We start from the raw sequence: 67172 nt of genomic DNA, 5'->3' as shown, positions 1-67172 counted from the left end.
ATACACCCACATACATATATAAATATATATATATATATATAATAAATATACTGTATACACCCACACACATATATACACCCCCCCCCCCACACACACACATATATATATATATATATATATATATATATATATATATATATATATATATATATATATACCATTATACATATTTAGACACACACACACACCCTTTCCAGTTAGATATACTATATACCTTTTAACCCTTATAAAATTAATATTTATGTGAATTTTTTCAGAAACTGTATATATGAGTGTAACGCTTTATTAATATGTATTTATGTTGTGTTTGGTGCACATTTTTCTTTACACCTTACACTTTACACTAGGGGGCCGATTTATCAAGGGCTGAACGTTTCCCCCTGTTTCTGCACGGAAAACAGCAGTTATGAAGCAGCGGTCTTAAGATCGCTGCTCCTTAACCGGTCCGCCTGCTCTGAGTGGCAGACAGCAATCAACCCAATCCTATACGATCGGGTTGATTGACACCCCCTGCTATCGGCCGATTGGCCACGAATCTACAGGGGGCAGCATTGCACAAGCAGTTCCCCAGAACTGCTGGTGCAATGTTAAATGCCGACAGCGTATGCTGTCAGCATTCAGCGATGTCTGTCTGACATGATACGCTACATCGTATCATGTCGGACAGACATTGATAATTCGGCCCCTAGGTCTTCAGTCGATGAGCGCAAATTCTGTTTGTGCTCGAGTGCACCCATTTACTTTCAATTTGTAAAACATGAGCAAGTTAGCACAGTCACAATATTGTTGATCACGAGCCAGACTAACGCTAGCACGCCACTTGATATCTAGCCCATTATTTTAAAATCTCAAAGTGTTTACTGTCCCCTTTAATGCCAATGGTTGACATTATTTCTACTGGATAAATTGTTAAAATACTGAACTGAAATACTGAACACCTGGCAACCCTATTACTCCATCTGCTACCTATTATCCCTTTAATTCCTCCTTTTACTTCATATAACTGCTCCCTTTAAATGCCCATTCTGTCACAATCCTATTGTCTCAGATAACCCATCCGTATTTCCCTTTAATAAGCCTACACTACCATGTTTTTTTGCTTGTTTTTTTACCATTCTGTGTGCCAAACACATTCAAAAGCAATGTATACGTTATATGATTTTATTCATTTTATTTTTTTTTATGCATTAATAATATTAAGAAAATGTATTCATTATGTATATACATTTTTAGACATGAACAAGCATACAAAGTAAGACATACTGTATGATCCAATGTTGGATTCGCTGGCAGTTATGTACGGCAATGTTTATGTAAACTGTGTATCTTTCTGGCAGTCAATAAGTTAATGGAGTGTGGAATTACCATGCTTTGTCATTATATGAATAAATATTATGAATGTCAGCATTATACAACATAAGTACAATGTCGGGGTGGGGGGGGGAAGGGGAGTAGACAGGGTTCTTAGTCTCTCTTTCTGGCAGTGAAAGAGTTAATATATTTAATGTTTAATGTATATCCTCTTCTTACAGGTACTTTAATCACTAAATACATTTCATGCACCCCCCTCTAATTATGGATGCCGCCATTTTGGAATCTAAGTTTCACTGCAGGTATACAAAGGAGAGTTGCTGAATATATGCCAACACCTCAGAGAAAGATAAATTTCAACATGGCTGCACCCATGACTAGAGAGAGGCCGTAAATAACCTCAATACTAATAAAATATATTTAGTATTTAGTGTCTCTTTAAGTACAGCCAATCAGCATGAGCCTGAGTAATCATATATGTACTGTATCATTCATTTTGAAACCACCACCTACTTGTGAAGAGTTATACAGGAGTTAGTCAAATTAACAAGTAATTAGTTACTGCGGCAGTCTTACATTAAATTATAAACACATAAACCAACATCATAAGAAACTGTGTAAGTGCATTTGTATGGTACTTAGTTAATATAATCACATTTAAAAGCATTGACGTTCAAGGGACGCAGTGGTATAGCCGGGGTGGGGCACTAGAGGGAGTAATTATCAAGGTTAATGGCAGTAAAAAAAAATCACTAATACTTGTGCGCAAAAAAACAGTAGTCATGGCATTGGATTTAAACTAGACGTGAGATAGTTGCATTCTAGATAGGATCCTTTGTCTAGCCTCTCCTATTAACCCCTTAATGACAGCTGTTGTTTTCAATCTAAAGGGTTAAATAGCACTGCTCTCGCTGACAGAGCCGAGACCGCACTATTTCCAAATGCCTCAGAGAGTGAAATATGTAGTAATAGCGCGTCTTGCCACTTTCGGCAAGACCTGTGCCTTTACAGGTGTGAAAACAACAAGAGAAGTCTGTGCTGTTAAGGGGTTAACCTTTCTAATACCATACATGACTCATTTTCCTATTACATACTTTACTACTTATATACTGTATATTTTTCTCTTTTTTGTTGTTGTTGTAGCTTGCTTGTCTTTTACGTTGTTGTGCAAAAATAACATGATCTAATCTGAGAAATGTATTTGATTGGCTCAGCGTGTCTGCTTAGTACCAGCAGTTCTCCTGAGCAGTACTTTAACTATGTGCTTAACCCCTTTGGGGGGGTTTAAACACCAAGATTTGCAAAGTGAGTAGTGCTAAAATGACAAATTAAGAACATGCAATTTTTGCACTAAAACATCACTTTAACAAAAATGTTTTCTGATAAAAGAGGATGTTTAAAAATGATTTACAGTGCTTTAGTTTGTTTTGCTTTTTTTTTTTTTTTTTTTTTTTAAATGATTGTTTCTGTGCTTATAGGGACATTAAACACTAAATAAATGCTAGATAGAATGATGCATTCAGAGAAAAGATTAGTCTGAGAATAACCTGTAGATGTATTTCTTAACGTTTCATTATTGTTTAAATATTGACAAAATAAGTGTAAATTTGTAGTGTCTATAAAACAATGGGAGCTGCCATGTTGTAACTTAGGTTACCTTCTCTGATGTGGCCAATTAGGGACAGTTATAAATAGGTTACTAGAGTGCTCAGCCAATGGCTGTGTGGAATATAACAGTGTTCTGCACTTCCATTTCTAACAGGAACTGAAAAGCTCACAATTTCAGAATGGAATTACAGGAAAAGGGGACAAAATAAATAATGAAAGTGTATTGCAGAGTTATTTTTATATAAACGATTTATCATTTTATATTAGCATCTCAAAGTGTTTAATGTCCCTTTAATAAAACAACTTTTTTTTCTGTGGGAGTTGCCCCTATCAGCCACTGAGTAATTGATAACCAGGTATCAGTTAAACGTAAACATTTACTTGGTTCAATTTAAACAGTTTTGCTCATTAAATATTGTTGTTTTTTTTATAATTGATGGAAAGATTTGAAGTACTAATGTATCTTTAACTTTCCCACTGGACTCTGCCTCTCTCACTCCCCAGCGTGGGAAGGCTGCTGTAGGAGGGAGGTGGCTGTATACAATAGGCCTGAATTAGACTGCAAACAGTCACTGTGTGATCAGATGGAGAGTAAGAGACAGCGTGGGAACCAACTCTGCTCTGAGCAATTACACTTGCAAATACAGTAACCTCACCCTCTGCATTCCAATAACTATAAACACAACCCATGTGACCCCAAAGAGAGATATGGGGATTTTACACAATACTTAAACACCTTTTTCAATGAAAGCACGGGGAGCTTGTCAAATATCATCTAACTGTATGAAATAAGATAAGCAGGTACTGGGGTCAGTCAAACAGAGAGATGTGAGGAGTTAAAGGGACATTAAACCCATAATTTTTTCTTTCATGGTTTAGAAAGGGCATGCAATTTTAAACAACTTTCTAATTTACTTCTATTATCTCATTTTCTTCATTCTCTTGATATTCTTTGCTGAAAAGGCTTAGAAGCTGCTGATTGGTGGCTGCACATAGATGCCTTGTGTGATTGGCTCACCAATATGCATTACTATTTCTTAAACAAAGGATATCTAAAGACTGAAGGAAATTAGATAATAGAAGTAAATTGGAATGTTGTTTAACCCCTTAACGACCGAGGACGTGCAGGGTACGTCCTCAAAAAAAAGGCAGTTAATGCCTGAGGACGTACCCTGCACGTCCTCGGTGTGGAAAGCAGCTGGAAGCGATCCTGTTTGCTTCCAGCTGCTTTCCGGTTATTGCAGTGATGCCTCGATATGGAGGCATCCTGCAATAACCTTTTGAAGCCATCCGGTGCAGAGAGAGCCACTCTGTGGCCCTCTCTGCACCGGAGATCGGTGGCTTCCTTCGTTGGTGGGTGGGAGCATTACCGGGAGGCGGGTGGCGGCCATCGATGGCCCTGGAGATGTGGAGGGGGGCGGGATCGTGGGCGGGGATGCCCGGGGGCGCGCACGGACGCGCGCGCGTGCACGGGAGGGCGGGGGGCGGGCGCGTGCACGGGGAGGGAGCGGGTGGGAACCGCTACACTACAGAAAAAGGTGCAATCAGTTTAAAATAACTGAAAAAAAAAACAATCAATGAGGTGGTTGGGGTTTGTGGTGGTGGGGGGGGGGGGTTTGGGGAAGCTACACTACAGAAAAAAAAAACTTAAGAAAAAAAAGCACTTTTTTGTATAAGCTGGGTACTGGCAGACAGCTGCCAGTACCCAAGATGGCCCCAATAAGGCAGATAGGGAAGGTTACAAAGCTGTTTTGGGGGGGATCAGGGAGGTTGGAGGCTAAGGGGGGTCCTATACAGCAGAATAATTATTATTTTTTTAAAAAAAAAAAACCTATACCCCCCAAAAAGCTTTTATTTTAGTACTGGCAGACTTTCTGCCAGTACTTAAGATGGCGGGGACAATTGTGGGGTGGGGGAGGGAAGGGAGCTGTTTGGGAGGGATCAGGGGGTCTGATGTGTCAGGTGGGAGGCTGATCTCTACACTAAAGCTAAAATTAACCCTGCAAGCTCCCTACAAACTTCCTAATTAACCCCTTCACTGCTAGCCATAATACACGTGTGATGCGCAGCAGCATTTTGCGGCCTTCTAATTACCAGAAAGCAACACCAAAGTCATATATATCTGCTATTTCTGAACAAAGGGGATCCCAGAGAAGCATTTACAACCATTTGTGCCATAATTGCACAAGCTGTTTGTAAATGATTTCAGTGAGAAACCTAAAATTGTGAAAAATTTAACGTTTTTTTTTTATTTGATCGCATTTGGCGGTGAAATGGTGGCATGAAATATACCAAAATGGGCCTAGATCATTACTTTGGGTTGTCTACTACACTACACTAAAGCTAAAATTAACCATACAAGCTCCCTACAAGCTCCCTAATTAACCCCTGCACTGCTGGGCATAATACACGTGTGGTGCGCAGCGGCATTTAGCGGCCTTCTAATTACCAAAAAGCAATGCCAAAGCCATATATGTCTGCTATTTCTGAACAAAGGGGATCCCAGAGAAGCATTTACAACCATTTGTGCCATAATTGCACAAGCTGTTTGTAAATAATTTCAGTGAGAAACCGAAAGTTTGTGAAAAAATTTGTGAAAAAGTGAACGATATTTTGTATTTGATCGCATTTGGCGGTGAAATGGTGGCATGAAATATACCAAAATTGGCCTAGATTAATACTTTGGGATGTCTTCTAAAAAAAAATATGTACATGTCAATTGATATTCAGGGATTCCTGAAAGATATTAGTGTTCCAATGTAACTAGCGCTAATTTTGAAAAAAAGTAGTTTGGAAATAGCAAAATGCTACTTGTATTTATGGCCCTATAGCTTTCAAAAAAAGCAAAGAACATGTAAATATTAGGTATTTCTAAACTCAGGACAAAATTTAGAAACTATTTAGCATGTTTTTTTTTTGGTGGTTGTAGATGTGTAACAGATTTTGGGGGTCAAAGTTAAAAAAAGTGTGTTTTTTTCCATTTTTTCCTCATATTTTATATTTTTTTTTATAGTAAATTATAAGATATGATGAAAATAATGGTATTTTTAGAAAGTTAATTTAATGGCGAGAAAAACGGTATATAATATGTGTGGGTACAGTAAATGAGTAAGAGGGAAATTACAGCTAAACACAAACACCGCAAAAATGTAAAAATAGCCTTGGTCCCAAACGGACAGAAAATGGAAAAGTGCTGTGGTCATTAAGGGGTTAAAATGTTATTCTCTATCTGAATAATGAAAGAAAAAATGTTGGTTTAATGTCCCTTTAAGGTATATGTCATAAAATAAAAAATGCATTCTGGTTCAATAAAAGGTATCACTACAGGAAAAAAAGGATCTGTTTCCAGTGTGTTATACATAAGCACAATGATTTGCTGTTATCAGGTAAGGTTCTGATGCTCTATGGTGCTCTAATTCGCTCAATGCTTTCAGATGTACTCGTAACGCTCTGTGGTCAATCTGTCCCGCCTTCTCCCAACTTCCATTGTCCTCTCAGGTCATCGAGTCCAGGAGGTCTCAGATCATTGAGTCCCTCTAGGACACACATAAAAAGGAGGCGGAGGGGCGGGGGGGGGGTTAGTGATGAAACGACAGCTTGAAAGGTGTGCAGTCGGGATGCTCTGCAAGGTTTCAGTCTGTTTCTTTAAAGGACACTTTGTATTTTGTAGTTTGCAACAAGTTCAGTTTTGTTTGCGTGTACGGCAGATACAGCTTGGTGCTTTCAACATGTACAAAAAAAAAAAGCCATAGTCTGCAGTGCATTTAGCTTCTTCAAGCTATTTTGCTTTGGTCTCCTTACAGTGGGTGCACAAACTGGTAGACAAGACGCTGAGACACGTCAGGCTTACGGATGATCCCCTTCTTGTAGTACTGGCGAATAGAGCGGCTAAGCTTGTCATAGTTCATGGCTGGTCGGTTCTTTCGAATACCCCAAAGGCGAGCAACTTGTGCCGAGTCCTCTATCTTGAAGATACCTAAGAGAAAAAAAAAGTTTCACATTTTTTTTTATTTATATGATTCTTAAATGCTAGAAAACTCATTTGACCTGCCTCAAACCGTATTGCTCTTTTTTTTTTTTTAATTCTTAAAGAGACATTCATACGCAGAAAAATAAATAAATGACATGCTCAGATTGGTTAGAGCATGTCATTTTAGCATTATTGATTTGAGTTTACTAACTGCTAGATTTGGAGTTTTGTCGGTAACGACCCGAAAAACTAACGCCGGCTTTTTTCTGGCCGCACCATAAAAATAACTCTGGTATTGAGAGTCCACATAAAGGCTGCGTTAGGCTCCAAAAAAGGAGCGTAGAGCATTTTTAACGCAGCTTCAACTCTCAATACCAGAGTTGCTTACGGACGCGGCCAGCCTCAAAAACGTGCTCGTGCACGATTCCCCCATAGGAAACAATGGGGCTGTTTGAGCTGAAAAAAAACCTAACACCTGCAAAAAAGCCGCGTTCAGCTCCTAACGCAGCCCCATTGTTTGCTATGCGTAAACACTTCCTACGTCTGCACCTAACACCCTAACATGTACCCCGAGTCTAAACACCCCTAACCTTACACTTATTAACCCCTAATCTGCCGCCCCCGCTATCGCTGACACCTGCATTTTATTTTTAACCCCTAATCTGCCGCTCCGTAAACCGCCGCTACTTACATTATCCCTATGTACTCCTAATCTGCTGCCCCTAACACCGCCGACCCCTATATTATATTTATTAACCCCTAATCTGCCCCCCCCAACGTCGCAGCCAGCTACCTACAATAATTAACCCCTAATCTGCCGACCGCAAAGCGCCGCCACCTACGTTATCCTTATGTACCCCTAATCTGCTGCCCCTAACACCGCCGACCCCTGTATTATATTTATTAACCCCTAATCTGCCCCCCACAACGTCGCCTCCACCTGCCTACACTTATTAACCCCTAATCTACCGACCGGAGCTCACTGCTATTCTAATAAATGTATTAACCCCTAAAGCTAAGTCTAACCCTAACACTAACACCCCCCTAAGTTAAATATAATTTACATCTAACTAAATTAATTAACTCTTATTAAATAAATTATTCCGATTTAAAGATAAATACTTACCTGTAAAATAAATCCTAATATAGCTACAATATAAATTATAATTATATTGTAGCTATTTTAGGATTAATATTTATTTTACAGGCAACTTTGTAATTATTTTAACCAGGTACAATAGCTATTAAATAGTTAAGAACTATTTAATAGCTAAAATAGTTAAAATAATTACAAAATTACCTGTAAAATAAATACTAACCTAAGTTACAATTAAACCTAACACTACACTATCAATAAATTAATTAAATAAACTACCTACAATTACCTACAATTAACCTAACACTACACTATCAATAAATTAATTAAATACAATTCCTACAAATAAATACAATTAAATAAACTAGCTAAAGTACAAAAAATAAAAAAGAACTAAGTTACAAAAAATAAAAAAATATTTACAAACATAAGAAAAATATTACAACAATTTTAAACTAATTACACCTACTCTAAGCCCCCTAATAAAACAACAAAGCCCCCCAAAATAAAAAATGCCCTACCCTATTCTAAATTACTAAAGTTAAAAGCTCTTTTACCTTACCAGCCCTGAACAGGGCCCTTTGCTGGGCATGCCCCAAGAAGTTCAGCTCTTTTGCCTGTAAAAAAAAACATACAATACCCCCCCCCCCAACATTACAACCCACCACCCACATACCCCTAATCTAACCCAAACCCCCCTTAAATAAACCTAACACTAAGCCCCTGAAGATCTTCCTACCTTGTCTTCACCTCACCGGGTATCACCGATCGGTCCTGGCTCCGATATCTTCATCCAACCCAAGCGGGGGCTAGACATCCACTGAAGAAGTCCAGAAAAGGGTCCAAAGTCTTCATCCTATCCGGGAAGAAGAGGCGATCCGGACCGGCAACCATCTTGATCCAAGCGGCATCTTCTATCTTCATCCGATGACGACCGGCTCCATCCTGAAGACCTCCACCGCGGATCGGAACAGCCAATAGAATGCGAGCTCAATCTGATTGGCTGATTGGATCAGCCAATCGGATTGAACTTGATTCTGATTGGCTGATTCCATCAGCCAATCAGAATATTCCTACCTTAATTCCGATTGGCTGATAGAATCCTATCAGCCAATCGGAATTCGAGGGACGCCATCTTGGATGACGTCCCTTAAAGGAACCGTCATTCTTCAGTTGGACGTCGCCGGAAGAAGATGGGTCCGCGGTGGAGGTCTTCAGGATGGAGCCGGTCGTCATCGGATGAAGATAGAAGATGCCGCTTGGATCAAGATGGTTGCCGGTCCGGATCGCCTCTTCTTCCCGGATAGGATGAAGACTTTGGACCCTCTTCTGGACTTCTTCAGTGGATGTCTAGCCCCCGCTTGGGTTGGATGAAGATATCGGAGCCAGGACCGATCGGTGATACCCGGTGAGGTGAAGACAAGGTAGGAAGATCTTCAGGGGCTTAGTGTTAGGTTTATTTAAGGGGGGTTTGGGTTAGATTAGGGGTATGTGGGTGGTGGGTTGTAATGTTGGGGGGGGGTATTGTATGTTTTTTTTTACAGGCAAAAGAGCTGAACTTCTTGGGGCATGCCCCGCAAAGGGCCCTGTTCAGGGCTGGTAAGGTAAAAGAGCTTTTAACTTTAGTAATTTAGAATAGGGTAGGGCATTTTTTATTTTGGGGGGCTTTGTTGTTTTATTAGGGTGCTTAGAGTAGGTGTAATTAGTTTAAAATTGTTGTAATATTTTTCTTATGTTTGTAAATATTTTTTTATTTTTGTAACTTAGTTCTTTTTTATTTTTTGTACTTTAGCTAGTTTATTTAATTGTATTTATTTGTAGGAATTGTATTTAATTAATTTATTGATAGTGTAGTGTTAGGTTAATTGTAGGTAATTGTAGGTAGTTTATTTAATTAATTTATTGATAGTGTAGTGTTAGGTTTAATTGTAACTTAGGTTAGTATTTTTTTTACAGGTAATTTTGTAACTATTTTAACTATTTTAGCTATTAAATAGTTCTTAACTATTTAATAGCTATTGTACCTGGTTAAAATAATTACAAAGTTGCCTGTAAAATAAATATTAATCCTAAAATAGCTACAATATAATTATAATTTATATTGTAGCTATATTAGGATTTATTTTACAGGTAAGTATTTATCTTTAAATAGGAATAATTTATTTAATAAGAGTTAATTAATTTCGTTAGATGTAAATTATATTTAATTTAGGGGGGTGTTAGTGTTAGGGTTAGACTTAGCTTTAGGGGTTAATACATTTATTAGAGTAGCGGTGAGCTCCAGTCGGCAGATTAGGGGTTAATAATTGAAGTTAGGTGTCGGCGATGTTAGGGAGGGCAGATTAGGGGTTAATACTATTTATTATAGGGTTAGTGAGGCGGATTAGGGGTTAATAACTTTATTATAGTAGCGCTCAGGTCCGCTCGGCAGATTAGGGGTTAATAAGTGTAGGCAGGTGGAGGCGACGTTGAGGGGGGCAGATTAGGGGTTAATAAATATAATATAGGGGTCGGCGGTGTTAGGGGCAGCAGATTAGGGGTACATAAGTATAACGTAGGTGGCGGCGCTTTGCGGTCGGCAGATTAGGGGTTAATTATTGTAGGCAGGTGGCGGCGACGTTGTGGGGGGCAGATTAGGGGTTAATAAATATAATATAGGGGTCGGCGGTGTTAGGGGCAGCAGATTAGGAGTACATAAGGATAACGTAGGTGGCGGTCGGCAGATTAGGGGTTAAAAAAATTTATTCAAGTGTCGGCGATGTGGGGGGACCTCGGTTTAGGGGTACATAGGTAGTTTATGGGTGTTAGTGTACTTTAGAGTACAGTAGTTAAGAGCTTTAGAAACCGGCGTTAGCCCAGAAAGCTCTTAACTACTGACTTTTTTCCTGCGGCTGGAGTTTTGTCGTTAGATGTCTAACGCTCACTTCAGAAACGACTCTAAATACCGGAGTTAGAAAGATCCCATTGAAAAGATAGGATACGCAATTGACGTAAGGGGATCTGCGGTACGGAAAAGTCGCGGCTGAAAAGTGAGCGTTAGACCCTATTTTGAGTGACTCCAAATACCGGCGGTAGTCTAAAACCAGCGTTAGGAGCCTCTAACGCTGGTTTTCACGGCTACCGCCAAACTCCAAATCTAGGTCTAAGGCTTAAAACACTGTGCACATGGCTAAAGTCCTGCGCGGGTGTCACAAGCATTGCAGCTTCCAAGAAGGAAATTGAAGGTGATTGGCTGCTCCTGATTCTTATATGTTCACTGGGTGTGTTCTGGTTGGCTCCTGCAATCCTTGCTGTTTTCAAGCAGGAGTTTTCCTATGTGTTTAAAGCCTAGTAAACTAGGGTCGGTAATGCAAATTGACATACTCTAACCAAATAGAGCATGTTATTTTGCATCAGTTCATATATTAATAAAACTCCTGGTTTAAATGAAAGTAAAAAAGCAAAAAACTGAAATAACCCTTTCAATTTATAATTATAATTCAGTGTTAATTACAAAACTATATAAAGTGATATGAAATGATTTATGAACTGATATTTTTAGTTAAGTCAACATGAAAGTCAATATTAAAAATGTACTGTTCAAAGTATGTAACTTTTCCATTTACCTCCATTATGAAAATTACATCATTCTCTTTGTCTATATTAAGATATAATACCAAAATCACACAAATGCTTTGCAAATGACTGCCAATTTGTTGTTTGTTTGTTTTTTACTTCAGTTTTCTTGTTTATTGTCTCCCTCTTTCTATGCATTCTCTTTTACTCTGTAGCTCTGTTCTTAGAATCCAGTGACATCATACAATGACATCATCAAGACATGTTTAGCTTTCACCTATAAAATGTATGATGTCATTTGCACATTCCCAGTAGATACAATGGAGAAAATACACTATCATGGTTAGGAAAGACTGACAAGTATGGTTAGGTATTCTATAGAAACCAAATCCATATAATTATGGGTGGATACAGCAAAAAAACAGGTGCAATATAGTATTTGACTTAGTATCTGTCAGGTAGGGATGGGCGAATGTTTCGCAACATTCGAAAAATGAAACGAATTTTAATACATTCGTTCGAATCGAATTTCGAATGTTTACATAACATTCTAACATTTGATTTTCGAATGTTCGGTTTCGAATTTTACGATTACATTCGAAAATATTAGTTTAGAAAAATTTGAATTTATATTTGTAATAGTATTTCTAATGCTTTCTTTAAATCTAATATTCGAATTATGCAATATTCGAATTTGAAAAATTTGAATTTATATGTTTGTAATAGTATTTCTAATGCTTTCTTTAAATGTAATATTCAAATTATGCAATATTCTATATAGAAACAATCGAAATTATATATTTGTATATATTATGTATCAATTTACTAGATTCCCGCCCTACCACATGAACTATTGAACTTCTGAGTCTGACTATTTGTTAAATAGAATGTTAAATTCGAAATTTCGAATGTGGATATTCAATATAATTATAAACATTTGAATTCGAAAGTGACATTCGAAAACTGTAAATAGCATTCGATTATAGAATTTTTAAGAATATTCGATCTTATCAATATTCGGATTTTTAATTCGAATTTCGGTAATAACATTCGTTCTAACATTCGAATTCGGAAATTTACACATTCACCCATCCCTACTGTCAGGACCATTTTAGGATGATATGGTTTATTATAAAATTCCAGTAACAAACTTAACAATAGATTATAGGCAAACAAAATTAAAGGTCATTTTATATAGACTTGAAAAAAATGGAAAATAAGTATAAATAGAGAAATAGGTAACAAAAAAAAGCACCTCACCTTTTTCTTTGTTCAACCAGCGAATAGAGCGTCCATAATTATGCGGTTTTAGCAAAAGCTCTTTCAGGAACTGCCAAAGATGGATAGGTTGCCCAGAACTGGAGGAGTCCACCTCAGTGTCGGCCCAGCATTCACCAACTGCTCCGTTGCCTGCTGAAGAGAAAGAGTAGCTTATAAATAATGCCTTGTTGCTTTTACTCCATGTCTCGTACATACAGTGTAAACTTCTCAGAAAGAAACATTTCTAGACACTTGGCACCTCCAACATGTACTGTACCTGCTCACTCAGTAGCACCTAAATATGCCATTATTTTTAAAGAGATCATTTATCGGTAAGTATATACCTTGCTATAGTGCAAGACTCTTCTAATACAAATAATATTAGGATCCTCCTATATACTTATTGCCAGGCTCCTCCTAAATAACCAGTACCACTGTTCTCCTAATCATAGCGCTAGACCTCTCCTACAAACATAGTGCCTATTACACTAGTAATAATATACTAATATAGTAAAGTAATATTTTCATACTAAGGCGATTAGGGACGCCGCGTATCTACAGGGTTTTTGAGGCCTCAAGACCAGGCCAACACATCCAGGGTCACCTTCTGCCCCCCCCACCACAAAACAGGGATTAGTGTATAGAAAATGTATGGATTTGCCTTTACAAATATGGCGGTAGAGTTTCCATTATGGCTGCCGCAATGTTGTTGGACAGGAAAGATGAACAAGTGCATAATCTTTGGCATGTACTAACTAAAGGTAAAAGATGACACAGTGTCACAGATAAGCAGCTCTTCTTGCTCTTATGCTGCTGTTGATTGCAAACAACCAGTAAGGGCACCATTGAAACTGGGGCCCTGTCACAACCTTTGCCCTTGGGCCCAGTAAGGTCTACTTACACCCCTTATGGTAATCTTTTATAAAGTGTCCTTTACACATGACTCCAGGTTCTTCATATAACAAACAGTACACAGGTTCTCTCACATTGCAATATCAAATGGTATCTTTCAATATCACAATGGCAAAAATAAATAAAAAAGTCACTCAGTATTACTATTCTTTAAAGGGACATATCAGTCAGCAGTTTGCAAATAAAGAGAATATTTTATAGACTTGCGTTAACTTACCAATCTCTGCTCTAATAATGGCGCTGATTACTCTGTATACTGTGTATTTTAGTATACACTGGGTGTGGGCAGGTTGTGCCAATGCAATGTTTGAAGAAAAAATAGTGATGTAGCTTAATTTAAACACTTTACATTTTCACCACTTTCTGGGTAAACGGTATAATAAACAAAATCTCTAACTAATTTTACTGTCCTTATAAGTCATTTGTCATATTAAGACTCACATAAACCCCATGTGTTTTTCATGTCCTCAAGTTCACTTTTGCCACATAAAAAAATATTTTAGAAGGCTGAATATCCCATGATTAAAGGGATGCTAAACACTATTAGGTTGTTACTTTAGTAGCTCATTTATATATCCCTAAATGGCCTCAGCAGGGGAGATAAGATAAGACATCATGTTTTTAAACCTAAGGAATTCTACTATACAACATGGTGGTGCCTATTACTTTATCGGCACTACAACGTTACACTTTTTCAATATATAACTAATATATTTTAAACACAATCTGATTATCATTCTCAGTCTAATCTTTGCTTTGAATAGAGCATTATATCTAGCAAACATTCATTTAGTGCTAAACGTCCCTTTAAAAAAAGATATTATGGAATTGTTAAGTAAGAGAGTATCTTGATCCAAATGTACATTGGTGGCAACTGCCACCTTTCTCAGCGTCATACTCTGAAGACCTTGTATAATATTTCCAATGAATTGCTGTATCCTTTTTTTATTGCCTTTACAGCTATGTACACACCTGTTAAAACCCAATAAAATTGACGTGGTATACAAATTCCTATGGTAGACGCAATACTTTAGGACACCTGCGCTATCTGATTCATGGAAGTTTAATATTGACTTTTGCTGTCCCTTTAAATTATATTGGTTGAGGAAGTTTAATTGTGTAATTTCTAAGTGGTCACTTGACTCTCTTATAGAGTTTGTATCAGACTTTTGTGGTTATTGTGGTATTAGTTTGATAGGATCATTAGACCCTTTAGTGTTCAGTGAATGAAACAATAACTAATTAACCATCAAGTCTCTTGATATACAAAATCCCTAAACTACACAGGTTTACTGTTAAACATCATGTAAGTCTTATTCATCTAATCTGTTTACAGAACAATTAAGATAACAGATCAGGGTGGAGTAAATGATATACCCAGTCTCAATTTAGAAAAGCCAATTGATTAGCATGTTGTAATGATAGGGAAAGGAAGTTGAAAAGATATGCAGAATTAGTGAAAGGAGCCAGGAAGTATGGTATACTGAGCTCATTTACATCAGAAGCAGGTTTCCCAAGAAGCACACAGGTCTGTAGAAGGAAATGTGATATTTGATATATATTTCTATTCAGTTAAATATATATTAAGAGATTTAGAAAAGTTCAGGAAGGAAGGAAGGAATCTAATAACGCTTCAAAACTAATCTGTGTAATATTAAATAAAGAACGATAGACATCTTTGTAATAGAAGTGGTAGGGACATTTAAATAAAATAATTTATAAATATATTTATATCTAGTTAAAGGACCATTTTAGCTTTTGTTTTTAATTTAAAAAATAAGGTTATAGTTATGAATTTATTTATCATTGATGTAATTGTACTGAAAACAAATGTTTATGTGTGGAAATGGCACTTTCCACCAACAGAGTTTTGAACCTAGCATCCACACAGAAAAAAAAAATTAACAAAAAAAAATAGAGTAAACTGTCCCTTTAAGGCACATCTGCTCTTTGCCTTATCTTAAAAATAAAAATAAACAGTTTTTTTTAAGTCTCAGTTATTCAATTCTACTGTATTTCATGCCCCTTTAACCTAATGGGAAATTGTATTGTAAACTTGTCTCCCCTTGAAGCCCTTGAAAGTGATACAGCATAGCTGTAAAAAGCTGACTATAAAATATCACCTGAACATCTCAGTGTAGAAAAGGAAGATATTTTACTTAAAAATGTCCTCAGTAGCCACATTCCATTGTAAAGAGACTTTAAACAGCCAATCAGGATGCTAGTCCTGGGAAAAGTGCAAAAGTATATGTATGAAACCTTAATCCAGATGTTGTTCATTATTTTTATGGCTGCCCTAAAATTAACCAATTTTAGAAAAAAAGCTCAGTATTGAGTTTTCAGAGTTTTAGCTCACTCTATAAAACTCAACATCAGTGCCTGACCTCACAAATACTTTCTGAATAGGCACATATTCCCAGTTCCCACAGACACACTCCAAAATCTTGTAGAAAGCCTCTCCATAAGAGTGATGTCTGTTATAGCTGCAAAGGTGGAAGGGGTTCCATATAAATGCCAATGGTTTTGGAATGGGATTGTGTCCAATAAGCTCATGTAGGTGTGATGGTCAGGTGTCCACAAGCATACTATATACAAATAGGGGTACAGCTGGGGGTTCCCAAATTCTGCTGCGTTATACATATGATATAGTATATGTCACTTTCTGCTACCACCGTTGCTCTACACTGGAAAAGGAACTTGCATATTCAGGGCTTGTGTCTTTGGCGTTTAGGCTTGGTACAGTAATAAATATGGGTGCATCGTACCTGTCAGCATTCCCCTAGAACTGTCACTAAAGTACTATGACTTGTGTGAAGGCTATTAGACTAACATAAGTTCTGGTAAATTAGAAATGAGGTTTATTTATTGAAGAGGTTATTCAAGCTGACTTGTCAAAAATGAGTAAATTAATATAATAATACTTGCTCCCGCTTCTTACCACAAAATCGCATGTCCCCAGTTCCTGTCTTCTCTTTCATCCAGGCAGCTACAAAAGTGATAAATAAGCAAGAAAATACAATGTTAAATAATAGCACACATAAATGATCACTTAAAGAGACATTCAAGTCATGATTCAGATAGAGTAGCAATTTAAAACAACTTTCCAATTTACTTCCATTAACAAAATGTGCACAGGCTTTTTATATTTACACTTTTTGAGTCGCAAACTCCTATTGAGCATGTGCAAGAAGTCACAACTTATACGTATATGCATTTGCGATTGGCTGATGGCTGTCACATGACACAGGCGGAGTGGAAATTGACATAACTGAAATTTGTCAGAAATAAATCTACTACTCATTTGAAGCTCAGACTAAGTGCTATTGCATTGTCTTTTTATCATGCATTTGTTCATTATGCAAATCTACTGTATTTGCTGGTCCTTTAAAGGGAAATTAAAGTATTTACGGTACTTTTCTGCTGTCTTGCCATGAATTAAAACACACAGAGATAGGCACACTCTTATGAACAAACAACCAGTTCAATAACTTGTTAACTTGTCCTATGGCGATTTACCACCTGGGTGCAGCTTCTTTTTAGATCAGTAATGCTTTTCGCAGAGTAGAACTTTCCTGTAGTATATCAGTCTGATCCGGCCTATTAAGGTCAGTCCAGCGCCAAAATACCAGGCAATTCCTCTCTGAACAAGGAACACGCGAACGCAGACGATCGTTTCGGACTTAATTAGGCCTCGTCAGTGAGGTGTAGCCATGTTCCTCTAAGCACACTGAGATAAATTAACACACTAGGTGAGTGTGAAACAAATTGAATGCATTAACATTTTGTTTGCAAACTTCCCTCACTGTTTGCCTTATTTGGAGTAGCCAATTCACACTTGCTACTAGAGTAGTCAAAACTGCTAACATTTGCTAGGATGTTTTCCATTGTTTTGCAGTTTTTTTTATCTGATAATCTCATTCTCTGCTAAAGCCATTTAGGGCCAGCTATGTGACAGGGTTAGCCATGTGAAGTCTGCAGTATGTGCTTCCAGCCCTCAGAATAGAAAAACTCATGAAATGAACTAATAAAAGGATGTTTCATGTCCCTTTCAAGGACAATTACATACAGTTGAATGGTAAAATACTCAAATGCACAATAAAATATAATGCAATAGCACTTAATTTACCAGAAATTTTTAAGATTGCTTAATTTTCTTGCACACTATAGCATGTGACAGCCATCAGCCAATTACAGACTCACTGTGAACCCGTGCACATGCCTCAGAACGTGTGTATATAAAAAAGATTGAGAACAAATTGATAGTAAAAGTAAACTGGAAAGTTGTTTAATATTGCATACTCTGTCTGAATCATTACAGTTTAAATGAACTTAGTGTTGAGGATCAACAAACAGTACACACTACAGAGACAGCATACGTAAAGGTTACTAATGACCTACTTACAGCTAAATCAAAAGGCCACTTCTCTATGCTAAACCTTCTTGACCTGTCTGCACCCTTTGACACTGTGGACCACCCTCTTTTGCTCCAAACCCCCCAATCCTTCGACATTTGCGACACAGCCCTCTTGTGGTGCTCCTCCAAACTGTTTAACCGTACCTTTAGTGTAGCCTTCTCTGGCACTTTCTCTGCCCCTCTATCATTTTCTGTTGGGGTACCACAAGGTTCTGTCCTTGGCCCCCTTCTCTTCTCAATCTATACGTCATCTTTGTGTTCCTTAATAAAGTCCCACAGGTTTCAATATCATTTGTATGCTGATGACACCCAAATCTACCTTTCTGCGCCAGACCTATCCCTTCCTTGCTAACTCGTGTAACTAACTGTCTTTCTCATATTTCATCTTAAAGGCCTTTGAATCTTTCCAAAACCGAGCTCCTTATTTCCCTCCCCTTCTTCCAAAATCCACACCCCCCAGCTATCTATAACTGTTGATAATAGAATCATTGCCCCAACCCTGCATGCCCAATGTCTTGGAGTCACACTTGACTCAGATCTCTCTTTTACTTCTCACATCCAGTCTTTGTCAAACTCCTGCCGTTTCCACCGTAAAAACATCTCCAAAATTCACTGCTTACTTACACAGGACACAGTTAAATGGACAGTCAACACCAGAATTTTTGTTGTTTAATAAGATAGATAATCCCTTTATTACCCATTCCCCAGTTTTGCATAACCAACACTGTTATAGTAATATACTTTTTACTGTGACTATCTTGTATCTAAGCATCTTCTGACTGCCCTTAATCACATGACTTTTTAGTTATTATCTACTGACTTGCATTTTAGCCAATTAGTGCAGTGTCTGCCACTAGCCACGGGCGTTATCACAATGTTATCTATATGGTTTGCCTGAACTAGCTCTCCCCTGTTGTAAAAAGCAAATACAAAAGCATGTGATTAGAGGCGGCCTTTAAGGGCTTAGAAATCATCATATGAGCATTCCTAGGTTTGCTTTCAACTAGAATACCAAGAGAACAAAGCAAAATTGTTGATAAAAGTAAATTGGAAAGTTGTTTAAAATTACATGTTGTATTTGAAAAATGAAAGTTTTTTTGGACTTGACTGTCCCTTTAAGTAATTTATCCACTCTCTATAATTTCCCGGCTTGGCTATTGCAACTCCATCCCATTTGGTTTCCCTAGGTGCCGTCTATCTTCTTTTTAATCCATAATGAATGCCTCTGCCATGCTGATCTTTCATACATGTCGCTCTTCTTCTGATGTACCTCTCTGCCAATCCCTTCACTGGCTTACTCTTGACTCCAGAATTAAACACAAAATTCTGACTCTGACATTCAAGGCCCTCAATATCACTGCTCCCCCCTATATCTCTGACCTTGTCTTCAGATACTCTCCCTCCCAGCCCCATTTGCTCTGCTCATGATCTCCTCCTCTCCTACTTAGTTGTTACCTTCTCAAATTCTCATCTACGGGACTTAATCAGGCCTCTATTTTGTAGAACTCTCTGCCTTGTTCCACAAGATTCTCTCCTAGTTTTGAACGTTTCAAGCGCTCTTTAAAGACTCTACTGTTCAGGGATGCATACAATATACGCTAACCTTTTCTAACCTCAGTTCCTCCCCTCCTTTCTTATTCCTGTGAACCCCCTTAGCATGTAAGCCTACAAGCCCAGCTGTTTGTAGATCACCTTCATGGGAGCTGATTTACAACCGTGAAACTCTTGGCAGGGCCCTCTACCCACTTCTTCCCTATACATATTACCTTGCAAGTCATACCTTTGTTTATATAGCTGTTGGCGCTCTACAAATAACTGATAATAATAATAATAACAATAATGTGATAGACAGATATCTAAAGATAGATAGATAGAAATTAAATATAAATGGGTACTGTGATCATCCCATTCTATCATAAAATACCACTTTTCTCTCTCATTTCATTATCCCTCAGTTTCTATTGTGTATTACCTGACTTCCAGATGTCCAGGTGAGCATACAAGACATCTCCGCACAACGGCGACCGGTCTCTAAAGCTGTCCTCGCTCAAAGCGCATAGATCTCTCCCTGACAAGTCTTGGAAGCTTCGCCCAACCTGCGGGAGTCGATACTGGTGCTCTGTCCAAAGAATCCATTTTTGCACATTGCTTGGGGACCACTCCATGGGATCTAGGAAAAAATGCAGAAATGTATGAGAATCTGATCATATCTGATCTAACCATTAAAGGGACACTGAACCCAATTTTTTTTTTGTGATTCAGATAGAGCATGCACTTTTAAGCAACTTTCTAATTTACTCCTATTATCTTTTTTCTTCATTCTCTTGCTATCTTTATTTGAAAAGCAAGAATGTAAGTTTAGAAGCCGGACCATTTTTGGTTCACAACCTGGATTGTTCTTGCTGATTGGTTGCTAAATATCAGCCACCATTAAACAAGTGCTGTCCAAAAACTGGCTGGCTCCTTATCTTAGATGCCTTCTTTTTCAAATAAAGATAGCAAGAGAACGAAGAAAATTTTATAATAGGAGTAAATTAGAAAGTTGCTTAAAATGTCATGCTCTATCTGAATCATGACAGAAAAAAAGTGGATTTAGTATCCCTTTTCCATTAACTACTATCACAACCAGCATTACAGCTTATTTTTATGTTTTAATTAAGATTTCATAATATGACAGACCTATATTAAATGTGCATCTTATCATTGACATATTTTTATAAGCATATTATAAAAATAATCATACCCATCTCCATAACACAATCCAATTATAGCCATGCTTATAACAGAATAAAATAGTTATACATGTATTCCTATATGATCCAATAAATGTTACAACAAACTTACAAATATAATACACACAAACTGATATGTAATTATTAACAGACTCATACACAGTGGATTTGAAATCTCTCCAACATAGGGGTTAAATGCATAGTTAAAGGGACAGTGTACCCAACATTTTTCTCCCCTCTAATTTTTGTGTATGAAATTGTTTACAGATAGCTTTTTCACCATTATTTTGGCATCTGAAATAGCTAATTTTGTCTGTGGCATCCTTACCTATACTGAAAAGATTATATACATTAGTATTGGCTATAGAAAAGTTTTGTAAACATAGCCAGCAGAATAAATGACACTGTCCGTGGGGGTTAGGAGAGATAGATAGTAAAATGTTATTTTCAATTGTTCTTTGTAAGTAGTGGGCTTTGGTATACAGACTTATAATATAAGGAAGCATATGTGTGTACAGAAAGTGGTAAAATAAGGAGATTTGATTTCCCTGCAAGCACAACCCATTTCAAAACCAGCTATTTCATATACAAAAATAAACAAAAAGAAGCAACGTCTCATACATCTGTTATTCTGCAGCTCATAAACAAGTCATTGGAAACACATTAAGGTAAAAACGATTTTATAGTGCACTGTCCCTTTAAAAGTCTCTCTGGTGCAAAAATGCTCTTTTGCTCCTGAGCTAGACACGGCAGCTGATTGGTAGCTATGGACATATGTCACTCCCGATTGGTTCAGCGGGCATGTCCACTTCAGAAGATTATCATCTTTTTTTAAAGGGGTATGTATACTCGACTGCATAATATTGCAATTTTTGCAAACAAAATAAAAAGTTTTCAATTATTTTTTTTTTAAAAGTATTGTATAGTAGATCATTTGCAAAGCAAAGGGTAATTGCTGATATATATTATGCATATATAAAAAATGCCATTGCTATATCTTTAAGTTGCATTGCAATTTAAAGGGACATCCCTTTTGGAGTAGTAAATGTTTTGAATGACATGAATGGTATAGGCAATTAAATAATTTCACAAATATCTCTGATGTCCATAAAACCACCAAAGAAATAATTAAGCCTACAATTTCAAATAAGATAAGCAGACAAGATGGTATTATTAGTTAATATCTGCCAACAAAAATAAAATATCATTGTTTTTATTATCATTTTTATTATTATCATTAATATATAGTATTAAAGTGATAGTAAATTTTACTGTATGCTAGCAAAGGGTATTACAGTAACATTGGAGATACAGTATACACAGTAAAACATAATTTATTTGTTGAAAACACTATATTAACAGTTATATAGTTTATAATCACCTTCTCACTAGCAACCCCCACTTTGCAGAGATTTTAATTTTGATCTCTTTGAAAAGTGAATGGTGCAGCCAATCAGAATTGCACCACTTGCTCAATGTATAGCAGAGCACTCTTGCACTGTTAATTTGCAAATAAATGTATGTTCCAGTGCTCGGTTGGAGAGGAAGGCCGATACACCTGATTAAAAGACCACTCAAAGCAGTAGAATTGCATAATTAACATGTGCAGAATAAGAAGAAAATGCAATAACACCTACTCTGAATTTCAAATAAGCAGTAGATTTTTTTTCTGATAAATTTATTTTTTCTTACATTGTCCGGACCCCTGTATCATGTGACAGACATCAGCCATTCACAGACAAGTATACGTATACCCTGTGAGCTTGTGCACATGCTCAGTAGTATCTTGTCCCCCTGAAAATGTGTATAAAACAAGATTGTACAGAATTTGACATTGGAAGTAATTTGGAAGGTGTCTTAAAACTACTGCGCTATCTGAATCATAAAAAAATATTTTAACTTTAAATTTGTAATTCATATTAAAATTACATGTTTGAGATGCATAAAAAAAAAACAAAAAACATTTAAAAAGATATTATATAATTACCAAAGTATGATAAAGAGGTTTACATTGACAATGTGTAAAGGAGGCATTTGTGAACAAAATTCTAGTTTGCAAAGGCATGTTAGGGCTTCTAGTTGTTTTCAAACCAACCATCCCTTCGAGATACAGTATATGAGGCCTACTTATCAAGCTGTCAACTGTGCTGCATTCGACCGCACCAATATGCTCGCCTGACATCGCCTAACATCGTGGCCGCGGACCTGAATACGCTCTCCATATTTATATAAAAAGCTGTGAAAAAGCCACGCACCAAGTACGGGGCGATGAGCAGCGGACTTTTGTTAACTAAACAGTCATCGATCTTGCTGCTATTCGGCTTTTTCCCAGCTTTATTTATATACTGTCACTAAACACCACCAGTATACTAAACTGTTTAACCCCTATCCCACCGCTCCCGCACCCCACCGCAACTAAATAAAGTTATTAACCCCTTTCCCGCTGCTCCCGGAGCCCACCGCAACTCTAATAAACTTATTAACCCCTATTCCGCCGCTCCCCGACATCGCCGCAACTAACTAAATGTATTAACCCCTATCCCTCTGCTCCCGGAGCCCACCGCAACTAAATAAATGTATTAACCCCTAAACCCCTGGCCTCCCACATCACTACCACTTACTTAACCTATTAACCCCTAAACCACCAGCCCCCCACATCGCCATGAACTAAATTAACCTATTAACCCCTAAACCTAACAACCCGCTAACTTTATATTAAATATTAACTCATCCCTATCTTATAATAAATCAGCCAATAGAATGAGAGCTCAATCCTATTGGCTGATTGGATCAGCCAATAGGATGAAAGCTCAATCCTATTGGCTGATTGCAACAGCCAATAGGATTTTTTCAACTTTAATTCCGATTGGCTGATAGTATTATATCAGCCAATCGGAATCTAAGGGACGCCATCTTGGATGACGTCATTTAAAGGAAGCTTCATTGTTGAAGAAGACGTTGAAAGAAGAGGATGCTCCATGCCGAATGTCTTGAAGATGGAGCCGCTCCACGCCGGATGGATGAAGATAGAAGATGCCGTCTGGATGAAGACTTCTGCCGGCTTGGATGAAGACTTTGGGCCCTCGTTGAGGATGGATGTCGGGTCTTCAGAAACTGTAAGTGGATCTTCGGGGGTTAGTGTTTTTTTAAGGGTTTATTGGGTGGATTTTATTTTTAGATTAGGGGTTGGACAAGGAAAAAGAGCTAAATACCCTTTTAAGGGCAATGCCCATCCAAATGCCCTTTTCAGGGCAATGGGGAGCTTACGTTTTTTAGATTAGGTTTTTATTTGGGGGGTTGGTTGTGTGGGTGGTGGGTTTTACTGTTAGGGGGGGTTGTATTTTTTTTTATAGGTAAAAGAGCTGATTTCTTTGGGGCAATGCCCCGCAAAAGGCCCTTTTAAGGGCTATTGGTAGTTTATTGTAGGCTAGGGTTTTTTTTATTTTCGGGGGGCTTTTTATTTTGATAGGGCTCTTAGATTAGGTGTAATTAGTTTAAATATTTGATAATTTATTTTTTATTTTGTATAACTTAGTGTTTATTTTATTGTAACTTAGTGTTTGTTATTTTTCGTAACTTAGTTGTTAGTTTTTTGTAACTTTGTAATTTTTAATAGTAGATTAAAATTATTTGAGTAGGGTTAGGTTTTTAAATATGTAATATAGTTAATTTAATTTGTAGTTTAATGTAATTATAGTATAACAGTTAGGGTAGGTTAATTATAAGTTTAATATAGTTTAATGTAATTTTAGTATAATAGGGTAGATTAATTAATAGTTTAATATAGTTTAATGTAATCTTAGTATAACAGTTAGATTAATTAATAGTTTAATTTAAATATACAGGTAAGTTTAAATTTATTATACAATAGGGATGAGTTAATATTTAAAGGGACAGTCTAGGCCAAAATAAACTTTCATGATTCAGATAGAGCATGTAATTTTAAACAATTTTCCAATTTATTTTTATCACCAATTTTGCTTTGTTCTCTTGGTATTCTTAGTTGAAAGCTTAACCTAGGAGGTTCATATGCTAATTTCTTAGACCTTGAAGGCCACCTCTTTTCAGAATGCATTTGAACAGTTTTTCACCACTAGAGGGTGTTAGTTCATGTGTTTCATATAAATAACACTGTGCTCGTGCATGTGAAGTTATCTGGGAGCAGGCACTGATTGGCTAAACTGCAAGTCCGTCAAAAGAACTGAAATAAAGGGGCAGTTTGCAGAGGCTTAGATACAAGATAATCACAGAGGTTAAAAGTAAATTAATATAACTGTGTTGGTTATGCAAAACTGGGGAATGGGTAATAAAGGGATTATCTATCTTTTAAAACAATACAAATTCTGGTGTAGACTGTCCCTTTAATGTAAAATGAAGTGGTTGTTAGGTTTAGGGGTTAATAGGTTGATTTAGTTTATGGCGATGTGGGGGCTGGCAGTTTAGGGGTTAATAGGTTTAGTAAGTGGTAATGATGTGGGAGGCCAGGGGTTTAGGGGTTAATAACTTTATTTTGTTGCGGTGGGCTCAGGGAGCGGTGGGATAGGGGGTTAATACTTTTATGTAGGTGGCGGCGGTTAATAAGTATAATGTAGGGGTTAATAAGTATAATGTAGGTGGCGGCGGTGGCGGGGCAGAAGATTAGGGGTTAATAAGTCTAATGTAGGTGGCGGCGGTGGCGGGCGGCAGATTAGGGGTTAATAAGTATAATGTAGGTGGCGGCAGATTAGGGGTGTTTAGACTCGGGGCTTATGTTAGGATGTTAGGTGTAAACGTAACTTTTATTCTCCCATAGGAATCAATGGGATATCGGGCAGCAGCAAACATAAGCTTTCACTGCTTTCAGACTCCCATTGATTCTTATGGCATCCGCCGCCTCCAGGGCGGCGTATTGAAAAGCAGGTACGCTGGGCCGGAATAGTGGCGAGCGTACCTGGTAGATATCTGTTAACTAGTAAAAGTAGTCAGATAGTGACGAATTTGCATTCGGAACACCTGTAGTGATGTAAGCATCGATCTGTGTCGGACTGAGACCGACGGATCGTATGTTATGTCACAAATTTCTACTTTTTCCAGTCTGTAGGCTTTGATAAATGATGTGAATCAAGCTTGCGACAATTACGCTGCGGAATTCCAGCGTATTTGCGGTTGACAGCTTGATAAATAGGCCTCTATACATGCACTTAAACTAGTCACAGGCCTAAACAGAGGTATGCTCTAACAGAACAAGATTTAAGAGGGAGGTAACTAAGGTCACCGGCCATGTTTTCCTCGGCACTTATGAGTTACACATGCTGCAGGGTGTGCAGAGGGCAACATGCACTGCACACCTAAGCAGCACACAAATAGTAACCCCGGACTGCACTATTCATGTTCCTCCCTGCATACCCTGAAGCATGTGTAACTCATATGTGTCCAGGAAAACATGGCCGAGGAGGCAACTCTAGCCTGAAATGACATACAATCAGTTACAGAAGGGACAGAGGACTGCATGCTGCCCAACTGTCCCTATTTTCCCTGGACAGTCTTACTTCTTGGCCTCATGTTGCATAGTGCTATTATACAAAATGTGTAAAATCTGCCCTGAGCCCTGGGCTTGGCACACATGCCTGAGTATTACTGAATCAGATACAAGGCCTTATGTATACATTTGTTTGCATAATGTGACAACTATGTCTCCTGCACTTTATACAGAATAATAAAATCATATATATTATTGTTTAAGTGATACCTGTTAATGTCACAGTTCACAGATTATATTAAATAATACAGTATTAATACAATATATAAACACCGCCCCTGCTCAGAGAGCTGGCAGTTATGTGTCTTGCATCAGAGAAGACTTCATTTGTGTCACTGCTGACTCTCTGGGCAGGTGGGTGTTTAATGCTAGTGTATGAGGTGTATGCTGCTTAAAAACAGTAATAACGTTTACTAGGAACACTTATTTGTGTTAATGGGAGTATATTCAAAACTTTTATTTCAAATTTGGAATGCACCCTTCAATGTTTACATTTTGACTTTTCTATCCCTTTAAATAAGGTTTTGCCATGAAGATGGCAGAGAATAAAAAGAGAAGATGTTACATAAATATAAAGTGAGTATATCTCTGTGTGTATAACTGTGTGTGTGTGTGCAACTGTATACATGTGGATATCTATGTGTGTGTGTAATTGTATACATACACACACATAGATATGCATATGTATACAGTTACACACACACAGATACACATAGATATGCACATGTATACAGTTACACACACACAGATATGCATATGTATACAGTTACACACACACAGATACACATAGATATGCACATGTATACAGTTACACACACATAGATATGCATATGTATACAGTTACACACACATAGATATGCATATGTATACAGTTACACACACACAGATACACATAGATATGCACATGTATACAGTTACATAGATATGAACATGTATACAGTTACATACATACACACACATAGATATGAACATGTATACAGTTACGCACACACATAGATATGCACATGTATACAGTTACACACACACATAGATATGAACATGTATACAGTTACACACACACACATAGATATGCACATGTATACAGTTACACACATACACACACATAGATATGCACATGTATACAGTTACATACATACACACACATAGATATGAACATGTATACAGTTACATACATACACACACATAGATATGAACATGTATACAGTTACATACATACACACACATAGATATGCACATGTATACAGTTACACACACATAGATATGCATATGTATACAGTTACACACACACAGATACACATAGATATGCACATGTATACAGTTACACACACACAAATATGCATATGTATACAGTTACACACACACAGATACACATAGATATGCACATGTATACAGTTACACACACATAGATATGCATATGTATACAGTTACACACACATAGATATGCATATGTATACAGTTACACACACACAGATACACATAGATATGCACATGTATACAGTTACATACATACACACACATAGATATGAACATGTATACAGTTACATACATACACACACATAGATATGAACATGTATACAGTTACACACACACATAGATATGCACATGTATACAGTTACACACACACATAGATATGAACATGTATACAGTTACACACACACACATAGATATGCACATGTATACAGTTACACACATACACACACATAGATATGCACATGTATACAGTTACATACATACACACACATAGATATGAACATGTATACAGTTACATACATACACACACATAGATATGAACATGTATACAGTTACATACATACACACACATAGATATGAACATGTATACAGTTACACACACACATAGATATGCACATGTATACAGTTACACACACACATAGATATGAACATGTATACAGTTACACACACACACATAGGTATGCACATGTATACAGTTACACACATACACACACATAGATATGCACATGTATACAGTTACATACATACACACACATAGATATGAACATGTATACAGTTACACACACACATAGATATGCACATGTATACAGTTACACACACACATAGATATGAACATGTATACAGTTACACACACACATAGATATGCATATGTATACAGTTACATACATACACACACATAGATATGAACATGTATACAGTTACACACACACATAGATATGCACATGTATACAGTTACACACACACATAGATATGCACATGTATACAGTTACACACATACACACACATAGATATGCACATGTATACAGTTACATACATACACACACATAGATATGAACATGTATACAGTTACACACACACATAGATATGCACATGTATACAGTTACACACACATAGATATGAACATGTATACAGTTACACACACACATAGATATGCATATGTATACAGTTACACACACACAGATACACATAGATATGCATATGTATACAGTTACACACACACAGATACACATGTATACAGTTACATACATACACACACATAGATATGCACATGTATACAGTTACACACTTACATAGATATACACATGTATACAGTTACACACACACATAGATATGCACATGTATACAGTTACACACATACACACACATAGATATGCACATCGTAACAGTATACATGTGCACATCTGTGTGCGTTTGTGTGTGTGTGTAACTGTATACATGTGCATATCTATGTGTGTGTGCTGTATACCTGTGCATATCTATGTGTGTGTGTGACTGGATACCTGTGCATATCTATGTGCGTGTGCTGTATATCTGTGCATATCTATGTGTGTGTGATTGTATAGTCCTCTACATATCTATGTGCGTGACTATATAGTCCTGAGCATATCTATGTGTGTGTGTGTGTGTCACTGTATAACTGTTCATATATATGTGTGTGTGTGACTGTATACCTGTGCATATCTATGTGCGTGACTATATAGTCCTGAGCATATCTATGTGTGTGTGTGTCACTGTATAACTGTTCATATATATGTGTGTGTGTGACTGTATACCTGTGCATATCTATGTATGTGTGTGTGTGACTGTATACCTGTGCATATCTATGTATGTGTGTGTGACTGTATACCTGTGCATATCTATGTATGTGTGTGTGTGACTGTATACCTGTGCATATCTATGTATGTGTGTGTGTGACTGTATACCTGTGCATATCTATGTATGTGTGTGTGTGACTGTATACCTGTGCATATGTGCGTGACTATATAGTTCTGAGCATATCTACAGTATGTGTGTGTGTGTGTGTCAATGTATAACTGTTCATATATATGTGTGTGTGTGACTGTATACCTGTGCATATCTATGTATGTGTGTGTGTGACTGTATACCTGTGCATATCTATGTATGTGTGTGCTTGACTGTATACCTGTGCATATCTATGTATGTGTGTGTGTGTGACTGTATACCTGTGCATATATATGTATGTGTGTGTGTGACTGTATACCTGTGCATATCTATGTATGTGTGTGTGTGACTGTACCTGTGCATGTCTATGTATGTGTGTGTGTGACTGTATACCTGTGCATATCTATGTATGTGTGTGTGTGACTGTATACCTGTGCATGTCTATGTATGTGTGTGTGTGACTGTATACCTGTGCATATCTATGTATGTGTGTGTGTGTGACTGTATACCTGTGCATATCTATGTATGTGTGTGTGTGACTGTATACCTGTGCATATCTATGTATGTGTGTGTGTGACTGTATACATGTGCATATCTATGTATGTGTGTGTTTGACTGTATACCTGTGCATATCTATGTATGTGTGTGTGTGACTGTATACCTGTGCATATCTATGTATGTGTGTGTGTGACTGTATACCTGTGCATATCTATGTATGTGTGTGTGACTGTATACCTGTGCATATCTATGTATGTGTGTGTGTGACTGTATACCTTTGCATGTCTATGTATGTGTGTGTGTGACTGTATACCTATGCATATCTATGTATGTGTGTGTGTGACTGCATACCTGTGCATGTCTATGTATGTGTGTGTGTGACTGTATACCTGTGCATATCTATGTATGTGTGTGTGTGACTGTATACCTGTGCATATCTATGTATGTGTGTGTGTGACTGTATACCTGTGCATATCTATGTATGTGTGTGTGTGACTGTATACCTGTGCATATCTATGTATGTGTGTGTGTGACTGTATACCTGTGCATATCTATGTATGTGTGTGTGTGACTGTATACCTGTGCATATCTATGTATGTGTGTGTGTGACTGTATACCTGTGCATATCTATGAGTGTGTGTGTCTATAAACCTGTGCTTAAAGGGACAGCCAGCTCCAAAAATGTTATTGTTTAAAAAGATAGATAATCTGTTTATTACCCATTCCCCGTTTTTGCATAACCAACACAGTTATATTAATACACTTTTTACCTCTGTGATTACCTTGTATCTAAGCCTCTGCAGACAGCCCCCTGATCACATGACTTTTATTTATTATCTATTGACTTGCATTTTAGACAATTAGTGAGCACAATGTTATTTATATGGCTCACATGAACTAGTAGTCTCCTGTTGTGAAAAGCTAATCAAAAAGCATGTTATAAGAGGCTGTCAGTAGTGGCTTAGAAACAGGCAGAAATTTAGAGGTTTAATTGTTATAAAGTATATTAATCTAACAATGTTGGTCGTGTCAAGCTGGGGAATGGGTAGTAAAGGCGTTATCTATCTTTTTAAACAATAACAATTTTGGTGTTGATTGTCCCTTTAATTTTATGCAAACAGGTATGCAATCACCCACCTTTATAAATATGCATAGTTATACAGTCACACACTATATGTATACATAATGACATTGACATTTACATTTAATGGATTGCCTAATCCCACCAAACTCGCTTTCCCACTTCTCTGCTTTGCATATTATGTGTTTAATGAGGGATGTAAGGGTTAAGACTGTTTATAGCTCAGGGAGATAACGAGCCTGTTACTCCAAACTGTATTACCCTGTTAGACACCAAGTTTCAGTGTCTTAACTCACTGCACCACAATCAGCAACTTGTACTGCATAATAGTGTTCAGTTTCTATATAACAATAATAAAACAACTGCATTGTATAGACTGTATCATGTACAATGATAATGGACAAATTGCACTGTATAATAATATAGTTTATACACTGATAATGAACAAACTATTGTATAATGATACTGTTTTTTACACTGATATTGAACACAATGCGTTGCCATTATATAATGATGGTTTTTACACTGAAAATGAACAATCTGCATTGTATAATGATATGTTTTTGTATACTGGTAATGAACAAACTGTATTATATAATTATACAGTTCATAGACTGATAATAAACAAACTGCTCTATATAATAATACAGGTTATAAAGTGATAATGAACACACTGAACTGTATATTGATGTTGTTTTTAATTAATAATGAAGACAAATAACAAATGCAATATAAATGTGATACTTTATATAGCAGACTAAGGGGACGATTTATCAAGGCCCGAATGGAGCTGAATGCAGCTGTTTCCGCGCTAGCGTTCAGGCTCACCGGAAACAGGAGTTAGAAACAGCAGTCTTAAGACTGCTGCTCCTTAAAGGGATAGTAAACCACAACATTTTCTTTTATGATTCAGATAGAACATACAATTTTAAACAAATTTTCAATTTACTTCTGTTATCAAATTTGCTTCATTCTCTTGTTATCCATTGCTGAAGAGACAGCATTCCACTACTGGCAGCTAGCTGAACACATCTAGTTAGCCAATCACAAGAGACAAATGTGTGCAGGCACCAATTAGCAGCAGCTCCCACTAGTATAGGATATGTGCGTATTCATTTTTTAACAAGGGATACTAAGAGAACGAAGCACATTTGAAAATAGAAGGGAATTTAAAAGTGTCTTAAAATTACATGCTGTATGTGAATCATGCAAGTTTCATTTTGAATTTTCTATCCCTTTAACTCGTCCGCCACCTCTGAGGCGGCAGACAGCAATCAGCCCGGATTGACACTCCCTGCTAGCGGCCGACTGGCCGCGAATCTGCAGGGGGTGGTATTGCACAAGCATTTTCCGAGAAATGCTTGTGCAATGATAAATGCCGGCACTTATCGATGTGCGGCGGTCATGCTCCGCTACAGCGGATCATGTACGTCTGCACAATGATGATACGGCACCTAAGGCTACTATTCCAGTTCATCAGAATTCCCTTTGTCTTACATATTTAAAAAAAATAAATCCTAATAATTGTTATTATCATATATTTGTAAAGGGGCACACAATTCCATAGGGCTTATATATATCACAAACTTTAAAAGAGCATTTGTGACATAACATCCCCATAAATTGCCGATGGGCAAGTCAACTGGGAAATTTCAATCTACCAACAATATTCAAGCATGAATGATTTTGCATCATTTATAAAATTCTGTTTTAATGATCTCTTGCTTTTTCCAACAGAAATATCTTAGTTGTTCAGATTGGTTCACTGTTAAATTTTTTGCACACGTGTTACATAAAAAAGTTAGAAATATTGCTCAAATTGCACAAAAAAAAGATTGTCCAAACACATTAGGCAGTCATCATCATCAATATTTAAAGGGCCATAATAGTTGGTTAGAGTGTGTAATTTTACGATTATTGACCCTGCTTTACCGTCTGTTTAACCCAACTGGGTTAAACACACAGTAGAACTGCCGCTCGGGACCCAAAATGCACTGCTGGTGAGTGGAAACCAATGAGTCAGGCAACTAACGCTAGTGATTGGATCAGCAGCGGTTTGCTTGGGACCAGCAGTGCACCACGGTCCCTAGCGGCACTTCTTCTGTGTGTTTAACCCCTTTACAGGTTAAAGGGTCATCATACCCAAATGTTGAAACACTTGAAAGTGATGCAGTATAACTGTAAAAAGCTGACAGGAAAATATCACCTGAACATCTCTATGTAAAAAAGAAAGATATTTTACCTCAAAATGTCCTAAGTATTCACACACCATTGTAAAGGATTTTAAGCAGCAAATCAGTATGCCTGCCCTGGGACACTCATATTATTTACCTATTCAGTTTAAGGAAGTTTACTATGAAATCTTATGAGAGTTAAGTAAAATCTCATGAGATCACAGTAAAAGAGTTCATGACCTCAGCACTGCTGATGCTGATTGGCTGCATTTCCTCATTTTTTATTTTTTTACCTGCAGCTAAGCAGCAGCTGAAGTATAACTTTTTACACAGAACTTACTCTGCTGAGCTGAGGAGATGGTGAGGTAAAATATCTTCCTTTTTTAGATAGAGATGCTCAGGTGATATATTCCTGTCAGCTTTTTACAGTTATACTGCATCAGTTTCAAGTGATTTAGCATATGAGTATTATGTCCCTTTAAATTAATAAATGGTGTATAAAATTATGTATTTAAAAGCAAAGATTTGTCTGATAATAATATGCAGACGTATTATTTTAACCTCTTAAGGACATATGACAGAGTTTTTCCGTCATAAAACAATTGAGCAAACTGAAAGCTGTGTCCTTAAAGGGTTAAATACTGAAAAATATGTGTAAAGGGTTCATAAAGCAGTATGTGCACCATCTTTTAACCTAGGTTTCTTTCTCTGCTGAGGCCAATTATGGTCAGTTATAAACTGATTGCTTAAATGTGCGACCAATGACTGGGGGATACAGCTGCGTTACATTTGGATTCTGCATTTCCAGTTCTAACAAAATTACAGGAGAATCAGAGAAAAATTATTTTGAAAGTATATTGTAATGGTTTAGTGCATATAACTAAACATTTTTATATTACAATCTCAAACTACTTAGTGTCCCTTTAAATAAAGGGACAGTCTAAAAATGTTTTATATGCTTTTATTAGATAAAGCATGTAATTACTACAGTACTTTTCTTAGCTTGCTATGTGTTTAACCCTCACATACTGTAAGTCCTGCCTAGAAGCTTCAAGCATTTAAGCTCCTGAGCACAACCTTACAGGTCATAGGACTGCTGCTGATTGGCTCACCAATGGTTTTCTGCTGAGGAGATTCAAAACTTACATTTCCAAGTGGGACATGAAAAACAACATTAATTAAAGGGACACTCTACACCTTAGTCATCTTAAAGTCTTACCTTAGATTAAGATGAAAATAGCCTCCTGCGCCCTTTCTATATCATGCAGCAGAAACGGTAAAACAGTATTTTAAAATGAATATTGTTTCTGGCCAGTTTAAAATGTCTGCCAAGCTCCAAGCCAAGCAACCTTAAAGGGACAGTTTACTCAAAAATTTTCTCCCCTTTAATTTGTTGCCAATGATCCACTTTACCTGCTGGAGTGTATTAAATTGTTTACAAGTAGCTCCTTTACCCTTATATTGGCATTTGAAATTGTTAATTTAGCATGTGGTATCCCCACCTATTCTGAAAGTTTGTGGCCGCGCGTACCAGCTATAGATAAGCTTTGTAAACACAGCCAGCAGAAGAATTTACACTCCCAGTGTGATAAAGCAGAGATAAGGTAATAAAATGTTGATTTTCCATTGTTCTCTCAAAGTATTGGTGATTGTTTTAAGGACAGATATAAGATAAATAAGTAGGTATATGTGCACAATGTGATACAGTAATGAGGTCTGATTATACCTACAAGCTCAACCTATTTTATTAGGCTGTGGCTTCAAAACACAAAATCAGAGCTTTAATATACAGAAATAAACCTTAAAAAGCTAATTTTCATACATTTTTTACTCTGCAGTTGGTAAAAAAAGCAATTGTAAACACATTAAGGGAAAAACTATTTTACAGTATACTGTCCCTTTAACAAAGATGGCCACTGCGCATGCACAGTGCTGTTATTTAACTGCCAGGCACAATTTTAGTTAAGGTCGCAGGCTGACCGGTATTTATAATAGGCAGAGACTGGTGCCCCTCTACGGAGGGCACCTGTAGGCACATACCTACTCTGCCTTATTATAAATCCGGCCATGTAGATATTCAAACAACAGATCTCAAGAATTCAAATGGCTAAAGAAGAAGAGTAGTTGCAAGCCGGCCCAGACTGACTGAGTACATGGCATACAAGGCATTTGCCGGTGGGCTGGTAAATTAGCCCCGCCCAGTTGCCAGGATTATAATTTGTGCACGATGCAGGGCCAGCCCTGCCTTGCTGTGTCTGTGAGCCAGGTCAAGGCTGATCTCGCCCTGTTCCAGTGTCTGTTATTTTGAATAACTGTGACTAAACAGACTGATGAGCAATAAGCGGATATTCTTCAGTAGTTTCTGTTGTATATTAAACCTCATTTTTTTATATTTAATTACAACCAATATTATGACAGAACGATGTTACAAACTTTATTAATAATAAAGTAAAAACAAAAATCTGGAACTCACCTGCGGAAATGTTGAGAAGTTTACATGCAGTCTCAATATCCTTTAGAACTTCTCCTACCACCATAGTCTGCATTTGTTCCAGTGAGTGATCTTCTAGACTTAAGGAGGTTTGGTACTCCAATTCATGATGAAGACCCTGGCTGTCTATAACAGGACATTGCTCTGGCTCCTTCTGCCCTTCATCTCTGTGGCCAACTGGAATTAACCCCTTAGATGCCCAGCTGCCCCCCTCACCAGCATACAACATGTCACAGAATGGTATGTAGTACCCAGAGGCACCTTCTTCAGGAGGTTTGTCCAGGCTGGTAAGGGTGGGGTCCTGAAGGGCCAGGCGGGCATGAGTGGCGGGAGTGAGGCTGACACTGCTGCTGCCCATGATGCGGGACTGCAGGGTTTCAAAATCTGGAATGCAAATGGAATTAAAACAAAAATTAGCCTAAAACTGTTAAAGCCACTGTATGTTGAGTAATTTGTTGATTTTGTAATCTTTTATTTTGGCACCCCAGCTTCTTAGTGCCTTATTGCCCATGTAACTTCATATTGCTGCACCCCAGCTCCTGAGTGCCTTACTGCATATGTAACTTCATATTTCAGCACTCCAGTGCCTTATTGCTATGTGTAACCTCATACTGCAGCACCCAGCTCCTGACTGCTTTATTTCATATGTAATGTGTTTTATTGTCCTGGAAACTTTTATTAAAGCACCCTATCTCCTGAGTGTCGTATTGTCCTTTAACCTCTTATCGCAGCACCCCAGCTCCTGAGTGCCTTATTGCCCTGTAACCTCTTATTGCAGAAGCCTAGCTCCTAAGTGATTTATTGCCCTGTAACCTCTTATTGCAGAACCCTAGCTCCTAAGTGCCTTATTGCCCTGTAACTTCTTATTGCAGAACCCTAGCTCCTGAGTGCCTTATTGCCCTGTAACCGCTTATTGCAGAACCCTAGCTCCTGAGTGCCTTATTGCCCTGTAACCTCTTATTGCAGAACCCTAGCTCCTAAGTGCCTTATTGCCCTGTAACATCTTATTGCAGAACCCTAGCTCCTAAGTGCCTTATTAACCTCTAACCTCTTATTGCAGAACCCTAGCTCCTAAGTGCCTTATTGCCCTGTAACCTCTTATTGCAGAAGCCTAGCTCCTAAGTGATTTATTGCCCTGTAACCTCTTATTGCAGAACCCTAGCTCCTAAGTGCCTTATTGCCCTGTAACTTCTTATTGCAGAACCCTAGCTCCTGAGTGCCTTATTGCCCTGTAACCGCTTATTGCAGAACCCTAGCTCCTGAGTGCCTTATTGCCCTGTAACCTCTTATTGCAGAACCCTAGCTCCTAAGTGCCTTAGCCTTATTACCCTGTAACATCTTATTGCAGAACCCTAGCTCCTAAGTGCCTTATTAACCTCTAACCTCTTATTGCAGAACCCTAGCTCCTAAGTGCCTTATTGCCCTGTAACCTCTTATTGCAGAACCCTAGCTCCTGAGTGCCTTATTAATCTCTGACCTCTTATTGTAGAACCCTAGCTCCTGAGTGCCTTATTGCCCTGTAACCTCTTATTGCAGAACCCTAGCCCCTGAGTGCCTTATTGCCCTGTAACCTCTTATTGCAGAACCCTAGCTCCTAAGTGCCTTATTGCCCTGTAACCTCTTATTGCAGAACCCTAGCTACTGAGTGCCTTATTGCCATGTAACCTCTTATTGCAGAACCCTAGCTCCTAAGTGCCTTATTAACCTCTAACCTCTTATTGCAGAACCCTAGCTCCTAAGTGCCTTATTGCCCTGTAACCTCTTATTGTAGCACCCTAGCTCCTAAGTGCCTTATTGCCCTGTAACCTCTTATTGTAGCACCCTAGCTCCTAAGTGCCTTATTGTCCTGTAACCTCTTATTGCAGAACCCTAGATCCTGAGTGCCTTATTAACCTCTAACCTCTTATTGTAGAACCCTAGCTCCTAAGTGCCTTATTGCCCTGTAACCTCTTATTGCAGAACCCTAGCTCCTATGTGCCTTATTAACCTCTAACCTCTTATTGCAGAACCCTAGCTCCTAAGTGCCTTATTGCCCTGTAACCTCTTATTGTAGCACCCTAGCTCCTAAGTGCCTTATTGCCCTGTAACCTCTTATTGTAGCACCCTAGCTCCTAAGTGCCTTATTGCCCTGTAACCTCTTATTGCAGAACCCTAGCTCCTGAGTGCCTTATTAACCTCTAACCTCTTATTGTAGAACCCTAGCTCCTGAGTGCCTTATTGCCCTGTAACCTCTTGTTGCAGAACCCTAGCTCCTAAGTGCCTTATTAACCTCTAACCTCTTATTGTAGATACCCAGCTCCAGAGTGTCTTATCCTCCCCCCCCCCCCCCACACACACACAGTCTCTTGTCCTTAAACTACATACTTTCAAAAGGGTAATGAAACACAATATTTTTCTTTTGAGATTCAAATAGAACATACAATTTTAAATATCTTTCCAGTTTACTTCTATTATCTCATTTGCTTCATTAGCTTGGTATCCTTTGTTGAAGACACAGTGATGCAGTACTGGAAGCTAGATGAACGCTTTAGGTGAGCCAATAACATAAGGCATATATGTCTAGCCACCAATCATCAGCTCCTGAGCCTACCTAGGTATCCTTTTAACAAAGACTACCAAGAGTACAAAACAAATTTACTAATAGAAGTAAATTGTAAAGTTGAATCCTGGAAAAAAAAAAATCTGTGTGTCCCTTTAAAGGGACACTGAACCCAAAATTTTTCTTTCATGATTCAGATAGAGCATGACATTTTTAGCAACTTTCTAATTTACTCCTATTATCACATGTTCTTCATTCTCTTGGTATCTTTATTTGAAATGCAAGAATGTAAGTTTAGATGCCGGCCCATTTTTGGTGAACAACCTGGGTTGTTCTTGCTGATTGGTAGATAAATTCATCCTCCAATAAAAAAAGCTCTGTCAAGAGTTCTGAACAAAAAAAAAAGCTTAGATGCCTTCTTTTTCAAATGAAGATAGCAAGAGAACGAAGAAAAAATGATAATAGGAGTAAATTAGAAAGTTGCTTAAAATTGCATGCTCTATCTGAATCACAAAAGAAAAAAATTGGGTTCAGTGTCCCTTTAAGCAGCAAAATGATTTCACATATAAATTTAATATAATACAATTAAGGGAACTGGAACTAAGAAGCAGACAGAAAAACTGTTATATTAAAGGTACTTTTAGACTTTTAAATCCCATATAAATTGCTAAGTAGTTCTTTAAAATACTGAAATCCCATATATTCCAGTGACTGAACAGAGATAAAGAAACTACTACGTCTGCTAAAAGGCCGTGCTTGGCATGAAGGAAACTTTACCTAAAAGGATAAAGTTTGAAGAATAGAGAAACAAAATGAAGACCCCCAAATTCATTGGAGATCAAATATTTTATCCCCGCTGAGCTTTGACTATTTCATCTTTCACTTATGGGTAAACCTGTATTTAAAATGGGTCATACAAAGCACATTTGTTTTGATCTGGTGTCATTATACAATAAGGCTAAATAGAAAAGCTGACGTGCAGAGGCTCTAGCAAAAGAAGGGTTAATGTAGCAACCACCTGCAGATCTGTGTCATGGAAGAGGTTAACGCAGTAATGCTCTGTGACGAAAGAAGACATTAACTTTTAGCGATACTGAGCAGGAGCCGTAACAGCTTGCATAGAGACATAATCTTAAAGGAGGTGAGAGTGACAGCATGAACAGGACACCAGATGGAATATACGTCCCCATAAATTCCCACTCAAAACATATAAAAGACATACTGCATATATGGATAATATGAAGGATGTACAATATAATACACAGATACTAGTCTAGTAAAACAATAATTGTCTATTTAAAGGAAGTGCGTTCTTTTTAAAAGAATAGGTAGGGAACTAGATTCACTAAAATACAAAGACGTCTTAAGTGAGACAACTGTTTTATGTATTTTACTTATCTGTCAATCTTTCTGTTGATAGATAGATAGATGTAGATAGATAGAAGGATGGATGGAGAGACAGACAGACAGTAATTGAGTTAGTGCATTTAAATTACTGGTCTATGTCAGTGGTGTGTCTATCTATCTATTTATCTGTCAATCTTTCTGTCTCTAGATAGTTAGATTGATAGCTAGATAGATTGATAGATGGATGGAGAGACAGACATACAGTAATTGAGTTAGTGCATTTAAATTACTGGTCTATGTCATGGTGAGTCTATCTATCTATCTATCTATCTATCTATCTATCTATCTATCTATCTATCTATCTATCTATATGTCTATCTTTCTGTCTCAGATAGATAGATAGATAGATAGATAGACGGATGGACAGTAATTTAGTTGGTGCATTTAAATTACTGGTCTGTCAGTGGTGTGTTTATCTATTTATCTAAATATCTATCAATCATCATACACACTGATATGTATTTAAATGTATTTGTTCAATAGTACAAAATGATTAATTCTGGTATTTTTATATATATATATATATATATATATATATATATATATATATATATATATACAGTGGGACCTCGGTTAACGAACGACTCGGTAAACAAAATTTCAGTTTACAAATGAAAATTCTGGGAAAAAAATGCCTCGGTTTACGAATTTTTTTCACAATACGAACGAATTAATTGGTTTTCAATGCATTCCTATGGGAAACCGTGTTTCAGTTTACGAATTTTTTTCGCAATACGAAACAAGTGTCCCGGTTTTGGAGCCATTTGCAGCAAGTTTTGGAGCCATTTGCAGCAAGTTGTGGAGCCTTTTGGAGCCATTTGGAGCCTTTTGGAGCCATTTGGAGCCTTTTGCAGCAGGTTTTGGAGCCTTTTTTCTCACCTCCGGAACTCATTAATTGGTTTTCAATGCATTCCTATGGGAAACCGTGTTTCGGTTTACGAATTTTTCGCAATACGAAACGTCCCGGAGAACGCATTAAATTTGTAAACCGAGGTCCCACTGTATATATATATATATATATATATATGTGTGTGTGTGTTTGTATATATTTGTTTAAATTTAATAGTACAGAAGGATCATTTCTGATATATATATATATATATATATATATATATATATATATATATATATATACAGATATATATATATGTGTGTGTATTTGTTTAAATGTAATAGTACAGTATATGTTTGTATTTGTGTGTGTAAGAAATGTAAGAAAAACCCATATGTGTTCATGAATATCACATTCTGTCTTAGATCAATAAGCAAACACTGGTATAATCATTGGAAAGAAATCAAATGTGAGAGCTACTGGAGCAGACTGTTCTGCAAACTAGGACAAAGTGACATACATGAGCCCACAAGATAGACACACAGTGACATGTTGTACACTCTGTCCTTTAGCTCTATAATTCTTAGTGTGCCTCTTCTGATTTATGTCCTGGTCAGTCCTTTAATGTCACTGTAAAACTTTTTTTGACACTTTACCTTCTTATTGATGTCCCCTCTGTCACTGTTCACTGTGTGCTTGATCCCTTTCGCCTTCGTTTGCCTGTGCTTGTTCACTGTTCCCTGGACTCAGAGCACACTCCTATACAAACACAACGGTGTAGCACACTGAGAGGACCAGCAGCTGTCAATCTTTCAAACTGCCAACCTATGCAATTGGCCTCAGATTATAGGATCTGAGTTAATGGGACCAGCCCTGAAAATCCCATTCACAGATAAGCAACCTGCTGGATCCAAAAATCATCTCCGCCTTTTATCCTCTAATACCTAATTCCCTCAAAAGACAGCAAATATCTTTACAGGCCTCACCAATCCAACAGAAATACAAAGAGAGTAAATATATTATGGAAATATAGTTGACACCTCCTTATATCATGGTGAAGACCATAGATAGAACATTATAGAACAGAATCCAATAAACAACCCAAATGCCACAAACACAGCACAGCCCCTATACACAAGCCTTATATATACCATATATGATGCAGAAGACCCATGTCCTAGACTATAGTTTTAGTAATAAACTTTTTTTTTTGGCAGAACATTACACCATTATCTAGTTTTAAGGTCAGCATATTACCTGTTTGGGTTGTGATGTCACACTCCTTGCAGGATGTCAAACTTCCATCAATGTCACTTGTAACGCAGCTCTCTTCTATCTTTATTAATCTTCTCTTTAGATCTAACTTTCCTCTCTCCCCCTCTCCTCTCTCTCCACCCTCTGTCTCTCGCTGACGATGCTTTAAATCCTGCAAGAGACACGTGTCCCTGGTGTGAAGGATGCCTCTCCTGTCTTCCTCCTTTCACCTTCACTTTTTCGTTACTCACTTTTAAATTTCTCACTCTAATTTCTTTCTTTTATTTTTCTTTAATCTCTTTCACAATCTACCACTGTCTTCTCTATTTACTCTCTTTCTCCCAACCAACTTATTTTCTCACTCCTCCTTTTTTCTCTCTCTTCCTTCTACTCTTTATTATTTAAATAACCAGTTTTTCTTTTTTTTTTTATCTCTTCCTCTCTCTCTCTCTCTGTTTCTATTTATCCTTCTGTCTTCTCTCTCTCTTTAAATGTTTATATGTATTGATAAATGTGTAATTAAACAACATTTCCTATTTCTTTTCCCCCTCTCTCTTTTTAATGTCCTTTGTTTTCCTTTTCTAATTTCTTTCCTTCGCTCTCTTTCTTTAGTGGAATCTTCTTAGTTTATATAGTCCTTTCCCGTACCTGAGTAAACACACTGTGTGTGCTCAAATATAACAGGTGCGGGACCTGCCCTCTTAACTCTTAACTGACACAGTAACATACATACCTAGGCACAAATCCTCATACACACACAGGATCACAGATACATTCTCATGCATCCTACTCTAATATGAAATCATCTAACACTCAGTAATATATCAGTAACACAGTAACAAGACTCACTCACCAACATCCAACAAATATTACTGCACAATAATCTATGTAAGTGGGCAGAAAAGTGTAAACTTAAAGAACCAGTTTTTGCAAAAGGGAATTGTTTACCAACATCAGGCTTATACATTCTAATGCCCAAGAAGCAACAGCATGGCCCTTAAATTTCCCATCCTACCCTACTCCTCAACCTCTCTCAATTTGCAACATACAAAGCACTCCACTGCAAATGGCTTATTTGTGTTTGTATCCTCTGTACAATATAAAGTATCTTTCTAAATTTGTACATGTACATTTGAGTGTATACTTATCTCAATAACTAATTGCTCATATATATATATATATATATTCCAATTATATTCACATCGGGTATCTATAATTAATATAATGGTTTTCTTGTGCTATTGTCTTAGGTTTACTAATTATGGGCCAGATTACAAGTGGCGAACAAACATTTGTTTTGCTTTTGCGCTAACTGCGCTCAAAGTAAAAAAGTTGAAAGTACAAAGTTAATGCGTGAGCAAATGACCATGAAGCTGTAGCTTCAGGACTTTGGATATCTCGACCGCGCTAATGCATTCTCTTCATAAAGTTTTACGGGGTGCTAAAAAATATTAGTTGTTGAATGTGCGCTACTTTGACACTGTGCTAGATCAACTGCGCTAATCCCGAAGGTGTTCTTTTCATTTAAAATAAATAAATAAATATATATATACAGTATATATATATATATATATATATATATATATATACTGTATACACACACTATGGGCCAGATTACAAGTGGAGCGGTATTTAACGCTCCCGCTTGCACGCTAGCTTTGTTAGAAGTAAACTTTTTTCGCTCACCGAGTAGCACGCGTATTACAAGTTGAAAGTAAACTGTTTTCACATGAGCACTAACCCGATGCACGCAAAAAGCCAAATTTAGGATATTGCACAAACATTAACGTATTCCCAAATAGTTTTTTTCATCTGTTTTTGCTCCATTGACTTCTACTCCTACTCACACGTAAACCTGATTGCATATTCTCAAGTGCGCTAACCCAACATGAAAATATGAATAATTTACATTCCAATGTTCTTCACATAGCAGAATATGTTCTATTTATTCATAAATACATATATATAGTATATATACAATATATATTATCTATCTATATACTCCATACATACACTATATGGCTAAACGTTTATGGATACCTGACAATAAAACCTGAATGAGCTTGCTGGACATCCAATTCCAAAACCATGGGCATTAATATGGAGTCCACCCACTACACGCACACACACTTTGTTGCTGCAATAGCCACCTTTCTGAGCAGGCTTACTGCACAATTTTGGAGTGTGTCTGTGGGAATTTGTGTCCATTCAGCCAAAAGAACATTTGTGAGGTTAGGAACCAATGTTAGACAAGAAGCTCAGGGCTCTGTGTAGGCAACACAAAGGGACACTCAAGTCAAAATTAAATTTTCATGATTCAGATAGAGCAGCAATTTTAAACAACTTTCCAATTTACTTCCATTAACAAAATGTGCAGTCTTTTTATATTTCAACTTTTTGAATCACCAGCTCCTACTGAGCATGTGCAAGATTTCACAGAATAAACGTATAGGCATTTGTGATTGGCTGATGTCTGTCACATGGTACATGTATGCGGTTGTGATTGGCTGATGGCTGTCACATGGTACAGGGGGGAGTGGAAATCGACATAACTTTTAAAATTGTCATTAAAAAAATCTACTACTCATTTGAAGTTCAGACTAAATACTAATGCATTGTCTTATCTTGCATTTGTTGATTTTGCAAATCTACTGTGTTTACTGGTCCTTCAAAGTTTTAACAACAAAGTCATTAAACCCTGTCTTTATGGACCTCACTTTGTGTACAGGGGCACAGTCATGCTGGAATAGGACAGAACCCTTCCCAAAATATTGCCACAAAGTTGAAAGCAGCTAATTGTTAAAAATTTTCTTTTTTTATCCTGTAGCATTCAGATGACCCTTCACTGTAACTAAGGGGACCAGCCCAAACCCTGGAAAGCCAGTGACCAATATGCTTCCTTCAGCAAACCTTACAGTAGGCACTATAATTCTGGTAGTGTTCTTCTGGCATTCGCCACATCCAGATTCTTCTATCAGACTGTCAGATAGTGAAGTCTGATTCATTACTTTACAGAACGTTTCCACTGCTCAAGAGTCCAGTGCTGGTGAGCTTTACACCACCCCAGCCTACAAATGGCATTGTGCATGTTGAGGTAAGGCTTGTGTATAACTGCTTGTCCATGGAAACCCATTTCATGAAGCTCCCAATGCACAGTTTTTGTGCTAATTTGGAATGTTGTAGTGAGTGATGGAACAGATAACAGCACTCCCTGGCCCCATTCTGTGAGTTTGCATGGTCTGCCATTGTTGCTGGGCTGTTGGTGCTCCTAGACCCTTCCACTTCACCAAAACAACACATTTGACTTGGAGCAGATCTAGAAGGGCAAAAATGTCATGAACTGACTTGTGGCAAAGGTGGCATCTTATGAAAATGACAAGTTTAAAGTCACTGAGCTCTAGAGGATGACTCATTTTACTGCCAATGTTTTTCTATGGATATTTCATGCTGGATTTTATGCACCTGTTAGCAATGGGTGTGGCTGAAACACCGGAACTCAATAATTAATACAGGTGTCTACATACGTTTGGCCATATAGTCTAAATATTGCAATTACTTACCATTACCACCAACTACAAACTAACACAACCACTGTTATTAACATGACAGGAATGAGACCTGTGTGTTACGATGCCATTAAAGGGACATTAAACACTAAAAAAATGGTAGACATAAGGATTTATTCAAAGATTAGTCAGTAATTATAATATGTAGATCTGTTTTTCTTTTAAACAATATGACCCAGATTACAACTAGAGTGCTACTGATAGCACAGGGTGCGCTATCAATATAACAGGACTGCGCTAAGATTAACAAACAATCTGCTATTACTAGTCCATAGTAAAACAGAATAACCAGAGAATGTTTGGGAGTCGACATCCATTTAGTGCTCCCTATACATAAAAATGGATAGGTTGGCCACGCTAAATAGCACTCATATTACAAGGTGAAAGTCATGTGTTTACGCTCAAGCATAACACGCGACAGCGCTAAAAAAGTTAGCGCTACTTGAGACCTGAAGTAAATTGATAAGGCTACAATAAAATGATAACAAAATACATGTAAAACGTTAAAACAAAGTATTACAGTCATATTTATACATATTGAATGTAAAATATAAGTTTATTATTGAAATATAAATGTATAAAAAGTGTTTTAAAAGGATACGGTATATGTCAAGATGTTTGATTGGGCAAACGAGTTGCATATATACGTATATAATATATATACAGTATATATATATATATTTAAAAATAAAAAATTGAAGTATTTCTTATCGCACCTTTGGCTTTAGCGCAGTTTTCCTAGTGCACCTTCAGGTTAGCAAGATAAGGTTTTACAGAGTGCCCCATAAAAGTCTATTGTGAAAGGTAGCAATCGTTCTTCCTGACCTCCAGATGTTAGCACTCTCGCTTAAGCGCAAGCTTTTTACTTCCAACTTGCTAATATGAGCATAGGAACATTATTAATTTAACTAATATTTTTAAACTCCACTTGTAACCTAGGCTAATATTAGTTCAAATATTGAAAAAATAATTGTAATGTTTTAGTTTCAATACAGTAATGTAAGTTAAAGGGACAGTCTAGTCAAAATCAATCTTTCATGATTCAGATAGGGCATCCCATTTTAAAAAACTTTCCAATTTACTTTTATCATCAAATTTGCTTTGTTCCCTTGGTGGTATTTTTGAAAAGCTAAACCTATGTAGGCTCAAACTGATTTCTAAACCGTTGAAAACCGCCTCTTAGCTCAGAGCATTTTGAAAGTTTTTCACAGTTAGACAGTACTAGTTCATGTGTGTCATATAGATAACACTGTGCTCACTCCCATGGAGTTATTTAGGAGTCTTCACTGATTGGCTAAACTGCATGTCTGTCAAAAGCACTGAGATAAGGGGGCAGTCTGCAGAGGCTTAGATACAAGGTAATCACAGAGGTAAAACATATATTAATATAACTGTGTTGGTTATGCTAAACTGGGGAATGAGTAATAAACCCCTTAGTGACCACAGCACTTTTCGATTTTTTTACTGTTTGGGACCAGGGCAATTTTTACATTTCTGCGGTGTTTGTGTTTAGCTGTAATTTTCCTCTTACTTTCTAAAGATACCATTATTTTCATCATATCTTATAATTTACTATAATTTTTTTTTAGAAAATATGATGAAAAAAATAAAAAAAAACACTTTTTCTAACTTTGACCAACAAAATCTGTTACACATCTACAACCACCAAAAAACAACCATGCTAAATAGTTTCTAAATTTTGTCCTGAGTTTAGAAATACCCAATGTTTACATGTTCTTTGCTTTTTTGCAAGTTATAGGGCAATAAATACAAGTAGCACTTTGCAATTTCCAAACCATTTAAAAAAAAAAAATTAGCGATAGTTACATTGTAACACTGATTTCTGTCAGGAATCCCTGAATACCCCTTGACGTATATATATATATATATCTTTTTAATAGACAACCCAAAGTATTGATCTAGGCCCATTTTGGTATATTTCATGCCACAATTTCACCGCCAAATGCGACCAAATAAAAAAAAATGTTAACTTTTTCACAAACTTTAGGTTTCACACTGAAATTATTTACAAACAGCTTGTGCAATTATGGCACAAATGGTTGTAAATGCTTTTCTGGGATCCCCTTTGTTCAGAAATAGCAGACATATATGGCTTTGGCATTGCTTTTTGGTAAATAAAAAGGTCATTAAATGCCGCTGTTCACCACACGTGTATTATGCCCAGCAGTGAAGGGGTTCATTTGGGAGCTTGTAGAGTTAATTTTAGCTTTAGTGTAGTGTAGTAGACAACCCAAAGTATTAATCTAGGCCCAATTTGGTATATTTTATGGCACCATTTCACCGCCAAATGCGATAAAAAAAATTGTTAACTTTTTCACAAACTTTAGGTTTCACACTGAAATTATTTACAAACAGCTTGTGCAATTATGGCACAAATGGTTGTAAATGCTTCTGTGGGATCCCCTTTGTTCAGAAATAGCAGACATATATGGATTTTGCATTTCTTTTTGGTAATTAGAAGGCCGCTAAATGCTGCTGCGCACCACACTTGAATTATGCCCATCAGTGAAAGGGTTAATTAGGTAGCTTGTATGGAGCTTGAAGGGTTAATTTTAGCTTTACTGTAGAGATCAGCCTCCCACCTGACACATCCCAACCCCTGATCCCTCTCTTCCCTCCCCCACTCCACACCACAATTGTCTCCGCCATCTTAAGTACTGGCAGAAAGTCTACCATAATAAAATGTTTTTTTTTTCTAAAAAATATATATTCTGCCGTGTAGGATCCCCCCTTAGTCCCCAACCTTAGTACTGGCAGAAAGTCTACCATAATAAAATGTTTTTTTTTCTAAAAAAATATATATTCTGCCGTGTAGGATCCCCCCTTAGTCCCCAACCTCCCTGATTCCCCCAAACAGCTCTCTAACCCTCCCCCCTCTACCTATTTGCCACCATCTTGGGTACTGGCAGCTGTCTGCCAGTACCCAGTTTTCCATATAATTAGCTTTTTGTACTAAAAAAAAAAAAAAAACCCAATTTTTCTATAGTGTAGCTGACCCCCCTCAATAACCTACCCCCTCCCAGATCCCTTGGATAACATTCCCCCACCCCTCTCCCTCCTTCCCTTTACACTTTGCAAGTCTCATAGTGTAGCGGTCCCACATGCTACCACCCCCGTGCACGCTTCTGCGCTCTCCCAGCGCACCTGTACGTGATACGGCCCCACTCTGACGGATATCCTCCAGCAATGGGCCGCCCACCCGGCTCCCTGCAATGGCTCCCACCCACCAATGATCGGCACCATCACTGGCCGATGCAGAGAGAGCCACTGAGTGGCTCTCTCTGCATCGGTTGTTAAAAAAAGGGTAATGCACGATGCCTCAATATCGAGGCATCGCTGCAATACCCTGAAAGCATCTGGAAGCGATCACGATCGCTTCCACTGCTTGAAACCCCTGAGGATGTACAGGGTACGTCCTTGGTTGTTAACAACCGTTTTTTGTAGGACGTACCCTGTACGTCCTTGGTCGTTAAGGGGTTAAGGGATTATCTACATTTTTAAACAATAAAAATTCTGGTGTAGACTGTCCCTTTAAGTTATCCTAGGTTTAAAAGTCTGTTCTTAGCTAAATCACCCCTGATGAGGTTAGTTAGGGACAGTTAGCAATGAGATGAAAAGTTACTATCTCTTTAAGACCCTCAGTGCAATATATATATATTGCACCCCCACGTCATATTTCCACTTCTCTCTTAGCTCAAGATTTTGCCAACTACTTCACCAGCAAAATAGATTCCATCAGAAACAAATTAATTTCTCAACACACTACCAGTCTCCAACCCCCTCAACCAATCACCGATGTCCAAAACCCGCAAAGCCACAGACTCAGCTTTTTTGCTCCTGCTACTGAGGAAGAAGTTTCTGCTCTCCCTATACCCTTACAATTACTGCCCTCCCTATCTCCTACTCTTACTCCTATCCTCCCACATATTTTTAATCTCTCCCTCAGCACTGGTATATTTCCCACAACCCTTAAGCATGCACTAATTACACCTATCCTTAAAAAATCTTCTCTTGATCCATCATCCACATCCAATTTTCCTACTCAGTCTTGCCTCAAAGCTTCTGAAAAGGCTCATATATATATACACATTTATCACATTTCCTCACATTAACTTCTTCCTTGATCAATTGCAATCTGGATTTCTCCCACAAGGTTACTAATGACCTAATTACAGCAAAGTCAATATGCCACTTTTCTTTGTTTATCCTTTTTGATCTGTCTGCATTTTTTGACACTGTTGACCACACTCTTGCTCCAAACCCTCCAATCTTTTGGCATCTGTGACACTGCTCTCTTGTGACTCTCCTCTTACCTGTCTAACCAGACCTTTAGTGTTACCTTCTCTGGCACATCATTTGACCCTTTACCACTTTCTGTGGGGTACCACAAGGGTTTGTCCTTGGTCCCCTTCTCTTCTCAATTTATACATCATCCTTAGGTTCCTAAATACAGTCCCATGGGTTGAAACACCATTTGTATGCTGATGATACCCAAATCAGATCTATCCCCTTCCTTACTAACTCGTGTCACTATCTGTCTTTCTAATATTTCCTCCTGGATGTCTTCTCACTACCTTAAGCTAAATCTTTCCAAAACTGAGCTCCTTATTTTCCCCCTTCTTCCAAAATCCTTACCCCCCAACTTTCTCTAACTGTTCATAATAACATCATTACCCCCAACCCTGCATGCCCGATCTATTGGGGTCACACTTGACACAGATCTTTCTTTCACTCACCACATCCAGTCTTTGGCCAATTCCTGCCGCCTCCACCTCAAAAACATGTCCAAAATTTGACACTTCCTCACACAAGACACAACTAAGACTTCAATCTACTTTCTCATCATTTCCTGCCTTGATTATTGCAACTTCATCCTCTCCGGCCTCCCTATCTGCCATCTATCTCTCTATCCAGGGGCGAAACTACAGGGGTTGCAAAAGGTTGCAACTGCGAATGGGCCCCAGAGGGTGGGGACCCAGCTTAAAAAATATATTTTTTCCCAGTAAAAACGTTGACCTGCCACTGCCTGCACTGATATCATGTGAGTGTGGCATGATGCTTTACTAGTGTCTCTGACTACATGGGTTAGTGTTTTGGTTTTACCCATTGGTGTGTATGTGTGTGTGTGTGTGTGTATGTGACTGTGTGTGTATTTATTCATGTATGTGTGTGTGTGCGCGTGTGTGTATGTTTGTGGAACCAGCAAATTACAGACCTTGTTACTACAGCATGGGGGACAGGGGGTAAACAGTGTCACTATACAGTACCACTATATACAGTTAGGGTTGCCAACTCAGCCATGTTTTCCTGGACACTTATGAGTTACACATGCTGCAGGGTGTACAGGGAGGAACATGTATTGAGTTTCTGGACAGCACTATTCATATTCCTCCCTGCACACCCTGCAGCATGTGTAACTTATATGTGTTCTGTATTTTAAGGGACAGGTGGCAACCCTAATATACAGTACAGGGGGGGGGGGGGGGGCTGGACCATGTTACTGACTACTGTGGTCACTTTATAAAGTACTGGGGCGGGTAGGGTCAGGCCAGCCATCTCACCAACAGATTACAGACTGTATCAATAACTCACTATATACAGTACTGGTGGGTTAAATAGTGTCACTATATACAGTAATAGGGGGTCAGACCATCTCACAGACTGTGGGCACAGGGTACCTCCTTTTGCAGACACCTGGGCCCTGTGGTTTCTAGTTACACCTCAGTCCCTATCTATCTCCCATCAATCCATAATAAATGCCTCTGCCAGCCTGATCTTCCTTACACATTGCTCCTCATCTGCTGCACCTGTCTGTCAGTCCCTTCCCTGGCTTCCTCTAACCTCTAGAATAAAACACAAAATCCTGACTCTAAATTTTAAAGCTCTCAATAACACTGCTCCATCCTATATCTCGAACCTTACCTCCAGATACTCGTCCTCCCGTCCTCTTCACTCTGCTCATAACCTCCTCCTCACATTCCCATCTACAAGACTTCTCCAGACTGGCCCCTATTTTGAGGAACTTTCTGCCTCGCTCTATACAACACTCCCCTAGTTTTCAAACTTTCAAGGGCTCCTTAAAGACTCTACTGTTTAGGGATGCATATAATATACACTAACATTTTCCTATTTTAATTCCTCTCCTCCTTTTAGCTATCCCCTTGAACCACCATAGCATGTAAGCCTATGAGCCTAGCTGCTTTGTAGATCACCTTCATGAGAGATGATTTACAACAGTGAAACTCTTGGCAGGGCCCTCCATCCCATTGTGTCCCATAATGGTCACCTTGCACATTAGACCCGTGTCTTTAGTGCTGTGGAATCTGTTGGCGCTATAAAAATAACTGATGATAATAATAATAATTATATATATAAACTGCTGCTATATATTGCTCCAGACAAGTGCATGCTCCTGAGCATACCTGCCTATTTTTTACCAAAGGATACTAAAAAATAAAGTAAATTGTAAAGTTTTCTTTTTGTTTAAATTGTACACTGTATCTGAATCATGAAAGAAAAAAATTGGGTTTCATGTCTGTTTAAAATGTACTTTGCACTTAATAACATCAGTTTTTTTAGTAAGCAAATCCCCCTTTCCTACTATGGGCTAGAAAGATAACAAGTGGAGCGCAATCGATGACACAGGGTCTGTTATCTTTTGTGTGACCTTGTGCAATTCATAACACAAAATCTGGAATTACAAGGTGATAGCTAATTATTTTAAAAGGACATGAAACCCAAAAGGTTTCTTTCATGATTTTGATAGAGCATACAATTTTAAGCAACTCTCTAATTTACTTCTATCATCTAACTTGCATCGTTCTCTTGGTATCCTGTGTTGAAAAGCATACTTAGGTAGGTTCAGGAGCTGTAAGCTAGCTGCTGATTGGTCGCTGCACATATATGCCTCTTGTCATTAGCTTACAAATGTATTCAGCTAGTGCATTGCTGGTATTTCATTTAAGGATATCAAGAAACTGAAGCAACATTCATAATAAAAGTAAATTGGAATGTTGTTTAAAATGGTATGCTCTATAGAAATAAAAAAATAATTGTGTTTCATGTCCCTTTAATAAAACCATTAGTAGGCAAAACTTTTTTTGTGTACCCTATACTTTTTGATAGCACAGGGAATGTTATCACAGAGCTCATAGCACTCAAGTGCAATACAAAATAGTGTTGTCAATTTAGGGGTGTCTGAGACCTAAAGTAGTATCTTTTGATAGTTTGTATAAGCACATGAAAATGGTATGGAAAGCATAATTTCTATCTTACCTGATAAATTATTTTATTTCATGGTGATAAGAGTTCACAATCCATTACTTCTCGTATTTACCATTCCTGCCACTAGGCGGAGGCAAAGATTCCCAAACCTCAGAGCTCTATATAAACCCCCCCACCTCTATGGTAATCAGTCTGACGCATATCCAAGCTGACAGAGGTGAGAATGTAATAGAACAAAATAATTAGGGGAAATGGGGAAAAAAACAATGTGCCAAAAATAATTGAAAAAATAATACAAAAATCACGGTTGACTCTTATCACAAAGAGAGAAAGGAATTTATCAGGTAAGATATAAATTATGTTTTCTTTTATATAGGTAATAAGAGTCCACAATCCATTTATCCTGGTAACTAACACCCAAGTTGCGGCAGAGGCCACGAGTAATAGAAAAAAATTGGGAGGGATTAAACATCCTTTTAAACCTTAAGAAAAAACACCCAAAAACTGAGTCCTGGACAGAAACACGTTCCTACCAAAAGCAGCTTCAGAAGAAGCAAAAAACATCAAAATGGTAGAATGTAGTAAATGTACACAAGGATGACTAAGTAGCTGCCTTGCAAATTTTTTCCACAGAAGCCTCATTCTTGAATGCCCAGGAAGACGCTACAAAGCAAGTAGAATGAGCCGTGATACGCTTAGGAGGAGTTTGACCTGCTTCTACATAAACCATATGGATTAATTGCTTAATCCAAGAAGCCAGAGCAACAGAAGACACCTTCTGTCCCTTGTGCTTGCCTGAAAAATGAACAAACAAACCAGGAGTTTGTCTGAAATCCTAAGTAACCTCAAGATAATATTTCAAAGCCCTGACAACATCTAAAGAATTCTTTGGATCAAGACAACGATAAGAAACCACAATTTCCCTACTAATTTTGTCAGAAGATCTATATGAAAAATAAGATAATGAGAATTACATGAAAGAGCAGACAATTCAGACACTCTTCTAGCAGAGGAAATAGCCAAAAGGAAGAAAGCTTTCCAAGAAAATAAGCTTAACATTCACCTTATGCATAGATTTAAAAGGAGGAAATTATAAAAACCTCTAGAACCAAATTAAGATTCCAAGGAGGAGAAAAAGGGTTAATCACAGACTTTATTCTAGATAATACCTAAACAAAACTATGTACATCTGGAAGAAAAGCAATTTTTCCTATGGAAAAGAACAGAAAAACAAAAGCTTTCCAAACATTGTAATAGATCTTTCTGGAAACAGATTTCCTAGCCTGAACAAGAGTATTAACAACAGACTCAGAGAAATCTCTCTGATGAAGAACTATCCATTCAATCTCTAAGCCATCAAGCTTAGAGATTTTAAATCTGGATAGAAAATGAGACCTAGAAACAGAAAATATCTTCTTAAAGGAAGAGGCCAAGGCTGGCAACTGAACATCTGAATGAGATCTGCAAACCAAGCTCTTCAAAGCCACTTTGGAGCTATGAGAAACACTGATGCATTTTCTATCCTGGTCTTGATTATTACCATGGGTAACAATACCGAAGGGGGAAACACATAAGCCAACTGAAATGGCCAAGGCATCCTCAGAGCATCTGTCTCCAGAACCAAAGATCTCTGAACCTGGAAAATTACTGAAGAAGCTTGTTGTTCTGCCTGGAAGCCACAAGATCTATTTACAGCATTCCCCAAAGACTCACAATCTGACTGAATACTTCTAGATGAAGAGACCATTACCCTGGATGGATAGTCTGGCGACTGAGAAAATCTGCTTCCCAATTGTCCACTTCTGGAACATGAACTGCAGATATATGACAAAGATGTATCTCTGCCCAATCCGGAATATTTTCTGAACTTCCTTCATTGCCAGGGAATTTCTGGTTCCCCCTGGTGATTGATATATGCCACAGCTGTGACATTGTCTGACAAAAACTAAAGGAAGTATTCTATCCTCAACTGGGGCCAAAAGAGAAGAGACTTACACATATTTATGGGCAATGTTGCCTCCTAGGATGCCCAAACTCCCTGAGCAAGGCAAGAACCCATACTGCAACCCAGCCGGACAGATTTGTATCTGTCTAAATAACAGTCCACAGAGGATGAGCAAAGCTTGCCCCCTGAGAAATGCGCTGGGGAACTAACCACCATGTGAGAGACTGCATAGCTAGAGGACTCAGAGAAAATATTTGTGAAAAGTGTGATAGATCCCTGTTCCGCTGATTCAGCATGCAAAGCTGAAGAGGCCTAATATGCAGCTGGACATAAAACACTGCATCTGATGCTGCCACTAATAAACCTATTATATATAGCGCTGCAGAATCTGTTGGCACTCTACAAATAACCGATAATAATAATAATAACCTATTACTTCTATACAGGAAGCTATTGAGGGAAACGGCTGAGCCTGAAGAATCAGACAAGCAAACAATAATTTCGACATCCTTGTATCCGTTAAGTTTCATGGAGACAAAATCTATTTGAAATCAAAGAACTCTTTGGCAAATTTATTTTCCAACCATGAAGCTAAAGAAATGACAACAGTAGGTTGACATGAGATTCTGCTAAAACTATAGATGGTGCTTAAACCAAAATAATGTCTAAATAGGGAACAACTGAAATCCCCTGAGATCTCATGACTGACACAAAGGCACGCAAGCGCATGCAAACACACTGACTAAGTGAAAAAAAATGGCGCTAAAAAGTAACACATACGTACAGTATATATGAAAAATAGAAAATATCCCTCTGAGCTCAAGTATATGTTCTAATGAAGCTAGAACTAACAAGCTGGCCAAGGGTATTCCTGATGGAGCCCCCTAAACATAAGCGTTCCTCAAAAGCTTTTAACCTAGTATTGAGAACATTCTCAGTAGAAGGTTCAAGCAGATCCTATAGTAAGAAATAAAAGACAAAAAGTGCAAAGGAAGTTTCCTGCGCTAAATGTCGGAAAATAATATATTTATCCTCTTAAATAAAAAGATAAGCTTAATGCCTAATACTTCAAATATGTCCCTCATGACTAAGTCAGTACTGAAGAGAAACTTTAGGATCCTAACCAGGAATCCCTCAAATAAAATACCAAACATACTTGCACATCTTCATTCTTCACCTACCTCCAGCGGAGGCAAAGACAAGACTGATTTATATAGAGCTCTAAAGTTTGGGAATCTTTGCCTCCTCCTAGTGGCAGGAAAGGTAATTCCCAGGAGTAATGGATCGTGGACTCTTATCCCCTATATGAAAGAAAAAAAAGGTTTTATGTTATTATTTAAACCCAAAAATGTTCTTTCATGATTCAGAGAGAGCATAGCATTTTAAACAACTTTCTAATTTACTTCTATTATCAATTTTTTTTCATTCTTTTGGTATCCAATGAAAAGCAGGACTATAAGCACAGGAGCGTGCACATGCCTTTGGCACTATGGCAGCAGTTTTGTATTAATGTTATCCATTTTCAAGAGCGCTAGATGGCAGCACTTTTTCCTGCCATGTAGTTCTACAGACACCTACCTAGGTATCTCTTCAACAAAGAATAACAGGAGCACAAAGCAAATATGATAAAAGAAGTAAATTGGAAACTTTAAAAATATATATATATATTGTATGCTCTGTCTGAATCACAAAAGTTTTTTTTTGGGGTTTCATGTCCCTTTAAGTTCATTAAAATAGTATGGCACAGAACTACATGAAGAACTCCGCTACTTGCACACCCTTGTCTTAGTACTTGAGCAATATCCCACATGGGCCAGATAATGAGTGGTGCGTTAACAGTTATGCGCAAGCCATATGGAGTTTATCACGGGTATTTGTGCGCATCAGGTTTTCCGCTCATATTACAAGTTGAAAGTAAATGTGATAATTTGAGCACAATTGGGTTAGCACGACCTCAGAGCTTTGGTTAACAAAAAAGTGTCACAAAACAAATCAAACATACATTACAAAGTACAGTTAGACTCATAATAACACCATCTAATAAAAAAATATTACAAAAATATTGCACAAAAAAGTTATAAAGGCTTAAAGATATGAGGTCTCAGGTGTTAGAAAAAAAGGCAGGCAAAGGGCTTTAACATTGAGATATATACATTTTCATGTCTAAAGATATATATATATATATGTGTGTGTGTGTGTGTGAGTGTACATATGTGTGTATATGTAGTTACAGGCATATATACACATATTTAAAACATAAATATATATGTACACACATATGTACATACACACACACACACACATAAAGTATCTCACAAAAGTGAGTACACCCCTCACATTTTTGTAAATATTTTATATCTTTTCATGTGACAACACTGAAGAAATTACACTTTGCTACAATGTAAAGTAGTGAGGGTACAGCCTGTATAACAGTGTAAATTTGAGGCCCCTGTTTCATGTATAGAAATAAAGACACTACAAGCTGTTAGTGTGAGGAATCATATAATTGAACTAAAGAACTACATCCAGGTCAGAGGTAGGAACAGGAAACAGGAAGTATAAGGCAATACAATATTACCATAAACAAACAGAGTCACAGTATTTGCATAATAACTCCATAACATCTCCCCTTTTTACATTCAATCCAAAATTTGCTAACAATTTACCTAAAACAGATCCTGATCAGTCTTAAGCATAACATACTACATTACTGGTAGATACACTACAGATTGAGTCTATCTGGTGGTCTTGAAACTCGACCACTACGCAAGGCCACAGGGATTTTGCCTGGGTGAAGTTGTTCAGCTCCAGAATGTGTTAAGGAGCTGCCCTCTTTCCCTGCTGGTGTGTTTGGCATGGAAGAACTTGCTGGTATAAGAGACTGCATTATGGCATCCTCATTGTATCCTTCTGATATGACAGCAGTATTGTCTCTGCCTTGCTTATGTGGTCCAGTAGGACTAGGTGCATTGAGAGCCTCAGAATGCTCAAGTGCTGGATGCTTATAGGCTTGTGTGGTGAGATGTTCTGCCACTCGCAGGTCCACTCGGTTGCGGCGGTAGAGACTGCCTTCCACATCCACAAGATATGAGCGAGGAGCAACCCTCTGAACACAGGTACCCAGTCTCCAGCGACCAGTCCTGTCACCAGGGAGCAGCTTCATACGGATTGGCTCTCCAATGCTTAGTTCAGGTAAGTCTTTGGCAGACACATCGTATGTCAGTTTGGAGATCTGTTTCCTCCGTTGCAGCTTCTCCAGTACCCCTGTTACCACACAAGGTTCAAGTAATTTATTTGCCACTGGCAATGAAGTCTTCAGCCTCCTTGACATCAAGCGCTGTGCAGGACTGCTGTCCATGACTTCAGTTGGGGTGTTCCTCCAATGTAGAATGGCTTTCCATGGGTCATTACCTTCATACTTCGCCTTTGTGCAAAGATTCTTCACTATCTTTACAGCTGATTCCACTTTGCCATTAGCTTGAGGGTGCCGCGGGGAAGAGGTAAGATGCTCAAACCCCCAATCTGTAGAGAACCGTCTGAATTGCTCACATGCAAACTGAGGTCCATTATCTGAGATTACCCTGTCTGGCTGTCCATGACGTGCAAACTTTGCTTTACAACGCTTTACAGCTTCAGCAGACAGGTCGGGAAGAAGCTCAATCTCCCAAAAGTCAGAATAGTGATCAACGATTAGTAGAAAATCATGCCCAGCATAATTCAGTAAATCCATGCTTACAATTTGCCAAGGCCGTATGGGAAGCACATGTGACATCATGGGTTCTTTCTGTTGTGCCTGCGCATATTCATTGCATGCTGAACAATGGCTAACAAAGTCTCTAATCTCATTTTGCATGTTAGGCCAATATAGGGTATCTCGTGCCTGTCTATAGCATGCTTCACCACCAATGTGACTGGCATGAATACGCGTCAGCATCTCTGATCTTAATGATTTAGGAATGATGACCCTTGACCCCTTGTACAGTACACCATCCTGAATGCCAATTTTGTCTCGGAAAGTCCAATATTCTCTTACAATTAATGGCACCTCTGCCTTTGAATCTGGCCAACCATTCAGAACAACATACTTAAGTGTTTGCAAACTCTCGTCAATTTCTGTGTGCTGTCTTATCTGAAGCAATCGTTGGTCTGTGACGTTTAAATAGTCTGAATGATTAATCTGCGACAGGACATCCAGGTCCTGTTGAACATTGCAAACTGTGTGTTGTGCACTCTCAGGTGAACTACTTGCTGCTGTAGCTCTGCTAAGAGTGTCACTAATGTACATTTCAGGTCCAGGTTTAGAGACAACATTTAAACAATAATTTTGTAATGTGAGCAACATGCTCTGTAGACGTTTTGGTGCACACAAAAGTGGTTTCTTGAAAATAGATATCAGAGGCTTATGGTCAGTTTCTGCGGTGATCTCGTCACGACCATAGAGGTAGTGATGAAAGCGCTGGCAGGCAAACACAATACTCAGACATTCCTTTTCGGTTTGTGCATAGTTTTGCTCAGTAAGGGTCAGTGCCCTTGAAGCAAAAGCAATAGGCTGGTCAGCTTGCAATAAGCAACACCCTAGTCCACTTTTGCTTGCATCACTTTGAATAGTTACAGGTTTTGTCACATCATAGTACTTCAGGACAGGTGTATCTGTGACCAAATGTTTGATGTCCTGCACTGCATTATCATGCTTAGGAAGCCAATGCCAAACTGCATCCTTGTCCAGAAGCCTTCTCAATGGCTCGCAAACCTCTGAGAGGTGTGGTAGGAATTTTGATAGGTAGGTAACAAATCCTATGAAGCGCTGCAGGGATTTCACATTCGCCGACTGTGGCATATCCAGTATAGCTCTGATTTTTTCTGGGTCAGCCTTCAAACCCTCAAAGGATAGTATGTGCCCATGGAAGCGGACCTCTTTGACCTTGAATTGCAGTTTTTTCATGCCAAGTCTTAGTTTCACCTGCCTACAACGATTCATTAGTTCTAATAATTTGCCATCATGATCTTGCTCTGCTTCACTATCTGTGTCCCCACAACCAACCACAAGGATGTCATCAGCTATTGGTTCAATACCACTGAGTCCAGCCAATAGTTCATGTTGTTTACGTTAATACACCTCTGGTGCAACTGATACTCCAAAAGGCAACTTGAGCCATCTTTTTCTGCCCCAGGGAGTCCAGAAGGTTGTCATGTAGCTACTTGCATTATCCAACTTACATTGTAAAAATGCATCACAGGCATCAACAAGTGTGAACACATGTGCCTTAGGCAGCTTGTACAAAACATCCTCGAGAGTTGGCATGATGTAGTGAGATCGCCTCAGTGCCTGATTCAAGAATTTGGGATCTATGCATATTCTTAACTTCTCAGGCTTCTTTACAATCACCATGTTACTAATCCAATCAGTTGGTTCAGTCACTGTTGCTAAATGTCCATCAGCCTCATACTGGTCAAGCTGTGCCTTAACTGCCTGTTTTATGGCCACTGGCACATTGCGCGGTGCACATTGTACTGGAGGGACACTCATGTCAAGGTCAAAATGAACTTCCCCTGGTACAGATTCTACTGGCCCAGTAAAAACATCACTAAATTTCTTTAATAGCAAATATTTTGTCAAGGGCCCTTTGAATTGATTGTCTATCACGTTGAGCTCTGCGGGGATAGAGAAATGCATCAGCCCTAGACGCTCACAGGTTGAGCCGGATAACAGTGGCTTTTGGCAGGCTTCCACAATTTCAAACTCTAGCTTGTGTGTCCTTCCACGTATGACACATTCTGTCCTGAAGAGTCCTAGAGATTTCATAAGCTCACCTGAGTATAACTTTAGTCTGGTGTCACTTTGCAGTAGATGTACTTCTGGTGCTAACATCATTTGTCTCTCAAACACATTACATCACATGTTGCTCCTGAATCGAGCTGGCAGGATTGGGGCTTATTATTTAAAGTTAAAGTGACAAACCATTTCTTTCCTCTGGCTTGCACAGTGCCGATCAATTCACTACTGTATATCACTTCAGCGGAGTGTGGCTCTTCCTCATATGCAGATGTGTTCTCAATGGTGTGTAACGTTCCTAGTGATGGCTGTCTTTTACTTGACAAACAAACATTAGCAAAGTGATTTGTTCTTCCACAAGACATACAAGACTTCCCATAAGCTGGACATTGCTCTTTAATTCTTTGATGCACAGTCCCACAATATTTGCATGCTGTAGGGTTTGCAGTATTTGTGCTAAACTGGCGGCGTTGTTGCTGCGGTTTGCTTATGTGTTGTCGCTGCATTGCAATGTTTATGCTGTCGGTCTGCTGTCTGTCTTGTTCCATAACTTTTAGACGTCTGTCAGTGAGCTCTGCTGTACGGCATGTTTCAATGGCTGTGTTTAAAGTTAAGTCATGTTCTCTTAGTAGACGCCTGCGTGTGCTCTCACTAGCTACACCGAGAACAATTTTGTCTCTTATTAATTCATCCCTTAGAGTACCATATTCACAAGTTGCTGCCTTTTCTCTCAAGCGTGTAACAAAGTTATCAAGAGATTCTCCCTCTTCTTGTTTGCAGCATCCAAACATATACCTTTCATATATAACATTTTTAGCAGGTTTAAAATAAGCTTCCAGTGCATCTAAAATGTCTGTAACATTCTCTTTCTGCTCTGCTGTGAGGGTCAGATTGTGCTTATACACATGCCTGCATTCACTGCCCATGACCCTAATCAGAGTTGCTGCCTGCACTGCTGCAGATTTCTCATTCAACCCTGTAGCCAGGGAATAATCTTCAAACTCAGCTCTGAAAGTTTCCCAATTGCTGCTGCAATCCCCACTGATTCTCATTTCCTCTGGGGGAGGTATGCAATTCATGGCAGTCATATTGTCTTTATGTCTCTAAGCTCTCAAATATCAGAAAAAAAAAACGTTTTAGGCTGTAACTCACAAAGCTGTGCTGTATCTTAAAGCTGCTGTGCTCCAAGCAAGAGGCTCAGTCCTGATTCTAGTTACTTCTGACACCATGTTTCATGTATAGAAATAAAGACACTACAAGCTGTTAGTGTGAGGAATCATTTTGAACTAAAGAACTACATCCAGGTCAGAGGTAGGAACAGGAAACAGGAAGTATAAGGTAATGCAATATTACCATAAACAAACAGAGACACAGTATTTGCATAATAACTCCATAACAGCCCCTCAAAATAACTCAACACTAGGGTTGCCACCTCGGCCATGTTTTCCTGGACACATATGAGTTACACATGATGCAGGATGTGCTGGGAGGAACATGAATAGTGCTGTCCAGGGTCACTATTTTTGTGCTGTCCAGCAGCACAATTCATGTTTCCCTCTGCACACCCTGCAACATGTGTAACTCATAAGCATCGAGGTAAACATGGCCGAGGTGGAAACTCTACTCAACACACAGCCATTAATGTCTAAACCGTTGGCAACAAAAGTGAGTATACCCCTAAGTGGAAATGTCCAAATTGGGCCCAAAGTGTCAATATTTTGTGTGGCCACCATTATTTTCCAACACTGCCTTAAAGTGAAGGTAAACTTTGGTGAATGAAAGCCTGTTTTTTAAAAATACTATTAAAAACAGGGGCACTTTCATCAAAGTTTACAAAGCAGCCGTTTTGTTAAAAAAATTAAAAAAAAATCTTTTCACTGCTACAGCAGCTTCCCTCACCTAGAGATCCTCTATTCACACGTCAGCAATGACTAATCCTGCTTCCTCCAATCACAGCTTTCCCCCCAGGGTAGTCATTGCCTGAGGCCATGCTGTGATTGGAGGAAGCCAAATTAATTATTGCTGACTTGTGAATAGAGGATCTCTAGGTGGGGGAAGCTGCTGTAGCAGTGAAAAGAAAAAAAGGTAATTTTTTTAACAAAACGGCTGCTTTGTAAACTTTGTTGAATGAAAGTGCCCCTGTTTTAAAAATGGGCTTTCATTCACCAAAGTTTACCTTCACTTTAACCCTCTTGGGCATGAAGTTCACTAGAGCTTCAAAGCTTGGCACATGAGTCCTATTCCACTCCTCCATGACAACATCACGGAACTGGTGGATGTTAGAGACCTTGCACTCCCCCACCTTCTGTTTGAGGATGCCCCACAGATGCTCAATAGGGTTTAGGTCTGGAGACATGCTTGGCCAGTCCATCACCTTTACCCTCAGCTTCTTTAGCAAGGCAGTGGTCATCTTGGAGGTGTGTTTGGGGTTGTTATGTTGGAATACTGCCCTGCGGCCCAGTCTCCGAAAGGAGGCGATCATGCTCTGCCTCAGTATGTCACAGTACATATTGGCATTCATGGTTCCCTCAATGAACTGCAGCTCCCCAGTGCTGGCAGCACTCATGCAGGCCCAGATCATGACACTCCCACCACAATGCTTGACTGCAGGCAAGACACACTTGTCTTTGTACTCCTCACCTGGTTGCCGCCACACACTCTTGACACCATCTGAACCAAATAAGTTTATCTTGCTCTCATCGGACCACAGGACATGGTTCCAGTAATCCATGTCCTTAGTCTGCTTGTCTTCAGCAAACTGTTTGCGGGCTTTCTTGTGCATCATCTTTAGAAGAGGCTTTCTTCTGGGACAGCAGCCATGCAGACCAGTTTGATGCAGTGTGTGGCGTATGGTCTGAGCCCTGACAGGCTGAACCCCCACCCCTTCAACCTCTGCAGCAATGCTGGCAGCACTCATACGTCTATTTCTCAAAGACAACCTCTGGATATGACGCTGAGCATGTGCACTTCTTTGGTCGACCATGGCGAGGCCTGTTCTGAGTGGAACCTGTCCTATGAAACCGCTGTATGGTCTTGCCCACCTTGCTGCAGCTCAGTTTCAGGGTCTTGGCAATCTTCTTATAGCCTAGGCCATCTTTATGTAGAGCAACAATTCTTTTTTTCAGATCCTTACAGAGTTCTTTGCCATGAGGTGCCATGTTGAACTTCCAGTGACCAGTATGAGAGAGTGTGAGAGCGATAACACCAAATTTTACACACCTGTTCCCCATTCACACCTGAGACCTTGTAACACTAACATGACACCGGGGAGGGAAAATGTCTAATTGGGCCCAATTTGGACATTGTTTAGACATTAAAGGTACAGTCTAGGCCAGAATAAACTTTCATGATTCAGATAGAGCATGTGATTTTAAACAATTTTCCAATTTACTTTTATCACCAATTTTGCTTTGTTCTCTTGGTATTCTTAGTTGAAAGCTTAACCTAGGAGGTTCATATGCAAATTTCTTAGACCTTGAAGGCCACCTCTTTTCAGAATGCGTTTTAACAGTTTTTCACCACTAGAGGGTGTTAGTTCACGTATTTCATATAGATAACATGCTCGTGCACGTGAAGCTATCTGGGAGCAGGCACTGACTGGCTAGACTGCAAGTCTGTCAAAAAAACTGAAATAAAGGGGCAGTTTGCAGAGGCTTAGATACAAGATAATCACAGAGGTTAAATGTATATTATTATAACTGTGTTGGTTATGCAAAACTGGGGAATGGGTAATAAAGGGATTATCTATCTTTTAAAAAAAATTAAATTCTGGTGTAGACTGTCCCTTTAATGGCTGTGTGTTGAGTTATTTTGAGGGGACAGCAAATTTACACTGTTATACAGGCTGTACACTCACTACTTTACATTGTAGCAAAGTATCATTTATTCAGTCTTGTCACATGAAAATATATAATAAAATATTTACAAAAATGTGAGGGGTGTACTCACTTTTGGGAGATACTGTATATATATATATATATATATATATATATATATATATATATATATATATATATATATATATATATATATATATATATATATATATATATATATATATATATATATATATATGTGCATTGGAGCCCTTTGCAGTCAAGTAGAAGAAAACATGTAAAAGCAGTAGTTACTGTAAATATTTCACAGTCCAATGTTCTGCACATAGCAGAATATGTTCTATGTATTTATAAATAGATATTTTATTATATCTATACCTATATATAATTATATATATATATATATACTGTATATACTGTATATATATATATATAGCCAAATCGACAACATAAAAATGTGCAAGTGAAGGTACATACAGAAGTAAAACCAATTTAAGCTAGGTCACGTGACTAGCAAAGGGCCCATAAAGTATAATACATCAGCATAAAAAAAAAAACTTGCAAGGGTAGAACAAATGCACTACCCCCCAGCTGCACACTGAACCCCCTTAACAAAAAGCCAAGGAGGAAAAGCCTGGGCAGCTCCCCATATAGGGATCTAAGTGGATTGAGGTACCCTTAAAGTGTGAGGCATACAAAGACGTACATTGGCAGTATAGAATGCAGTACAAGGCTGTATTAATAGCTAGATACATGAAGATAAGCAGATACACTGAAGCAGATATACTATTAGTAACAGCAGGTTAGTTCATAGTAGGACAAAAGTTCTCAACGTAACAAGGTCGTTGTCATAAATCAACCCTCCACAGTGCGGTATAAGAGAGAAAGTAAATCTCACTAATTAAAGCAGCAAGTTCCACCTCCAGTAACTGAGCAACACGCCATAAAGCTTCATCATGCCGTCAAGTTCCAGTAGCCTAAAAAGAGCCGCCAAACATTAGCGGTATTATCACAGCAATAGTCTGATGTGTTGGGCAGAGTCACGTGGCACAAGCATCCAATGCCTACGCGCGTTTCATCCCCTGCATCTATTGGTAGATGGGGCTTCCTCAGGGTCTTATTTTCAAGTTGACCTTATTTGCACGTGAAGACAGATAAGTGTTTGGATACTCACTATTAAGTGGAACTATGTACTGCTTCAGTGTATCTACTTATCTTATATGTGAACCTGCCCAGGCTTTTCCTCCTTGGCTTTTTGTTAAGGGGGTTCTGTGTGCAGCTGGGGTGTAGTGGATTTGTTCTATCCTTGCAAGTTTGTTTTTTTATGCCGATGTGTTATACTTTATGGGCCCTTTGCTAGTCACGTGACCTAGCTTAAATTGGTTTTACTTCTGTATGTACCTTCACTTGCACATATTTATGTTGTCGATTTGACTCATTGTGTATATTAGGTTCTCTGCCAATTTTAGAGCCCTAAATGAGGGCGTTATTAAACCCAGATTTATATAACACTTAAAAGAGTGCTTTATTCCCTATCTTTTAAGAAACATTTATCATGATGTATCCTATTTCTTCTCTTATAATTCTTTGTCTCATTTAAATTTATAGGGTCTGCACCATTTGATTTAATACTTGCTCATATTGCGATATTTTTCTGAAGAGCTACATATATTTTTATCAACCATTTGTCCTCTTACCTAAACGTTACTATATATATATATATATATATATATATATATATATATATATATATATATGCAAAAAATACCCGTCAGATATATCTAGAAATATGTATTTATTAATAAATAGTACATATTCTGCTATGTGCAGAACATTGGAATGTGAAATATTCATATTTTCATGTCAGGTTAGCACACTTGAGTAAGTTTTTTCCCCACTATTTTTGCTCTATTGACTTCTATGGGGGAATAGGTTAAAAATCGTGTGATATTCTATGGTCGGCTTTTTACGCGTGTTGGATTAGCATGCAAACGAAAACAGTTTACTTTCAACTCATAATATGAGTGCAATATGACGCATGCAAAAAGCTTACTTCTAGCACAGTTAAATAGCGCTCCACAATTAATCTAGCCCTAGATAAAAGCGTGTTATGTGAGCGATTTATTACACATGTGCTTTTTGACATGCATTTGTTTCTGCACCCTAGACTATGGCTAGAACAATAAAAATTAACTGTTGATTCGTAATATAAGCATAAAACTGGAAGTGATACTGTTAGCACACAAATGCTTTAATATTTTGCGCTCCACTTGTAATTTAGACCTCAGTCTTTCACTTCTGCAATTGGAATAAACACATAGACCCATTAATCAAGATAAGGATATGTTTAATCACCCAATCAGGGTCAGGCATATAAGTGTACACTAATCTCCAACCACATTTTCATTTGGAGAGGCACAAGGAATTTCCAGGGGGTTAAATACAGACAAAGAAACCTAGATTCATTTAAGATAAAACATTTAATGCATAATAGAGGGTGTAATTAAACACTTAAAAAAATCTTTGTTGCTCCTGAAGTAAGTAAGGTTGGCAGGTGCCCAGTATTTAACTGCACAGTCCAGTATTTCAGCAGGTTGTCCAGTAAAATATTCGCAAAAATACTGGACACTTAAATGTCCATATTTTTAAAACTCTCTGAGAGTTAGCTAGATTATGAGTTATGTGCGCTATAGGGAAATTAACAAACGCAACAAAAGTTGTGTTATTTAACCCCCTATAGCACAGCCATTACAAGTTTTTAAAAACCCGACTTGTGTGTGTGATATGGTGCCCGCTTTCCCCATAGCCATCAATGGGGAGAGCGGGTCAGAAAAAAACACCTGCGATCGTGGAATGAAAAGCTCCGTAACGCAGCCCCATTGATGTCTATGGGGAAAAAAGCCTAACGTTTAAACCTAACACCCTAACATAAACCCCCGAGTCTAAACACCCCTAATCTGCACCCCACCAACATCGTGCCACCTACATAATGTTATTAACCC

At 38.1% G+C, this 67172-nt stretch overlaps 1 protein-coding gene across 1 annotated transcript; it reads right to left on the bottom strand.

Annotated features, from left to right (window-relative positions):
• Positions 1 to 6716: 6716 nt before the first annotated feature.
• SPDEF (SAM pointed domain containing ETS transcription factor) lies at positions 6717 to 41859 on the bottom strand. Its single transcript, XM_053704716.1, has 6 exons — positions 41809 to 41859; positions 35756 to 36157; positions 20099 to 20296; positions 16651 to 16698; positions 12801 to 12950; positions 6717 to 6895 (listed from the first exon to the last, which is right to left on the bottom strand). Exons 2-6 carry the CDS (start codon positions 36129 to 36131, stop codon positions 6717 to 6719), a joined length of 951 nt encoding a protein of 316 aa, XP_053560691.1. The 5' UTR covers positions 36132 to 36157; positions 41809 to 41859.
• Between the last annotated feature and the right edge of the window lie 25313 nt (positions 41860 to 67172).

Source organism: Bombina bombina, chromosome 3 (genome assembly GCF_027579735.1).
Source record: "Bombina bombina isolate aBomBom1 chromosome 3, aBomBom1.pri, whole genome shotgun sequence".
Classification (NCBI taxonomy): Eukaryota; Metazoa; Chordata; class Amphibia; order Anura; family Bombinatoridae; genus Bombina; species Bombina bombina.
This window is presented reverse-complemented; position numbering and strand designations above follow the sequence as displayed.

Bases quoted from the DNA above. Each gene is read 5' to 3' on its own strand.
- SPDEF (XM_053704716.1), bottom strand. From the start codon at position 36,131: ATGGGCAGCAGCAGTGTCAGCCTCACTCCCGCCACTCATGCCCGCCTG. The intron at 20,297-35,755 runs GTGAGTTCCAGA...ATTTTTTCCTAG, and splicing joins ACTTCTCAACATTTCCGCAG to ATCCCATGGAGTGGTCCCCA. The intron at 16,699-20,098 runs GTAATACACAAT...TCACTTTTGTAG, and splicing joins CCTGGACATCTGGAAGTCAG to CTGCCTGGATGAAAGAGAAG.